At 59.6% G+C, this 60,948-nt stretch overlaps 4 protein-coding genes across 4 annotated transcripts; 2 read left to right on the top strand and 2 right to left on the bottom strand.

The window, feature by feature from the left end:
* Positions 1-555: 555 nt before the first annotated feature.
* Positions 556-2,376, top strand: LOC140895203 (mesoderm posterior protein 1-like). The gene is made up of 2 exons (XM_073304660.1): positions 556-1,383; positions 1,990-2,376. Exons 1-2 carry the CDS (start codon positions 556-558, stop codon positions 2,041-2,043), a joined length of 882 nt encoding a protein of 293 aa, XP_073160761.1. The 3' UTR covers positions 2,044-2,376.
* A 7,941-nt stretch (positions 2,377-10,317) lies between these two features.
* LOC140895202 (gonadotropin-releasing hormone II receptor-like) lies at positions 10,318-13,457 on the top strand. Its single transcript, XM_073304659.1, has 3 exons — positions 10,318-10,851; positions 12,184-12,388; positions 12,994-13,457. Exons 1-3 carry the CDS (start codon positions 10,318-10,320, stop codon positions 13,455-13,457), a joined length of 1,203 nt encoding a protein of 400 aa, XP_073160760.1.
* A 6,870-nt stretch (positions 13,458-20,327) lies between these two features.
* Positions 20,328-26,180, bottom strand: TMED3 (transmembrane p24 trafficking protein 3). The gene is made up of 3 exons (XM_073304569.1): positions 25,987-26,180; positions 23,777-24,025; positions 20,328-22,901 (listed from the first exon to the last, which is right to left on the bottom strand). The coding sequence occupies exons 1-3, from the start codon at positions 26,134-26,136 to the stop codon at positions 22,665-22,667; spliced, it is 636 nt and encodes a 211-aa protein (XP_073160670.1). The 5' UTR covers positions 26,137-26,180; the 3' UTR covers positions 20,328-22,664.
* An 8,275-nt stretch (positions 26,181-34,455) lies between these two features.
* Positions 34,456-36,057, bottom strand: ANKRD34C (ankyrin repeat domain 34C). The gene has a single exon (XM_073361502.1). The coding sequence runs from the start codon at positions 36,055-36,057 to the stop codon at positions 34,456-34,458; it is 1,602 nt and encodes a 533-aa protein (XP_073217603.1).
* Between the last annotated feature and the right edge of the window lie 24,891 nt (positions 36,058-60,948).

The raw sequence follows: 60,948 nt of genomic DNA, 5'->3' as shown, positions 1-60,948 counted from the left end.
ATCACTCAGGGCAGGGCCTGGCCAGGTTTGAGTAGTGTGGGATAATGGTTAGCACCTGGGCGTGCAGCCCGGACTCCTGGGTTCTTATCCTCTCTGTGTGGCTTTGGACCTCTGTCCCCCACCAAGTAACATGGCTGCTGGCACCGCCCCTAGGAACACATGCACACAGCCTCTGGGGCGCCCTCCCACATATGGCTTCATCCTGCCCTTGGCAGTGGGGTGCAAGCTACCCCCTCCGAGCTAGTGGGGGCCCAGCCCAGCCACACAGAGCCGCCCGTGCCCTCGCCAGCTGGGCATGGGGACCTGGGCAGGCTCTGTCGCAGGCCGGCAGCTGGGGCTCCGTGGGGTCCGTGACCTGTCACACAGCTCCACCCCAGCTGGGGTAAAATTCAACACCAGCCTGTTCAAAGGAGCTCTCTCCCCCAGCCCCCCAGCCCCCCAGGGCTTTGATGTGTTGATGGTCCCTGCGAAGGTGCCACTTCACACCTCCGGCCTCAGCATAAAGCCTGGGGCTGCTGCGCTCTCCCCACACGCAGCCTGAGAAGCCCTGACGCCATGGCCAGCAGTCCTGCCCAGCTCCTAGCCCGGGATCTCCAGCTGCTCCCGAGCCAGGCCCTGCTGCAGGAGTGGGGCAGGGTCCAGCCCAACACGGAGGGGTACAGCAGCTGCTCCCCAACGCCCTCCACAGACTCCAGCGGCCTCTCACCCCTCTACCCCCTCTGCCCAGCTCCCCAGGAGCCCCGCAGCAGCTGCCCTGCAGCCCTGAGCCTGGTGCTGACGCCAAGACGCAGGGCTGGCCTGCGCCCAGCCTACGGGAGCAGGAAGGGCAGCCGGGGCAGGGCAGGCGGCGGGCAGAGGCAGAGCGCCAGCGAGCGGGAGAAGCTGCGCATGAGGAACCTGTCCAAGGCTCTCCACACCCTGCGACGCTACCTGCCCCCCTCGGTGGCACCGGCTGGCCAGAGCCTGACCAAGATCGAGACCCTGCGCCTCACCATCCGCTACATCTCCCACCTGTCGGAGCTGCTGGGGCTCAGCGAGGAGACGCTGGCCCAGAGGAGAGAGGGCCCACGCCGGCGCTGCCAGCTGTGCCCCGAGGGGCTGGGTTGCTGCCAGGCCAGGACCCCTGGCCTCCAGGCAGCATCTCCAGCCCCGTGGGAGGGGTTCCCCCCGGCCGCAGCGTCCTGGCTGTCGCCCACCTGCTGCCCTGCCGCGGGGACGCCCGCCGAGCCGCACGGGGCGCTCGGCACAGACACGGCCGCTTGGCTTTCGCTCCCTTACTGCCCTGCCGCGGGGACGCCCGCCGAGCCGCACGGGGCGCGAACCCTGGATGCGGGGCCAATGCTGCTGCCAGCTGAGTTTGCAGGCGCGGGCCTGTCCTCCCAGGTATGTTCACGCTCCGCCCCCTCGTCAGCCTAGGCTGCGTCCTCGGTTTACCTGCCAGAGGACGTGTTCGGTTCCCCAGATCTGGGGAACCCGCCTTCCGCCTGGCCTGGCGCTGTGACTGCTGCAGTTGGCAGGGCTCTGCCTGAGTGGCGTCCTCTGGGAACCAGGCACTCCCCACATTCCCGGCCGCTTGCAGTGGCCCGTGGGCCGGGACTGAGCGGAGGGCAGCATGCCCTGCCCGGGGAAGCGGGGGACAGCGGGGAAGGGTTTTCCAGGGCGGGTGCTGAGGCATGGGGAGCTGGGAGTTACATGCTCAGGGCTGCTCAGCCGATCAGCACAGCAGAGCCTGTGGGGGCTTGACACAGACCACCCCGCTTCCCTGGCCCTTGTGGGAGTCAGCTTCGGCTGACAGGGCAGCGCGAATGGCTCAGTGCCCTCGCTCCAGGGTCTCGCTGGCCCTGCCCTGCTTGCAGCCTGTCTGTGCCCTCCAGGGGCAGTTTGTGGGTCCCGCTCAGAGGGCCCCCCTCTCCGTCCGGATCCCGGAGTCAGCGCCCGGGGGTCTGGCCAGGGCTGTGGCTCCACTGATCCCTGTGCTCCTCTCTGCAGGATCTCTCCAGCGAGCTCCTCTCCCTCCTGGAGGCCCTGCTTCCCCAGGACTGATCTCCACTGCCCGGCCAGGGGTAGAAGCCTGAGAAGCAGCCAGTGGCAGAGCAAGTCCTCATGAGCCCGGCTGTAGAGGGCCACACGCACGGGAGGAATGAGAGGGACGCTGTTGCTGTCGCTGGCTGACGGACTCTGCCCTGGATCGTGTGCCCCCTTCTGAGGACAATGCCGCTGTGCATGGCCGTGCAGGCGTGGGGCACGCTGGGCACATGCAGGTCTGGGGCACGCTGGGGACGTGCAGGTCTGGGGCACGCTGGGGACGTGCAGGCCTGGAGCATGCTGGAGACGTGCAGGCGTGGGGCACGCTGGGGACGTGCAGGCCTGGGGCACGCTGGGGATGTGCAGGCGTGGAGCATGCTGGAGATGTGCAGGCGTGGGGCACATGCAGGGGTGGGAGGGTATTTATTGAGTTATTTCCAGGCCAGGGGACAATAGCTGAAGAGATCTGAAAGCTGATGTGATGCTGTGAATGAATAAACCTGTGTCTGTGACCTCCTGCCTCTTGCTGCCATGGCGTCCGGGGGAGCTGGGGGAGGGAAGGGGGAACCATTATGGATCAACAGGCATCTCTGCTTCGGCCTCCTAGCTAGAACTGGACCTGCTGCTTGGGAGGAGGCTGCCCTGCTGTTAGGGCACTAGTCTGGGAGCCCGGACTCCTGGGTTCTATTCGTGGCTTGGCCACAGAGCTCACGCCCCAGCGGTGGGCTCCATGATAAGCCCGTGGGTGGGTAGACATCGATTTGGTGTGGGGGCTTGTTGGGCAGCTCCCTTTGCCCACCCTCTGGGCCTCTGTTTCCCTCGGTCCCACTTGGGGAGGATGCTACACAAGCCCTTTGCCTGCAGGAGGGATTCTCCTGAGCTGTACGGGGGGAGGACCCAGCGTTTCCTTCCTCCCTCACATCCCTGTGACCCCATGGGACCACCACCATGCTGGGGCACCCCCAGGGCAGGGAAGGAGACTCGAACCAGCCAGTATGTGAGGTCCCTTGCCTGGCGCCCACGAGGAGCCGCTGCCTTAAGGAGCCATGGAGGCCACTGCCCCGGTTGTGGGGGGGGGGGGGGGATGGGGGATGGGCCCCTGCTCTCCTCTGCCCTCTCCTGCATGCACAGGCCTGGGAGAGCGCTGCACAGCCCCCAGAATCCCAGCTCTGCAAGGGGCGTGAGGCACCCCTGTGCGGTGGCTGTCCTGCCTTCCCCAGGGCTGGGTGCAGGCTAGTGCTAAGTGCCCCCAACACATGGCCTGGCTACTGGGGCTCATTAAAGATCACTTGGGGCTTAGCCCTGGGGTGGGTGAGCTCAGCCCGTGTCCTGCCCCTGTTCCTGTGTGGCTCATTTCACTTGGCCTCACTAGAGTCCACTGAATGCAGGATGCTTCTGAGCTTCCTGTTCTAACATGCTGTGTCATTTTGCTGCTGCATCCCACCCCAGAGGTGGCTGCATTTCCACAGGGGGTGAGTGATCCCAGTGTACGGGCTGGCAAGCCCTTTGCAATAGACGGTGCGGTGTTAGTTACACATGGTATCAATGGCGACTCTGTGATTCTGTGCCCAATTATCTCACAGCTCTGTCCCCCTGTAGGAAACTGGGTGTCGCAGGCCCAGCTTGCGGGAGTGGGGGGAACGACACAACAGAGAGGATCAGGATTCAGCCCCGGATAACTAGATGGAGATCCCTGTCACAGAGTCCCCGGGCGATGCTCTGGAACTGCTCCCTACGAAGCCAGGCAGGACTCTGGGGAAGTCTCCTCTCTGGGAGCAGCCTGTCTGCAGGACACACAGCTCACCCGGCTTCCACCTTCCTGGGTCTGACCTCGGAGCATTCAGCCTCCTCTGCACCTCCGTGCGCTTCCCCCAGCGAGTCCGCCCAGGCGGGATCCTGGGGAAGCCAGAGGGTCCTGCCCCCCAACTCCACAGTCAGACGGGACCCTCAGCCAGCCAGTAAAACAGAAGGTTTATTAGACGACAGGAACATGGTCTAACACAGAGCTTGTAGCTGCAGAGAACAGGATCCCCTCAGCCGGGTCCATTTTGGGGGGCAGTGAGCCAGACAACCACGTCTGCCCTTCACTCCATGTCCCAGCCAGCCCCAAACTGAAACTCCCTCCAGTCCCTCCTCCTCTGGGCTTTGTGCCTTTCCCAGGCCAGGAGGTCACCTGATTCCTTTGTTCTCTGACCCTTTAGCTCTCACCTTGCAGGGGGGAAGGGCCCCAGTCATCAGTGGCCAGGAGACAGAGTGTCGCCATTTATGTACCCTGGCCCTTTGCTCTGCAACAGTTACACCCCCTTATCCCACCACCTAGAGACTTAAGAAATGCCTAGGGGAAACTGAGGCACCCCTACAGTATTCAGAGGAAACTAAGAACAGTCCCACTTTGTCACAGTCCCATGACACCTGGACCCTGGGCAGAGCGGGGTCCCAGCTCAGAGCACTCTCCAATGCCCTGGTAAGGAAGGCGGGGCTCTGCCCGGTCGTAGGGAGGCTGGGCTCAGCTGCTGGGGCTTTGGCACATGTGTAAATGCAGCCAGGTGCAGGGTGTGAAACCTCCCAGCCCAGGAGGCAGCAGCCTGTGGGGGCTTGTGGGTGGGAATTGGGGAAAGTGGTCACAGCTGTTCCCTGGGGAGTCCCCGCCCCCGTCAGGCAGTGTGGCAACGGGCCTAAGGGGCTGGGCGGGTCCTAGCCCAGGGCTCTCGGCAGAGCTGTGTGGCCGCATTTCCCACCCCAATGCCCAGGGCCAGGACCTGTTGCTCTCTCCTGAGAGCTGAGACTTTCCCCATGACTCCAGGCATGAGGGGCATTGCGGGAGTGGTGGTGAGCACTGTGCTCAGGAATGGGGCGCTGGGGATGTGGGGCAGAGTGGGGCCTGTGTCCACGGGGGCTGGGATCCCTGCCAGCGCTGGCTCCTGACCCTGGCTCTCAGCATGGGGCCCGCTGTGGGGCGGCTCCGCTCCTGGTGTGTGGGGCCTGTCCTGGGCAGCTGGGAGAGCCCATTACAGGGATGTTGCTAATTGGGATTGACAGGGAGATGCTAATAGACCAGAGGAGGCTCCATCTCCTCCCCCCTCCCCAGGCTCTGGGGCAGGAGCTGGGCAGCTAATGAGCCCCACTTAGTTGTGAACTGACTTGCTAATAACATTAATTCCTTCTGCCAGAGGGACACGGCCTTTGAGATGCAAAACACCCCTGTTGTGCCCAGGCCTATCTCAGCATGGGCCACGCTGCCCCCCCCCCCCAGTCCTGTGCTCCTCTGGGCACCATCGGTTCCCCCTTGGCCCCAGGTTAAATGGCCAGTAGCCCCGGGGTGCCAGCCTGCACCTCTCTCTGTGGCTGCAGTAGCCTGAGTCTTTGGGCACCCTCCATATGGGAACAGCCCTTCGCCACGGGCCGCTGGCCTGGAAGGGGCTGTGCAACGCACAGGGCCGCGGGCCATGGAGGTGGGGGTGGAATCTCACGGCGAGGTGGGGGCTCCAGGGCACTCAGCACCCCCAACAGATGGAGGGGCTGAGCCTCTGAGAGCCCCAGAACTGCACTCTGGAGCCAGCATGACGCTCGGTTTGTCTCAGAGGATCCTGGCTCTGCCCTGCTTGGTTCCCTGCTCTGCCACCTCAGGTCACCTGCGGAGACAAACAGCAGCCCCCTGTCTGGGCCTGTCTGGGCAAATCTCGGGACAGGGGCCACATGCTGCTCCGCTGAATGCGAGCGTGTGCGATCCCTGCACCCTGACGTGTCCAGGCAGTGCCATGATGCACGCGCAGAGCACATCCCCTGCCCGTGTGAGGTGAGCGTGTGACAGCACCATGCTCCCTGTGAGGTCGCACAGTCCATGGGGACTCAGCACCTCACTGTGTCCTGCGGAGACTCCTGCTGGCAGCTGGGCTGGGGGGTCGGGACCCACCGTGGGGTAGCTGGATTGTCCTTCCCCAGGCCTGTCCCGTGGTGCAGCCAGGCCAAGCGCATCAGCCACAGCAGCGGCTCAGACCTGGGTCCTGGTTGATTGAATCCAGTGTGACGAAGTGGAACTGTTCTTAATGTTTCCTCTGAATAGTGTGGGGGTGCCTCAGTTTCCCCTAGGCAGTTCTTAAGTATCTAGGGGGTGGGATAAGGGTGTATGATCATTGCAGAGCACTAGAGGGCAGGTGTGTGCAGGGGTCTGGACACAGAGAATGGCCGACACCCTGTTTCCTGGCCACTAATGGCCTGGGCCCTTCCCCCCTGCAAGGTGAGAGCTAAAGGGTTGGAGAACAAAGGAATCCAGTGGCCTCCTGGCCCGGGACAGGGACAAAGCCCAGAGGAGGAGGGGCTGGAGGGGGTTTTCAGTTTGGGGCTGGCTGGAGACCTGGAGTGAAGGGCAGACGTGGTTGTCTGGCTCACTGCCCCCCAAAATGGACCCAGCTGAGGGGTCCCGTTCTCTGCAGCTACAAGCTCTGTGTTAGACCATGTTCCTGTCGTCTAATAAACCTTCTGTGTTACTGGCTGGCTGAGAGTCCCGTCTGACTGCGGAGTTGCGGGGCAGGACCCTCTGGCTTCCCCAAGACCCCGGCTGGGCGGACTGGCTGTGAGAAGCGCACAGAGGGGCAGAGGATGCTGAATGCTCTGAGATCAGACCCAGGAAGGGGGAAGCTGTGTGAGCTGTGTGTCCTGCAGACAGGCTGCTCCCCGAGAGGAGACTCCCCCAGAGTCCTGCCTGGCTTCGTAGGGAGCAGTTCCAGAGCATCGCCTGGGGACGCCGTGACACCCGGGTCCAGACATCCGGCAGGCTGTCTGTGCTGGTGTCTGCCAGCTTTCCCCGGGGCTGGACATGTGCCCTGGCCGGCCACGGGGTGTCACTGGAGAGCTGTGTCTGAGGAGTGAGGCCCAGAGGCTGCAGGGCAGGTGCTTTGCCCGGGCCAGGCCTGCAGCACGGGGGCAGGCTGCTGCCAAGGGAGCACTGGGTGCAGAGTGGCCCCCTGCCCAGCACCGCTGCCTCCTATCAGGCAGGGACGTCCAGGCTTCCCAGGCTCAGGGGCGCCCCTTGCACCAGAGGGGAGTCGGAGGGCGCCGGTGGGCCCCGAGCCGATCTGTGAGTCTGGCAGCGATGGGGTGGATGTCCAGCCCCCCACCCTGCCAGCCTCTGGATGCCAAAGCATTGCTTTTGTGGGTCTAGCCCTGCACCACAGAGAGCTTAACAGACCAGCAACCACATCGGTTCAGTGGCTCCTGCTGAAAACGGCCAGGATGCGCTGTGGCCGCAGAGGTCATGCCAGGTCGCCAGGAGCTCCTGGGCTGCTCCACCCTAATGCCAGGTTGCACCAGCACCAGAGACAACCCTGGTGCTGCCGGCTGGGGAGACAGCCCAGCCAGAGGGGAATCCTGGGCACAGGGGAGACAGGCCTACAGCTCACCCCACAGCCCTAAGGACCTGGTGCACCCCAGCCAGGGTCCCCGGCTGTCCTGTCCACTTGGTCCCTGTGGGCAGGGTCTGTACCTGGCCCCTGGGCCCAACATCCCCAGACGTGGATCCAGCCCCTCATCTGCCCAGGGCTTTGGATGGAGGAGCTGCAGAGAGAGGCAAGCTGGGGTAGGGCTATTGTGCTTTGTGATGGGGCGCCAGACACCCCTCCACAGCGGAGACAGGCTGCTTGGCAGGGTTGTGTGCCCCATGCCTGCCCCACTGTCCAGCAAGGGAGGCTGTCCGGACAGACCACCGCACTCGCAGCAGCTCTTGGTGGGAGCACGTGTGTGAGAGCGTGGATGTGAGTGTGTGACCGGGCCTGTGATGCCGTGTTAGTGCACGTCTGACTGGGAGTGCGTGTGAATGAGTGTGTGTGTGTGGGTGTGACTGCATGTGACCCAGGGGTAGTGTGTGTGTGAGTGCGTGTGACCGTGTGTGTGGGTGCCACATGGGGGATGGGTGAGCAAAGCCTTTTAAACACAAGTTTATTCCATCAAGAAGCAACCTGAGCCGTCAAGGGCATCTCATCGACCAGCTGCGTCAGCGTCCAGCGAGTCCCGTGACGGGGGCAGGTGGCAGTGACAGCAGCTTCTCCCCCTCCCAGCCCTGGGACTGGTGGGACTGGAGCCCGAGTGGGGGCTGGCTGTCGGGGGGGCCCACCGGCTGGCTCACTGCCGCGGGGATGCAGTGCGACCCTAATGCCGAGGGAGGCTCCGGACACTGAGCAGGAACCAGCAGCACCAGCTCTGACCCACACAGAGCAGTGGGAGTTTGTGGCCGGAGGTGAGGAGGGGGGTGGGTGGCTTGGGGCCCTGCTCCTTGTCCTCTGCTGTCCCAGCTGGGAGGGATGCATGGGGCAGGGGAGGCTGGGCAGGCATCCCCTTGCCCAGGGGCCGGATGCGCCTGGGGGATGCGGATTGGTGCAGGCTGGGTGCGGGGGCTGCCCGGCCCCACAACCGCCTCAGCAGGTGTCTGGGTGGGACCGGCGGAGGGAGCATCTCCCACTGGTAGCGACAGCGTGGATCCTGTCAGGACGTCCACTCCCCGGGCATGATGGAGGGACGTCCCCTCCCTGGGTATTGCTGTGGACACGGCATGCACCTGTGTCCCAGAGAGTGTGGCACATGGCAAGGACGCTGACCTGGCATTAGAAAAGGTTCAGAAAAGGGCAACTAAAATGATTAAGGGTTTGGAACGGGTCCCATATGAGGAGAGATTAAAGAGGCTAGGACTTTTCAGCTTGGAAAAGAGGAGACTAAGAGGGGATGTGATAGAGGTCTATCAAATCATGAGTGGTGTGAAGAAAGTGAATAAGGAAAAGTTATTTACTTGTTCCCATAATATAAGAACTAGGGGCCACCAAATGAAATTAATGGGCAGCAGGCTTAAAACAAACAAAAGGAAGTTCTTCATTCAGCACAGAGTCAACCTGTGGAACTCCTTGCCTGAGGAGGTTGTGAAGGCTAGGACTATAACAGGGTTTAAAAGAGAACTGGATACATCCATGGAGGTTAAGTCCACTAATGGCTATTAGCCAGGATGGGTGAGGAATGGTGTCCCTAGCCTCTGTTTGCCAGAGGGCGGAGATGGATGGCAGGAGAGAGATCACTAGGTCCTTACCTGTTAGGTTCCCTCCCTCTGGGGCCCCTGGCGCTGGCCACTGTCGGCAGACAGGACACTGGGCTGGAGGGACCTTTGGCCGGACCCAGTCTGGCCGTTCTCATGTTCTTATGGCTCACAGACCCCTGGGACCACTCCGTGCCCGTTGCCAGCCTGGGGGTGGGGGAGGACTGGGAGCTCCCTGTGGGGGGAGGGGGCACCTGCCTTGCTCAGCACAGGCTGATTGCTGGTGACTCCACTACCCCCCCGGGCCAGCCTGGGCCCACTACTGAGAGCGGCCCTGGAGCAGAGACCGAATGGGGCGTTCCCTCTTTAAGGGAGCTGCTGGGGCCAGGGATGCTGTGGGAGCAGCTCTCTGGCCAAGGCAGGCCGGGGAGGTGAGGTGGGCTGTGTTCTGGAGGGTGGGACAGCTCCCGGCCCTCCCCTCGCTGGTGCCAGCTCCACCCTCCCCACTCCGATCGTTAGCTGGAGCCCATCACTGCGGCGTCTGGGCCGCACAGAACGGCAGGACCAGGGAAGTCGGTGAGAGTGGGGAGGGAGGAGAAGCTGTTCCTGGCCTTCCTCGGGGCCTGGTGGATCTTCAGGGAGAGCTTGCCTGCCAGCGTGTCCCCCCGGCTGAGCTCCCAGCCCCCTCCAGGTTCCACTCCCCAGCCGGGGCTCTCTGGAGGCTGCCAGGAAGTGCCCCCGGCTGGCGCTGGGTGCCAGCCACTCATAGGTCATTCAGGAGGCTGCTCCGAGAGGAGAAGCAGAGACACAAATAGCTGGCGGGGGCAGCACGGAGCCGGGCCAGGCCCACTGCCAGGCTGGGGCTGTTGGCTCCTGCCCTTGGCTGGGAGGCTGGTGTCCTATGGGGGAGCTGTCCAAGTGAGGGGTGTGGTGGGAGCCCCTGGGCCTGCAGCTCCCCCCATGCGGAGCTCAGCTGCCCCCTGGCCCAGGCCGACTGCACTGGTACGAGCGGGACCCCTTCATCCAGCTGCGCCAGGCTTCCCCGCCCTGCCGTGCCCAGGCCCTGCCAGGCTGTCTTGGCCCGGGGCTCAGCCCCATAAGGAGGTGCCCTGTGCAGTGCCAAGGATGCTGCCTGGAACCTGTGCCCATGGGCTGGGGGCTCTGCGTGGTGGGGAGTTGCCTCGGGGGTCACACTCCCCGGGAGTGGGTGCTGACGCTGTCTGTCTGTCTGTCTGTCCCAGCAGGGGGAAGCAGGCTGTGCCCCCCGTGTCTCTGTGATGAACGCCAGCCAGGGAGTGGGCCTGGGGCCCTCCAGCAGCCCCCCGCCCTCCGAGGGCAGCTGCGAGGGGGGCCCCTGGCCCAACAGGAGCGAGGGGGCTCTGCAGCTGCCCACCTTCTCCCCCGCCGCCAAGGCCCGCGTCATCCTCACCTTCGGGCTCCTCACCCTCTCGGCCGCTGGCAACCTGGCGGTGCTGTGGGCGGGCGCGGGCGGGCGGCGCGGGAAGCTCTCGCACGTCCGCCTGCTCCTGCTGCACCTGGCGGCGGCCGACCTGCTGCTCACCTGCGTGGTGATGCCGCTGGACGCCGTCTGGAACCTCACGGTGCAGTGGCGGGCGGGGGACCTGGCCTGCCGCCTCCTCATGTACCTCAAGCTGCTGGCCATGCACGCCTCGGCCTTCGTCACCGTGGTGATCAGCCTGGACCGCCAGGCCGCCATCCTGCGCCCGCTGGCCGCCGCCCAGGCCCGCAGGAGGAACCGCCGCATGCTGTATGCCGCCTGGCTGCTGAGTGCTGGGCTCTCCGTGCCGCAGGTACCGCCGGGCCTCCCCGCCCGCCGGGCCTCCCCGCCCGCCGGGCGCCCACCGGGCCTCCCACCCCCCGGATACCCGCCGGGCCTCCCACCCCCCGGATACCCGCCGGGCCTCCCACCCCCCGGATACCCGCCGGGCCTCCCCGCCCGCCGGGCCTCCCCGCCCGGCCTCCCCGCCCCCCGGGCCTCCCACGCCCCAGGTACCCGCCAGTCCTCCCACCCTGGGCACCCCCGGGCCCCACCCCCTGGATACCTGCCGGTCCTCCCACCCCACGGTCCTCCTCACCCGCTGGTCCTCACCCTGCGGATACCCCCTGCCCCTTCCCACCCCACAGATACTCGCCGGTCCCCGCCCCAGAGATACCCACTACCCCCTCACACTGTGGGTACACGCTGGTCCCCCACACCCACAGATAGCTGTTGCCCCCTTGCACTCCGGGTACCTGCCCCCTGCCCCTTCCCACCCCATAGATACTCACCAGTCCCTACCCCACTGATACCCACTGCCCCCTCACACCTCAGGTACACACCCCCTGTCCCTTCCTACCTCAAGTACCTGCCGGTCCCCACCCGCACATGCCTGCTGCCCCCTCCCACCCCAGGTACCCCATCCTCTTCTCCCACCGCAGATACCGCCCCGTTCTCCCCTTCCCCAGGTATCCATCCCATAGCCCCTGCTGTCCTAGCCCTGGGCTCCCACCCCAGTTCTGCCGAAGCCCCTCGTTACCCTCCTGCAGTCCCCTGAGCGGAGCAGAGTCTGCTGGGCCAGTTAGCAATGGGTGGGGATCTTGTGCCGTTAGCTGTGCGCAGAACGGGGGCCGCTGAGCTCTCCCAAACTCATCTCACATGGGAGGGCTCCTCGCACTGCACTGCTCCTCTCCCAGCAGGCTGAAAGGGGCCCCCAGGAGCCTGCCAGGGCTGTGAGTCAGGCTGCAGCAGTGTGAGCTGGGGGGTGGAGGGTGTGGGGGGAAGGGGTGGTATGCGGGGAGCTCTCTGGGGGCTCCCTCAAATGGCAAAGCCCAGCTAGTGCGGCACCCCCCTGTGTGGTATTCCCTGCAGTCGTCTCTCCGGAGCTGGGCTCAGATGGGCACGGCGGACGCCCCCATCTCCCTGCGGCTCAGCTCACACCACAGGACATGGGAGTGCTGGAATTGTCCCCTGATGTCCAGGTCCCCAGCAAGCTAGCTTGGCCCACAAACGTCTGTGGTTCCAAGCCCTGGCCCTCACCCGGGTGTTGGAGGGGTTGGGAGGGGCTGGCAAAGCCCTCTCCGTGTCTGGCTCTTGGCCCACGCCAGGGTCGACTCTCCTCTCTTTCGCTCTGTTTTGCTTCCAGCTGTTCCTGTTCCACACAGTCACCATCCGCTCCCCGCAGAACTTCACCCAGTGCACGACACAGGGCAGCTTCCCCCAGCGCTGGCATGAGACGGCCTACAACATGCTGGGCTTTGCCTGCCTCTTCCTCCTGCCGCTGCTCATCATGGTCTGCTGCTACGCCCGCATCCTGCTGGAGATCTCCCGGCGCATGGGCACCAGCCTCTGTGAGTGGGCTGGGGCTGGGAGGTGGGCCTGGGGACGCACGGGGCTGGGGTGGGGCTGTGGGGGCTGGGGAGAACCTGGTGATGGGGTGGGGCCATGAGGGGTCGGTGCATTGCAGGAGAAGACGGACTCCTTGGGCTGATACTCAGAGGGGCAGGGCAAGCCAGGCATCTCCTTCTGCCCTTGGGCTTCCCACGCTCCCAGATACAGATGGGGCTGGGGAGACGCTGGTGGGGCTGGGGTGGGCCTTGAGGCGGCTCTGGCTCATGCTGAGGGTTGGACCGGTCCTGAGTTCCAGAATCAGGCCCAAGGTCCCTGCCCCGAGGCTCGTCCGTGGGGCCAGGTTACCCAGAGAGCTGGCTGCCCCTGTGTGGAGTGCTGCAGCCAGCCTGGCCCTGGGGCTCACATCTGGGCCCTCACCCTTCGGATGGCCGCTCCTCTCCGGAGACGCCACCGACTAGCAGCGAAGCCCATGGACCTGGCACGCTGAGCGGCGTGGGGCCGCGGGAGGCAGCCTGGGCCCTGGGGTGCGCTAGCGCCCCCATGGCTAGCGTGGTGTGGGGGTGGCTGCCCCCTGCCCTGACAGCCCTGTTCCCTGTCGCGCTAGTCTCCTCCAAGGAGGTGCCCCTGCGCCGCTCCACCAACAACATCCCGCGGGCACGGCTGCGCGTGCTGAAACTGAGCGTGGTCATCGTCAGCTCCTTCATCGCCTGCTGGACACCCTACTACCTGCTGGGCCTCTGGCACTGGTTCTGCCCCCGTGCCATGGCGGAGACGGTCTCGCAGTCCCTCACCCACCTCCTCTTCATCTTCGGCCTCCTCAACCCCTGCCTGGACCCCCTCACCTACGGCCTCTTCACCATCCCCTTCCGCAGGGGGCCGGGGCACTGCTGCCGGGGGGGGCACAGAGCAGGGCCTGAGCCCTGTTCCCCGGCAACTGGATCCTCCCGCTGCTCCGCCACCTCCTCGCATGCCAAGCGGGGCGCCATGGCCACCCGGGCACACGAGACGCCCGGGGCCCAGAGCCACCTGGGCAATGGGACCGGCAGCGTCGACAGCAGCTGCCCGTGAGGCCAGGGCCTGGATGGGCCGGGCTAGTGGGCTCTGCCCTTGTGCCCAGCTCAGCCTGGGGCCATGAGGGGTCGGTGCATTGCAGGAGAAAACGGACCCCTTGGGCTGATACTCAGAGGGGAAGGGCAAGCCAGGCATCTCCTTCTGCCCTTGGGCTTCCCACGCTCCCAACACCCCACCGAACATCATGAATGGTGGAGCCCAAATCCACGCGGCTGGGGGAGGAGCATGGGGGGCACTGGGAGGGCAGGGGCAGGCGGTGACAGCAGCCGGGCCCTCTCCAGGGTCTCTCGCTCCCTAGGATGGGGGATAGGGAGCGAGGCTGGACACAATCAGCAGTGTGGGCCAGGAGCCCTGCAGGCTAGGAGGAGGCCATGTGGGAAGTCTCCCTTCTGAGGTTATTTGGGGCTGACGGTGCTGGCTCCGCTGGGCCCCTGGAGTGGGTGGGCTGCCCTGCTCCCTGGCCTGGCTGCGCCCTGGTTCCCGGCTGGGCCGGTCTCTCTGCTCTGGCCCCGGGGGTGCTGGCTGCACACAAGTGGGGCCGTGCAGGGCACCAGGGAGGGTGAATCACGGAGCGCGTGGCAGGAGTGAGGCTCCCACCGGAATTCACCAGCCAACCGGCAGCGTTAGTGTCAGGTGCAGGGTGTGGGGCAGAGAGCCAGCCCCACTCCTGCCAAGCCAGTCTCAGTGTGCAGAGGGGGCAGGACAGGGCGCATGTGGGCATGTGCCCCAGATGGCAGAAGCTTCTGTGGTGGAAAGTCCCATGTTGTCCTCCCAGCTGCCCCCTCCTTTTGTGTCTCTGCTCCAACCCAGGAGCATCAGCTGGCCCCATCCCCACTGCTTTGGTGCAGCATCCCCAGCTTTGCCAACTCCCCTCAATCCTGACCCGCAGCCCCCCACTATCCCAGCCGTGAGCTCCCCTCCACAGCTCTGCGGTGCCCCTCAATCCTGACCCGCAGCCCCTGCTACCCCACCCCTGGGCACCCCCACTCCGCTGTCAGCGCCCCTCAATCCATCCCGCAGCCCCCCGCTACCCCTCCCCTGGGCACCCCCACACCTCTGCCGGCGCCCCTCAATCCATCCCGCAGCCCCCCGCTACCCCACCCCTGGGCACCCCCACACCTCTGCCGGCGCCCCTCAATCCATCCCACAGCTCCCCACTACCCCAACCCTGGGCACCCCCACACCTCTGCCGGCGCCCCTCAATCCATCCTGCAGCCCCCCGCTATCCCAACCCCGGGCTCCCCCACACCTCTGCCGGTGCCCCTCAATCTATCCCGCAGCCCCCCGCTACCCCAACCCTGGGCACCCCCACAGCTCTGCCAGCGCCCCTCAATCAGAGGGGATGCATGGGGGGCATGCAAGGTCATGTGCCCCCCAGATTTGCTGCTTGGCTTGTACTGAGCATGCTCACACAGACTGAGTGGTGGGTTGCCCTCACTCTGCCCCCCCCCCACTACCGGCAGGCATGGGTCGTCTCTGCCAATCCTGACTCACAGCCCCCACTTTATCCCAGACCTGGGCTGCCTCCCACAGCTCTGCGGTGCCCCTCAGTCCTGACCCGCAGCCCTCCTGTAATTCCAGAGCTGGAGAGTTCGATTCCTTCCTCTCCCAAACTTCTTTGAAAGGTGGATTTGGCTCCTCTTATGCCATAAATATTCATAATGGGAGTTTTGACTGACAATTGCCCTGCCTTAAAAGAAAGTGGGGCTTAGGGGCTGGGGTCGTACCTCCCCACTAGGGTTGCCAGGCATCTAGTTTTGTCCAGAATGCTTGGTCAAAAAGGGACCCTGGGTGGAGCTGACCGGGCTGTTAAAAGTCCGGTTGGTGGCACAGCGGGGCTCCTGGAAGCAGTGGTATGTCCCCTCTCCAGCTCTTGCGTATTGGGGCAGCCAGGGGCCTCTGCACACTGTCTCTGCCCCAAGTGCCAACTCTGCAGCTCCCACTGGCCTGGAAGTCCGGCCCATGGGTGTCGTGGCGGCAGCACCTGTGGACTGGCCACGTAGGAGCCGGAGGAGGGACATGCTGCCGCGTCTGGGAGCTGCCTGAGGTAAGCGCTGCCTGGAGCCCCCTCCTGCACCCCAAATCACTTATCCCTGGTCCCACACCAGAGCCCGCTCCCCCCAGCCGCAGCCCCCTCTGCACCTGAACCCAGCATTTCTGGCCCCACGTGGGAACATGCACTCCCAGCCCCTCCCACACCCCAACCCCCCGCCTCAGCCTGGAGCTCCCTCCCATACTCCGAACCTCTCGGCTTCCCCCCCCCCAGCCCGGAGCCCCCTCCTGCATCCCAAACCCCACCCCAGAGCCCACCCCCCCAGCCCCCTGAGCCAGCCCTGTGAAAATGAGCAAGCCAGTGAGAATGGGGAGAGTGAGTGACAGAGGGAGGAGGGGATGGAGTGAGTGGGGGCGGGGCCTCAGAGAAGGGGTGGGGCCTTGGAGAAGGGGCGGGGCAAGGGTGTAGAAAGTGGGCAAACCTGTCCCCGGGCAGGCTCTTTGTGTACGATACCAGGTGTGTCTCGTGGTCCTGGCCTGCGTGCTGTGGTCGCCCCTGGGCCTGCGCCCACGGTGCCTGGGTCTGGCTCAGCTGTGGTTGGGGCAGCCAGGCGTCTCCCGGCCAGGCTGAGCTGCAGCCCACGAGGCTCCTGAGGAGTGAAGGCAGCACATGGTGCGCTGTGCAGTGTTCCCTGGTCCCTGGGTGGAGCAGGGCTGCTGGACTCCTATCACGTGCTGCCCCACTGGTCTGCTCCCTCCCCCTCGCACTCGGCATATGCCCCGGGACCCTGCGCTCTGCAGAGGGGCTATGACCGCTCTGGAAGAGAGGGCAAGGGCCCCTCGCTCCCGTTCCCAATGCAGCCATGTGTGGCACGGCCCTGAGCTCGGCCAGGAGCCTGCGCCTCCCCACGGCTCTGTTGCGGGGCCTAACCCGCCTGTCCCTGGGGGCCCACGGGCTGCATCCCAGAGAGCAGATCAGAGCCGCTCTCCTCCCTAGCGCAGGGGTGGGCCATGGAGATCGCTCAATGACGGGGGGACCCTCTGCTCAGCACCTCGGAGATCAGGCCCACAGAGCTGGGCAGGAAGGGGCAGGCCTGACGCCAACAGAGGCAAAGGAACATGCTGCCCCTGTAGATCCAGATGAACTTGCCTGGAGGGCAGTTGGCCAGGGCTCCTTCCTGCCATCTGCGCTCCCTGCCCCACCAGCGGAGATGCCTTGGCAGCAGCCTCTGGGCATGCAGACTCCAGGCCTGGGAGCTGCTCTGGGACAGGGCAAGCCCCTCCCTCCCTGGCTGGGCTCCCCTCAGGGGATGGGGAGGACTGTGCACCGTACCTGGAGCTTCCTCTGCCGGCCTTGGGAATAATTCATCCTTCCTCTGCGTGGGGTGCTGGCTCTGCCTCCCCATCCCCTGTTCCACCCTCCCCTGTGCCCCGCTGGGCCTGCATGGGCCCTAGCCGAGGGCTGGCCCTGCTGTTGGTGGCAGGTGGGGCCAGATGGACACGGGGGTTGCCAGGACATTTGGCTCCAGCTCGTGGGCTCTGTGCCCACCCCTTAATCCCGGGAGCTCGTTCTCCTGGAAATTGGAGCCTCCCTGCTCTCACTGAAGGTCGCTGCTCTCCAGGCTCCGGAGCTGTGCACAGCGACAGCTCCAGGGTCAGAGCCATCTGCACACGGGGCAGGCCACGAGGCGCCCATCCTGGGGAGGGGAGAGCAGGCTGTCTGGGTTGCTGCCATCTGTAGTGTGGGATTTGGGGCAGTGGAGGACCCACGGGGTGGCCAGGAGTGAGGTCTTTGCTGGGACGGACTGGCCCTGGATCTGGGAGGTTCTGGACCCGGTTCCCTGTCCCCAGCACCCAGCAGGGTCTCACTCTACGCCTGGGATGGACCCCGAAGGGCCTGTCCCCCAGGTGAGGGGCTGGAACATGGCCAGCTGGTGCCAGAGCAGCGTGTGCGTCACCAGCCGGCTTTGCTGCAAAGCCGGCCGGCACAGCCAGTACCCGCTGCTGGAGACCAGCTAATCCCTGGGTCCTTGGGAGACACGCCGGCAGGCAGGACCTTGCTTCTGGATCAGCAGCTTCGCCCGCTCTCTCCCCTTGTCCTTGCACTGCTGCTGGCCTCCTTGCCCCCGCTCCACACAGGATGCAGGGCCAGGCTGGGGGGGGGTAGGGGGAAGAGCCAGTCCCAGGCCATTAGCTCTGCGTAGCCCCCCGGCCAGAATGGAGTGGGGGGAGTACCTTGCTGCAGGGTCTGGGAGGAGAGATGGGGACGGGGCTGGGGCAGGGGAATGGGTCGGCCATGGCTCATGTAGCCTGCTGCTTCCCCAGAAGGGCTGATGGGTGCAAGGAGGTGAGATTAGCAAGTAAACCACCCTCCTTCCTGGTGCCTCTGCCCCATCCCTTGCCCCCCTGAAATCAGTTTCTTAATGTATTCAGCTTAGACTTGCGTGTTTTTGCTTTATTTTTGCTTGGTGACTTACTTTGTTCTGTCTGTTACTACTTGAAACCACTTAAATCCTACTTTTTATGCTTAATAACATCACTTTTGTTTATTAATTAACCCAGAGTAAGTGATTAATACCTGGGGGAGCAAACAGCTGTGCATATCTCTCTATCAGTGTTATAGAGGCCGAACAATTTATGAGTTTACCCTGTAAGCTTTGTACAGGGTAAAACGAATTTATTTGGGGTTTGGACCCCATTGGGAACTGGGTGTCCGGGTGCTGGAGGCAGGAAACCTGCAGAGCTGTTTTCACTTAAAGCCTGCAGCTTTGGGGGTGTGGCCCAGACCCTGGGTCTGTGTTTCTAGCAGGCTGGCATGTCTGGCTCAACAAAGCAGGGCTCTGGAGTCCCAAGCTGGCAGGAAAAATGGGCTCAGAGGTAATCTCAGCACATCAGGTGACAGTCCCAAGGGGGTCTCTGTGACCAAACCCATCACAGGACCTATCCTCCATGAACGTATCTAGTTCTTTTTTGAACCCTGTTATAGTCTTGGCCTTCACAGCATCCTCTGGCAAGGAGTTCCACAGATTGACTGTGCGTTGTGTGAAGAAATACTGCCTGCTGTTTGTTTTAAACCTGCTGCCTGTTAATTTCTTTAATAGGTTGTGTGGGTAGCTGGGCCAGGCTGAACTGCAGCTGCATGTCCTGGCTACTTACAGCTTGTCCCTTGGTGTTGTCACAGATCCACAGGGTTGGTGCTATGCCCCCAGCTTTGGAACAGTCTCTCGGGGGAACCCCTTCGATGGGTCAGACCTCCGAGGGGTCTCACTCTGTTTTCAGGGTCAGCTACATGCGCTCACCACCTCCGGAGACTGAACCTCTGGGGCTCCAGCCCTCTTGCTTCACAGGGTGAGCTCTGCCCAGCGAATCCAACTGCGACAGCCTGGCAGAGACTCACCCACTCTGCAGGGACTAAGCACCTCGCCCAGCGGCTGCAGGGACTGTGAAAACAGTCGGGTTATAGTCACCTGGACACAGCTTAGGGAGGCCTTCGGGCAGCACAGAGAAATGAAGGTCCATGCTGGCCAGCCCACAGCACTTCACCAGCCCCACTGCCGTGAAGCCCAGTTCAGGCTCCGTCTCTCCCTGACTGCCTTCCTTATTCGGTTCCCGGATGAGAGCTCTGGCTCCTTTCAGAAGCCAGTTCCTTATTTCCCCCCTCACACCTCTCAGTCCTTTATTGTGGGTCAGCAGCAGCCAATCCTTTTTAAAGACCCCGTTGGTCAGCTCAGTCAGCTAGGTTACACCCTCTCCCCATATCTCTTAGCCTGCCCAGTGAGCAAACTCAATCCTCCCACAGGTGGGTAGCCATGCAAAGTTTAAGGGAAACTGAGGCACACATAGGACTCATAAAAATATCACAAAAAATTCCAGCTCTGTCACAGCCCAATATGAGCCTCTTCCTCCAAAACTGCACCTGCACCCCTGGGCCTCCTGAAATCAATGGGGCTCCTTTCCAGGAGAAAGGCAGCAAGATGGAGCCCAGAGCGGGGACTTCCCATTCTGCACTCCATGCTGGGATCCTTCCTCCCAGTAGCCTACCATGTTCTGGGCTTCCCTGCTGCCATGGGGCACTGCACCGACGGGAGCGGTTTGCCCCCATCCAGCACATCTCTTCCACAGTCAGGAGGGCTCAGCCCACCTTGGACCACTGGTGACGTCTTAGGACAGGCCATGTAGGTGTCACTCAGCCCTTCCAAGCATTTGACAGAAGCTCGAAGAGACCCTGGCCTCCAATGGCCCCTTTGGGCGAAGGCTGCCATAGGGCAGGAGAGCTGCCTGCACAGGCAGCGTTCAAAGGCAGCTGCCGAAGGCTTTCCCGTGGAGCAGGGTCCGCGCCCAAACCCTTCATGCGGGAACACTGACGAGGCAGGAGGCTTGCTAGTTGCGTTATAAAACTTTCCCGTAGTAGCCAGGGGAGGAGAGTATCAAACCAGGTAGGGCCCTGTTTGGAAAGGCTCCTGCACCTGAGCTCACACAAGGCCGGGGGGTGAGCTGCGGGCCCAGGGCATGCAGAATTGGGCTAGTGACGTGCCCAGCTAGCCATCCCGTGGGTTCCGTCTGCTGCCCAGCCGCAGTCATGCACTGCTCTGCGGCCGTTTACACTGTCACAAACCCCGAGGAGCGCTGCTCAAGCCAGGGGCCAGAGGCCCGCTGGTTCATTCAGCACAGCTTCAGTGGGGTAGTCAAGGGAATTATGCTGATTTAACCCAGCTGTGGATCTGTTGCCTGGAGCCAAGCACGATGGGGCTCGGGCCAGGTGAGGGAAGGGGAGCAGGATGGGGCCTGCAGTTCCCGGAGCAATGTGCTCCAGTGGCCAGCATGGGGGGTGCAGGGTGATGGGGGCCTACAGGAACAGCAGTTGTGCTGCCAAAGGACGATGATGGAATCGGTAGGAAATGCATTTTATTTAAGGCTTCCTAGAACGTGGGTGTTACAAACAGTGAGCAAAGGATGGGCTGACAGGCCAGTAGCTGTGCCCTGAGAGGAGAGGAGGCTCGCTGTTACTGTATTGCCCTGCCCAGTGCCCGGGGGACAGTGTGTCTAATCAGTGGAGCAGGAAAACTGCGGTCTCATGGGTTTATTGAGAAGTGGCAAAGGTTGCATCCAGTGGTGTCAGTCCGGCTGAGCAGGGTCATTGCCATTCTTAATCCCCCCCACCCCGCCCATCTGGGTGGTTTAGTGCAAAGCACTGTCTGACCAATACTAGCATTGCAAAGGGTCTTGCACAACAGCCTGCGGTATCTGTTGCTGGCAACGTGGGGTGTATTCAGTGTAGTGGTTAAGTCAGGGCCCCTCTCCTGGGACAGTGGCAGGCCTGATCCATGGGGCTCCTGCTTTGTGTTCTGAAGAAATACCAGGACTTTAGCCCAGGAGGCTTTGCTGTCTGAGCAGAGTAGGGCATCCCCACGGGCTGTGCTAGGGAAGGGTCCTCTGGACTGTTCCACGAGGGGAGGTTGGGGCTCGGCAGCTCGAGATTCACAGAGCGCAGGGCAGAAGGGACCAGTGTGATCCCGCAGGCTGCCCCGTGTATAGCACAGGCCAGAGACCTGCCTCAGGAGCAGACCTTGGAGCAAAACCTCCCATCTTGATTTAAAAATGGCCTGTGATGGAGCCTGCACCACACTCCTTGGGAAACCGTTCCAAGGCTAACTCCCTCAATGCCTGATTTGCCCTTCTGGTTTCCGTCATGTTCCCAAAGGTCCCACGTCAGGGCTTCCGCCAATCCCTGCAGCAGCCAGGGCGGGACTCTCCTGTGCACTCCAACACACAATACTGGGTGTGTGTTTGGTTTCTAACTTGCCTTTCTCTGAATGGGGCCTGATCTATCGACTGCATGGAGCATCAGAGACAGCCGTGCTAGGAGATGGGTGATGGGAGAGGAAGGTCCACAGCTCTGGGGTGGCCGCGAGCGCTCCTTCCCCCAGGTGCTGGGCTGGCTGGTTCGTGGTCAGCTGCTCAGGATGTAACTGATCACCATGTGTGGGGTCAGGAAGGGATTTTCCCAGGGTCAGATTGGCAGTGACCCTGGGGGGTTTTCACCTCCCTCTGCTGCGTGTGGGTGGGGGTCACTTGCCAGGATTATCTGGGCATATTCATTTGTTTCCCACCCACTGCAGGTGCCTTGGGCATTGGTGCACCGCAGTCCTGCCTGTTCTCTGCCGTGGCACGTAACAGCCCAGTCTCCCGTGGGCTGTAACACGTTGGTCTCATTTCGGGTGTGGGGCTAGCATGCGGTGCTGGTGGCAAGTGCTATACAGGAGGTCAGGCTAGGTGATCGAATGGCCTCTTCTGGCCTTAACCTCTCTGACTCTCTGGGACCACATGATCCCTTTTAGCACAAACAAACCTGGAGGGAGCCAAGAGTTACCAATTTCTGCCACTTTTATTGAGCTGAATTTGGTGCTTCTCTGTAAAGTCCAGCTCCTGGAGTCCGGTGATTATGGGAGAATTTCAGGTTCCATTAAAAAAATGAGTAAGGTTTATAGCCTCTCTGGTTGGCAGCAGGAGCCACAGCTCACGTAGTGTGCTATGGGCAAGTTCCTGGCACTCTGGCGACCCTGGGCTGAGGGGGCTTCCTGACAATAAGCAGATGTTTGGGCACACCATAGGGGTGAGTGGGGTTGCTCTGACTCTTACCTCGGTCGTGGCCCCGGTTTGCAGCTCAGTGAACTACTGCAGTTCAGGCTGTCTGTACACCAGGGCACGTCTGGTGCCCCTTTGTGACACACTCCCCCACGCTGGCCTGGGACTCTGCTCTGTGCTGGGAGCAGGTGGCCCTAAGTGGCTCGGGGGTAGATATTCCGGCTGCATGTTGTGGTTACACCTCGCAGTGAAGATGCAACAGGGTTACAAATGAGAGTCAAACCAATGCAACGAATTACAGTGACACCGGTGCTAATGCTCCCTGTCCTAAGTCACAGCTCAGCTGCACAGAGAGCCCCAACCCCTGCACACCCATTGCTTCCCGGGGCCCCTCTGAGGCAGCCAGAGAGAGGGTGTTGGCTATTAACAGCTTTCACTCCATTAGAACCGCTGCTTAGGTGACTGTCCCGTGAATTCCTGTCTACTCCCTGTCCAGGTGAGCCGGGCCGGCCCCACTCACAGTCCCTCGGCAGCACTCCACTGTGTGACCCATGAGCTCCCCCAATACCGCCTCGCCACCCCACCCCACCCCACCCCACCCTCTGGCACAGGACCGACTCTGGCTTCCTAGGTGCTGACCGCCCCAGGGGTGGCTCTTGTCTCCGTAAAGAAGCTCTTGAGCAGCATCACTTGGCTGACGCTGACCACGAGGAGGAGGATGGTCTCTCCCACAGACCAGTAGGAGACGTGGTTGTTCAGCTCTTCAGCCCGGATCCGGTCCTGAGCCTCCCGCAGCCGGTAATGAGTCTGGGAGTCGATCACCGTATTTAAAGCTTCGTGAATGGTGACACAAGCAGATTCCATCTGGGGAAACAAACACACCCCCCTTTGTACCTGCATCACTACACGCAGCTGGGCCCAGCTGGGACAATCCACACATCTGCGGCTAGTGGCTGTATTCTGATGAGGGAGTAAAATGCCATCCTCCCACGTCAGAGGGAGGCAGAGGCTTCACGGGCCAGCACCATGCCATGCAAGACTCAACAGGACTGCACAGGAGGGGCAGAGGAGCGAGTCTTTGGCTAAAGACCGTCCTACTTCTACATGCAGGCCCAAGTTTTCAAAAGTGGTCTCTGATTTTGGGTGCCCAACCTGGGGCCTGGGTTTGGAGGTGCTTCGCACCCAGAGCTCTCCAGCTGGAGTCAGTGGGAGCTGCGGGTGCTGATCAGGCCCAGCTGTGTGGGGCTGAGAAATGGAGGTAGCCCAAAGCCAAAGCCACTCTTGACAGTATAGGCGAGTGTGTACATGGCTCACAATGCCTCTCTCTCTCCTTGGCGATAAGCCCAAGCCAACACGTGGACCCAAAGACCTCTGGCCCGGCCCCCAGCTCAGGAAAAATTCTGATCTGGATCTGAATTGTGTGGACTGGGCCTGTCCTTTACCTGAGACTCTGGTACATTTCCTTTTTCTAAGCCAGCTGCATTCTTCCCGTCTGCTGGAACAGGCATTGCATTGCCCTGCACACAGTACCGTTACCCTATGGCTGGAAGTTCTGCTTTTAGCTGAGTGCTAACCTGTGCACATGACCAGGACACCCCCGGGCCTGACAGTTTCTTTCTCAACCCCGGCCATGCTTTACCGGCATCTAACCTCAGAAGGCCTGCACTGTTCTACCACACGAGAGAGTGACGCAATTGCCCCACTCCTACGCAACGGACACGAGCAGGAACCCGACAGACCTGTGTCAAGGCTGTGACCCTGTGGCTCATGTCTGGGAGAATCGGGGGCTCGTCTCCAACTTGAAAGTCAAAGTAGACGGTTTTGTGTGAAAAAGTGGAGAACTCGTTGCTGAAGCAAAACGTGTAGATGCCTGCGGCTTCGGCTCGATGGGAAAAGCTGTCGTACTGCTTCTTCGCTTCTTTGTAAAGGGTCTTGCCATTGGGATCTTCCACGTAGCAGTCCACATCGTAATGCCCCCCTGAAATCACCTATTGAAACAAAGCATGTCTGCCATGGAGGGGGAATTCCCCTCCTGTTCACCCCTGGCTGGGCCTGTCTCCAGAGATCTCCAGGCAGAGCATGGCACTCCCTGTATCTCACTCAGGCCCCGGGGCCTCTGGCTCCAGCCCCCGGTTTTGTGTCATGCAAATACCCTCTGTATTTGCAAAGCTGTCCCTGGAGCCGGCCCTGGAGCCGGACTGGAAGGACCACCCTGAATCCCTGGAGCTGGGGGAGATTTTGTAGCTTTTAGAAATATTCCAGTAGCCCTTGTCTGGCTTGGCAGCTCTGAGCTGAGAAGTGTGTTCTTCAAAGGGATCCCGATTCTTTACACAGAGCTCTGCGGCTGGTGTTGAAATAAAGGCTGGGATGCTCATTATTTAAAGCATGGCCCGGCCCAGGGACCTTTTCTTTATCAGGCATTTCAGCGACCCGGGAATGCTCTCAACGCAGCCTTAAATCCCCGCGTTTTGAGGCAGGGTGGCCAGTGGGTTGCGTGGGAGGGAAGCTCGGCTCTAGTCCGGACCTGGCTGCCTGGCGAGTGCCCCGATCTCTGGCACCGGGCCGCTCCCCTCCCCTGCGGGCCAGGGCCGGGCCGTGTGCGGCGCACACCCGCTGCCGGGCCGCGTGAAAGGCCCGAGGAGTTTAACGGGGGCTCTCGGGATTTGTTCCCTTCCCGGTCACCAGCCGGAGCTGGCCGCCGGCAGGAGCCCCGGACCGGCAGGGAGGACACGAGGCTGCCCCAGACCGGGCAGGGACACCCGGCGCGGGCCGACCCGGGGCCGCCCCAGCCCGGTGCCGGCGGGAGGAGCCAGGCAGCGGGTCCCCGCGGCCGGGCCGGGCCGGGGCTGAGCCGCTCTCCCTGGTGCTGCAGGCTCCGGCCCCGGCCCCTGGCGCTGGGCCCCGGGAGGGAGGCGCCAGCCGGGGGCTCTGGGCGCAGCCGGGCCGGCGGTACCTGGCCCGGGGAGAGCCCGGCCGTGCCTGGGGCTTCTCCGCCCCGGAGCCCGGTCCCTCTGCGGGGACCCCGAGCCGCCCCGCCCCTGGCTCCGACCGCGGCTCCCCCAGCTAGGGCCAGCCGGAGCGCGGTGTTCGGGTTCGGTGCCTCGTGCGGGCTGGCGGGGCCCCCCGGCACCCCCCGCCCCCTCCCCAGCCGGGCCGATCGGGGCCCCCCGACACTCCCCGCCCCCCCCAGCCGGGCCGAGCGGGGCCCCCCGACACTCCCCGCCCCCCAGAGCCGGGCCGAGCGGGGCCCCCCGACACTCCCCGCCCCCCCCAGCCGGGCCGAGCGGGGCCCCCCGGCACCCCCCGCCCCCTCCCCAGCCGGGCCGATCGGGGCCCCCCGGCACCCCCCGCCCCCCAGAGCCGGGCCGAGCGGGGCCCCCCGGCACCCCCCGACACCCCCCCCAGCCGGGCCGAGCGGGGCCCCCCGACACTCCCCGCCCCCTCCCCAGCCGGGCCGAGCGGGGCCCCCCGGCACCCCCCGCCCCCCAGAGCCGGGCCGAGCGGGGCCCCCCGACACTCCCCGCCCCCCAGAGCCGGGCCGAGCGGGGCCCCCCGACACTCCCCGCCCCCCCCAGCCGGGCCGAGCGGGGCCCCCCGGCACCCCCCGCCCCCCAGAGCCGGGCCGAGCGGGGCCCCCCGGCACCCCCCGCCCCCCAGAGCCGGGCCGAGCGGGGCCCCCCGGCACCCTCCGACACCCCCCCCAGCCGGGCCGAGCGGGGCCCCCCGACACTCCCCGCCCCCCAGAGCCGGGCCGAGCGGGGCCCCCCGACACCCCCCGCCCCCCAGAGCCGGGCCGATCGGGGCCCCCCGCCCCCCCCCCCCCAGAGCCGGGCCGAGCGGGGCCCCCGACACCCCCCGCCCCCCAGAGCCGGGCCCATCGGGGCCCCCCCCCAGAGCCGGGCCGATCGGGGCCCCCCCCCAGAGCCGGGCCGAGCGGGGCCCCCGGTACCTGGAAGTCCAGCGTGAACTTGAGGCCGCGCTGCAGCCGCTGGTGGAAGCACTGCCGGGCGCTGTCGGGCAGCTCGAAGGTGAGCTCGGCGCCCCCGGCCCGGCCCGCCTGCAGCAGCCACAGCAGCCAGCACAGCGCCCGCCCGCCCATCGCCGCCGCCGGCCGAGACGTGGCAGCCGAGCCGGGCGGAGAGCGCCGCTTCCGGGCCGCCCAGCGCGCAGCCGTGCGCCCTGGGGCCGGGGCTGGGGGGGCTCAGCGGCCGCCGAGGGGGCCCCGGGCGGGGCGGGGGCAGGAGCTGGGGTCCCGGCTGGGGCAGGGGCTGCGCAGGGTGTGCCCGGAGTGAGGGTGTCCCGGAGGCCCCGGGCGATGCTCTGGAACTGCTCCCCGCGAAGCCAGGCAGGACTCTGGGGGAGTCTCCTCTGGGGGAGCAGCCTGTCTGCAGGACCCACAGCTCCCCCGGCTCCACCTTCCTGGGTCTGACCTCGGAGCCTTCAGCCTCCTCTGCCCCTCCCTGCACTTCCCACAGCGAGTCCGCTCAGGCAGGGTCCTGGGGAAGCCAGAGGGTCCTGCCCCCCAACTCCGCAGTCAGACGTGACTCTCAGCCAGCCAGTAAAACAGAAGGTTTATTAGACGACAGGAACATGGTCTAACACAGAGCTTGCAGGTGCAGAGAACAGGACCCCTCAGCCGGGTCCATTTTGGGGGGCAGTGAGCCAGACAACCCCGTCTGCACTTCACTCCTCGTCCCCAGCCAGCCCCAACTGAAACTCCCTCCAGCCCCTCCTCCTCTGGGCTTTGTCCCTTTCCCGGGCCAGGAGGTCACCTGATTCCTTTGTTCTCCAACCCTTCAGCTCTCACCTTGCAGGGGGGGAAGGGCCCAGGCCATCAGTTGCCAGGAAACAGGGTGTCGGCCATTCTCTGTGTCCAGACCCCTGCACACACCTGCCCTCTAGGGCTCTGCAATGATCATACACCCTTACCCCACCCCCTAGATACTTAAGAACTGCCTAGGGGAAACTGAGGCACCCCCACACTATTCAGAGGAAACATTGAGAACAGTCCCACTTCGTCACAGAGGGACTGTGGGAGCCTGAGTCCCAGGGAATCCATCAGAACCATGTTACCCCAACCTGCCCAGCCCCCCCCCCCATGCACCCTCTAAGAGGCAGTGGGGTCGGATCACTCCCCGGTGGAAAATCCAGTGGGAATTCCCCTGGTAGCCTTTCTGAGGAAGCCTCCACTTCCCAGCAGGTCCGGATCCCTGCCTAGCACCGCTCTCCAGCCCCAAGGGGCCCAACCGGACATGGGGCATGCGGGCGCTTCTCTGGAAACTGTCCACCTCTGACTGGAATAGCTCATGCCCCAGTGGGGCAAAGGCCAGGCACCAGTGAGTAGCCAGAACCGAAAGGGAGCCCCACAAGTTTCATTCTCCCAGAGGCTGGGCTGCAACATGGCAGCTCCCGCTTGGCCGGCCCCAGGGGATGCTGGCACACCTTGCTGTTTGTCCTGGGGGCCTGCTGCCCTTTGCAGCCCGGCGATGGCAGGACACTGGAGCAAATATGATCTGCCAGAGGAGTGAATGGGCCTCTGGATGACTCCCCCTGCATGGAAATGTTGCCCTCCTTCACTGCGAGGGGGGGGTGAGTTGGGCTGCTGGGAATTCCTGAGCAGCCAAAGGGGAGACCCCAGTGGAGGGTCTCTGCCCTGGAATGGGAACGGGGTTAGAATCTGTAACTGGACCCAGGTAGTCCATGGCTGCCTTTGGGCTAAAGGAAACCATCTGCTCAGTTTGAACCCTAGTAGAGGGGCAAGGAACCAAACCGATGAGACAAGCCACAGCCCTCACCCGGCGCCATGGACCCGCCCGTTTTAGGAAGGGGATGTCTCCACTCCCTTCCCTTAGGGCTGCAGGCCTGAGCCAAGCCCCCGGGAAGTCAGAGGAAGACTCCCATCGACTTGGCTTGACTTTGGATCGGGCCTTCAGGCTGGTGGGCCTGGCCCAGCAGCAACCCAGTGGGTATTGCAACAGCAGAGCTATTCACCTGCTTGCCCTTTGCTCACTCGCCCCAGTGCTGTGGGAAAAGCTGGGGCTTCACAGTCTCAGGGGCGTTTGCTGATCCTGTGCGGCTCGGTCAGCTGGGTGCCAGGGGGATGGGGCGCGTGGGGAGGGAAGAGCCCCCGGTTGGGCGGGAAGGGGCCTTGGGGACTGGGCAGGTGGTGCTTGGCCTTGGGCGTGAGCACTGAGCCAACCTGCCAGCGCGGTGCTAGGGGAGCGGGGCCTGTCGCAGCTCCAGTGTCAGAAAGAGGAGCGCAAAACTTGATGCCAATTTTGCAGCCAACTCTAGATGGAAGCACCAGGGTGTAAAACCAGGGATCTGGCTGCCTGTGGTCAGAAGTGGTCCCCTGCTACCTTCACAGGAGAGGAAGCATTAGGAGTGTTAGTTACAAATTACAGTGTGGCTAATATACTCTGAAAACAGAATTTGCCCTGGGTTACTCTAAAGCCCACCTAATGTTTCAGTTCGGTACAAAATTCTCCTTTGCAGGCTTGGGACCTTAACTTCCCAGCTGTCCTGCAGGATGAGTTCCACTGAATAACGCTGGGCTGATTTCCTGTGGCTGGGTGGGAAGGTGCCCGCTGCCCACCAGTGGCTAACTGGCCCTACAGGCTTGTCACGTTATTGACTTGAACTGGGACTGTATAGAACATGGTTGCAACCAAGGTCCTGTAGTGGCACCAAATCTTGTATAAAGGGGGTCAAATAAGGTATCTAAGACAAGGTGTCTAAGGATGGCTGGTTAGGATTATGCTATCTCTATGCACGTATCATTTTGGTATTTAAAGTTATAAGTATTGTCTCTGTAGCTCAAACTTGTGCTGTGCTTCTGGGTGACACCCCAGACAAGCTGGTGTCAGCTCTGCCTAGCCTGCTGAATGGCTCATTAAGGACCATCAGCTACACAAATGACCCACTGAGAGAAGGCAGACATGCCTGGGGACTCAGCCAAGCATGCAGGGACCTGCCTATGGACAGAACTCTGAGGTTTTTCCAGGCCATGGGATGGGCAGCTTGTCTTTGGGACAAAGAAAGCAGAGACCACATGGCAAGAGACTACACGAAGCTGCTGCAGCTCCTCCATCTGGTCTTCAATCCTGCTTCCTACCTCTGGAGGGACTTTGCTACAATTGGAAGCTCTACTCAAAGGACTGAAGGACCCACCCCAGCTGGGCATGTTCTCCAGAGACTTGATTTGAACCTGCAGCTTATTCCATCACTGCTACAAGCCTGAACCAAGAACTTTGCCATTACTGTTTGTCATTGATTCCGTTTAACCAATCCTAGCTCTCATCGCTATCTGTTTCCTTTTATGAATAAACCTTTAGATTTTAGATTCTAAACGATTGGCAGCAGCGTGATTTGTGGGTAAGATCTGATTTGTATATTGACCTGGGTTTGGGGCTTGGTCCTTTGGGATTGAGAGAACCTCTTTTCTTTCTTTATATTTGTCATAAATATAAAGGGAAGTGTAAACACCTTTAAAATCCCTCCTGGCCAGAGGAAAAACCCTTTCACCTGTAAAGGGTTAAGAAGCTTGGATAACCTCGCTGGCACCTGACCACAATGACCAATGAGGAGACAAGATACTTTCAAAAGCTGGAAGGGGGAGAAACAAAAGCTCTCTCTGTCTGTGTGATGCTTTTGCCGGGGACAGAACAGGAATGGAGTCTTAGAACTTAGTAAGTAATCTAGCTAGATATGCGTTAGATTCTGATTTCTTTAAATGGCTTGTTAGGATATAGATATTCAGGCCTGTCTGCAAAGGCCTGTACTTTAAGACTTCAGGTATATTCTTATCACTTGGCTAGTCCTAGAGGTATAAAAGAGAGAATCAAAATCACTGTCTGCCGGTGTAAGAGACTTCTCTCACTGTGACAGTCTGAGGCCCTGTTCTTAGGCTAAGGCCTCTGGCTAAGCAGCAGAGGCAGCCATAAGCTGGGAAGTGACCGGTCACCTCCTCACATCCCGAACTAGTCACATTGAAATAAGGTGCTATTGGGCTGTTAGGAATACAATCCTGTCCTGATAATGCCTGTCACCTCCAGAGAAAGGGAAGTGCCTAGAAGATGTAAAAGGAAACTTAGTTTGCTAGCATCCTGCCTGGCAAGAACTCGCTTATCAATAGCTGGGATGTGAAATCCTCACTTCTGTATTGTTTTGTCATTATAGTTCCCACTTTGCTATTGTTTATTTGCATGGTCTCTATCTGGTTCTGTGATTGTTTCTGTCTGCTGTATAATTAATTTTGCTGGGTGTAAACTAATTAAGGTGGTGGAATATAATTGGTTAATAATCATATTACAATATGTTAGGATTGGTTAGTTAAATTTCAGGAAAATGTCTGCAGTCAATCAGGAAGTGAGTGGGTGGGTGTGGGGAGGTCAGAAATGGGAATGGGGGTGGGGAAAATGGAATCATGTTTTGCTAAGGGGGGTGGAATGGGAACTGGGACACAGGTGTAAGGCTCTCTGGTGTCAGAGCTGGAAAGGGGGACACTAAGGAAGGAAACTGGAATCATGCTTGCTGGAAGTTCACCCCAATAAACATCAAATTGTTTGCACCTTTGGACTTTGGGTATTGTTGCTCTCTGTTCATGCGAGAAGGACCAGGGAAGGAAGTGGGTGAAGGAATAAGCCCTCTAACATGGCTGATAAAATAAGCTGTGCTGAATGGAATGGATATTCCTGTTTTTGTGTCTTTTTGTAACTTAAGGTTTTGCCTAGAGGGATTCTCTATGTTTTGAATCTGATTATCCTGTAAGGTACTTACCATCCTGATTTTTACAGAGGTGATTCTGTTACTTCAATTAAAATTCTTCTTTTAAGAACCTGATTGCTACTTCTTTGTTCTTAAGATCCAAGGGTTTGGGTCTGTGTTCACCTATGCAAATTGGTGAGGATTTTTATCAAGCCTTCCCCAGGAAAGGGGTGTAGGGTTTGGGGAGGATTTTTGGGGGAAAGACGTTTCCAAGCGGGCTCTTTCCTGGTTATATATCTGTTAGATGCTTGGTGGTGGCAGCAATCAAGTCCAAGGGCAAAAGGTAAAATAGTTTGCACCTTGGGGAAGTTTTAACCTAAGCTGGTAAAAATAAGCTTAGGGGGTTTTCATGCAGGTCCCCACCTCTGTACCCTAGAGTTCAGAGTGGGGAAGGAACCTTGACAGGGGTATTGGTTTTCATCACCATTTGTCCCCATAACGAGCGGCACTGGTGGGGATACTGGGAAACTGGAGTGTCTAAGGGAATTGCTTGTGCGACTTGTGGTTAGCCAGTGGGGTGAGACCAAAGTCCTCTCTGTCTGTCTGTCTGGTTTGCCTTGGTGTGCACAGAAACCCCAGCCTTGGGCTGTCACTGCCCGGCTTGAAGCAATTTGTCCTGAATTGGCCCTCTCCGTTGGGTCCCGCCAGGACCAGTGTCATTACACAGGCACGTTTCATTGATAACCTTGGGGGAGGAGTGGTGCAGTTCAGAGGAATGTTACCCTGTTTATTAATAGGACAGGTAATAAAGTCTAAACTATCCCACAGTATCTTCAAACATCTTTGTCTGCACAGGCACGCTTTAAAATGTAACAAACAATATCACAGTATGTTACGCTAAAGGAGAATGTGGCATATTTCCAATCCAATGTACATTGCGCAGGAAGCTCAAAACATACCACCTGCGTTCTGCAGGGCACCATTGTCCTAAATCAGTTGCGAAGGACGTTCACCGTCAGAAAAAAAAAAAGATTGTAATATCTAGGAATGACCAGAAGTGGCGAACTGTAGGCTTGAAATCCTCAATCTAAAATATATTTCAACAGACACTTCATTACAACAGGGAGAATATGCCTCAAGTTCCATAGAGAAGACACTTGACTTACAGTAAGTATAGACCTTAAGGCTCTAAAAATGTAAGCTCACCTTCGATCTAAAGAGGGTATTGAAATCTGAAATGCACGTTGAAAGAATGTTCTTGTGCAGTTTAAAGCACAGCTCAAGGCTGCTTTGGGCAGGAACCTTGGAAGGTTTTGCAACAGCCTAGAGAACAGCTAGTGCACTGGGGAAGGTACGAGCATCCTCAGGAGAGCTGCAAGAGGGGACTAAATGAAGCGCGTAATTTGGCTGGCCGGGGCAATGACACAAGGACGCAGCGCCCAAGGTCACAGTGAGGTACGTGCCAGGTACGGCTGGGCTGGGCTGGCAGCGGGAGTCAGGATATTGAGGCATTCATGAGCTAAGCCTGTGGCCATTCTCCTCGGTTGGGGTAAACTCGTGACACGTGTTTAAGGGAGATGAACAATCCAAACCGTGGGCGCCAGGGTTAGAAGGAGATTTCCCCTCCAGCAGAGGTTCTGGCTGAGTGGGGTTTAGCTGAGCACCTACATGCCAAACCAGTCCACTCGCCTACCCATATCCACCCCCGTACCAGATGGGGAGAAACACTTCTGGGAGTGGGGGAGTGCAGAGCGCTGAGATGGGGTTAGCTGCCCCAGGCCTTGCTGTCCTGACAAAGCAGCTGCAGCCGGTCTCTATTTAGGCCCCATTCCTGTAATGGGATGCCCGTGCAGAGCCGGCAGCTGAATGGGGGCCCAGGGTCCTCTGACACCCTGCAGGCTGCACGGACCCTACCGCATACAGCTATGTACCCACGTTCGCTCACTCCAGACGAAGGCTAGGCATAGGCCGTGTGGACAGCTCGCTGGGAAACTCATTTTGTAGGGCTGTCCCTGGCTGCCCCTCCCCCCGCATCACTACAGCTCCAGCCCCAATCTGCACTAGCTCAGGTCTGTCCCTGCCACCCTCCCAGCTCAGCTTTTGGGCTGGGGGCAAGGGCTTCCCCTATGAAGAGCCCAGCCTTGGCTTCTGGTGCAGGGAAGGTAACTGCCAAAGCAATGTGACGCCAATCCCAGCCCCCACTCTGGAAGTGGATGGATGGGGGGGGGGGGGAGAGGGCTAGATCAGTAAAACGCCCCGATCCTTGGCTGCAGGTGTAGAATGCACAGTGCAGCTCAGAGGGGTGTTGGCTCAAGGCATCTTTACCCTCCCCCAGGCCTGGACTGGCCTTAAACAGGCTGGTCCCACATCATGAGTTAGAGCAGCCTGAAGGCTGCGCCAATTTGTGCTGCTGCCAGTGGCCCCAAGGGCCTGTTGTGGCAGCTGTGCTCAGCAGGGAGAGATCAGGAGCTGCTGTGCTGTCACCAGAGGGTCCCCCTATGCTGGGCTGAATGGGCTTGGGGCCCCTTTGTGCCCCAGGTGCAGCCGCAGTGAAGCCAAGGGTGAGGGCCTTGCCCATGTCACCATGGATGCAGCGGGTGGGGGCTGACCCTGCAGCCCCTCACTCACCACCTGCAGCTGGCCGGGAACCCAGCGAGGGGCTCCCCCACAGCCTCTCGGGGGGGGCTATGTGCTGTTGGGGGGGCCCTTTGGGGGCTGGGGTCAGATGGCCATGGGGTAGAAATCCTCTGAGCCTCCCTGATTGGAACAGAGCCAGTAGCAGCATGTGACTTAAATGGCCAAGCACCTCCCAGGAGCAGAGCACAGGGCTGAATTCCCCACGAGCCCTTGGCCCGAGACATGGGCCCTGCTCTGCTCCACACTCCGGGTCCCCTCCCCCGAGAAAAGACCTGGCCGAGTCCCCGCCCTTCCCACGGGCTAGAGATGGGGAATGCTGCCCGCCTTCCCTGCCAGGCAGCGCAGTGCCCACAGCAGAGCATCTCGCCAAGCAATGGGGGGCCTGGCAGCCTCAGTGGCTGATTTCCCCCCTGGTGCAGTCCTGTTGCTTGCACTGGAGTGTCACCAGGAGCGGATCTGCTCCATTCTCCGGCCTGTTAAAGTGCTAAGATTTCTTGGAAGTCCTGTCCCTTCTCCGGCTCAGGGCAGGTGTCAATCCCTTCAGCGGGTCAGGGGTGCTGGGCTCTTCCTCCCCCTGGCAGCAGGAAGCCCTGCTCTGTTTCTGGTAGGCACTTGAGAAGTACACCAGCCCCACGGGCACTGGCAATCCCAGGACTGTTTCCATGGGGGTAGGAAAGACTAGAGATCAAGGACAGAGAATTGGAGAACGAAGGAATGGGGATCATGCTCTTTTGTGTGTCTCACACTCTAGGTTCCTCTAGGATCAACTCTTCGCCAGATCCATCCTGCGGAACAAGCCCAGACCTGGGGCACTAGTGGAGAAGCATTTTTAGTACTTGGTGCTGATTCCCCCCGTTTGTACCCGGTGGTGTCCCCGCAGCTGGGCAACGAGATTGTAAAATGCTCCTGGCTTGGCCCCGGTGCCCAGACCTCTGCAAGGTGCAAGGCTGTGGGGATCTGCCCCCTGCCCTGCCCCTCCTGGAGTGGGGGGTGTCAACCGCAGGGACGCCCCTGTGTGGAGCACAGGAGAGCAGGGACCTTGTGCGTGTTTATGGAAAATCCATTGAAATACAAACTACTGGGCCACTATCTCCTCAAAATGGGGGAGTTGTTTCATTTGCTCAGCCTGCATCGAGTGTCTTCGAAGCAGCTTTGCGGTTCGCAAGCCACCCGTTCTCGGTGAGCTCGGAGCAGCGGGCACTATGGGTTTGAAGCCCCCAGCGAGCGGGGAAGACGGTTTGCTGGAAGAGCCAATGTTGGGAATTGGCGGGTTGGGGTTTACATTCAAAGGAGGCAAATACCCTGGCCGGGTATGAGAAATGTGATCGAGCAGGAGTGTCCCAGAGCCACGTCTTTCCAGCAAATTGGGCGGCCTGCGGCGACTGGTGCCGGGAGACGTGCTGGACATGCTGTCCAGGGATTCCCAGGAGCTGTTGGACTTAGCCAAATGGGAACTAGTGAGCTGTTTTCTCTCCAAAGGCACCTTCCCCGCATCGGCCAGAATGGAGCTGGAGTCACAGTAGAGCTGTGAATCCGAATCGTAATGCGCAGTGCCCAGCCTTCTCCGAGGCAGGGTGTCTTTGCAGGCTGCGGAGCCCGAGCCGGTGGAGCTGGGGTTCTCTGGCTCAGCAGGGACAGCGCCCCTCCTGGCTACGCGCTGAGGAAGGGCCTGAGTTTTGTCATAGGATGGTTTCCTTGATCCCGGCACAGAAGTTGCTGGGATCTTCAGAGCCTGGTCATCCCCCAAAGGGAAGAGGGACAAGTCGCTACCCTTCCTGCTGCCGTTCCTGGGTAAGGAACCCTTTCTGCGGAGCGACAAGTCATTGATGCCCAGGATGATTTCCTCATCTGCACGCACCGTCTTGGCCTCGTCCAGATGGGCAGAGGAGGCGAGAACAGAAGGTGCAACCAAGCCCCAGGGTTCCGATTGCAGCCTCTTCAGCTGCGGCAGACGGGCTCTTCTGGGGTTGCAGAATTTCCTGGTCGGAGAGCAGGGCTCGTGAAGGGCCTGGGCCAGCTGGCACCCGCTGGCATGTGCGGGGTGGAAGCGGAAGAAGGGCTCTTCCTTCGCAGCGGCTGAGGCCCCTGAAGTGGGCGCTTTCAATTCGGTCTCCGAAGGCGTCATGCACACGCCTGGGCGCCGCCTCTCCCCTGGCTCTGGCGATGGCGGGACGTTAAGGTATTGTTGGGTGGCTGTGGTACCTGAAGAGGACTTGTCCGTAGTTATAATGATCACCTCCTTCCCCTTAGCTCTGCAGGCTCTCAGGAGATGTTTCAGCACGTCCTGGTCATGTGCATTGACCGCATAAACCAGAGCAGAGGCTCCAGAATGATCTTCTAGGCTCGGGTCTGCTCCGTTCTCCAGCAGCAGAGAAATGACCTCTTTCCCAGCTCCTCTGAGGCACGCATGCATCAGGGCTGTTCTGCCGGCTTTGTCCTGGATGTTGGGGTCAGCCCCATAATCCAGCAGATACTTCACCATCCGGGCTTTGTCTGTACTCTGCTGATCCACGTGTTTAGTGAGGCAGGCCACCATGAGAGCGGTCTCTCCCTTCTCGTTGCTTTCACTAATGTAGGCCCCACCTTCTAGCAAGAGCCTGGCCAGCCGGAGTCTGCCTAGCCACACTGCCTTGAGCAGGGAATTCCCATCCATCCGCAGCTCCATCATTTCATCCATCGCACCAGCGAGTGTCTATTGGCCGGGAAAGGCAAAGGCAACCGGCACCTGTTAAAGCAACAGAGAAACCAGCCTCAGCACCGGTTCTCAAAGGCCTGGCTCTGTGATCTGGGCTCTTCCCCGGTTCCCCAGGGCATGTCACACTGGCTTCGGGCATCTCCTTTCTAAGGCAGGCAATAAAACCAGCAATGAACTCTCCACAGGGCAGGGGCTGATCTGTGCAGCACCCGCATGGTGCAGGCCCCTGGCCAATAATAGCTGAACTGAGATGGAGAAACGGGTATTTATGCTCTCATTTAGTCTCCATGGAAAACCACCGCTGTTAAAAGTTTCACAAAAAGAAAAGGAGTACTTGTGGCACCTTAGAGACTAACCAATTTATTTGAGCATGAGCTTTCGTGAGCTACAGCTCACTTCATCGGATGCATGCCGTGGAAACTGCAGCAGACTTTATTTATACACAGAGAATATGAAAAAATACCTCCTCCCACCCCACTGTCCTGCTGGTAATAGCTTATCTAAACTGATCATCAAGTTGGGCCACACACACACACACAAACTCACTCTCCTGCTGGTAATAGCTCATCCAAAGTGACCACTCTCCCTACAATGTGCATGATAACCAAGGTGGGCCATTTCCAGCATAAATCCAAGTTTAACCAGAATGTTGGGGGGGGGTGGTAGAAAAAAACAAGGGGAAATAGGCTACCTTGCATAATGACTTAGCCACTCCCAGTCTCTATTTAAGCCTAAATTAATAGTATCCAATTTGCAAATTGATATATATATCCAATGTGATATATGCCATCATGTGCCAGCAATGCCCCTCTGCCATTTACATTGGTCACACTGGACAGTCTCTACGTAAAAGAATAAATGGACACAAATCAGATGTCAAGAATTATAACATTCATAAACCAGTCGGAGAACACTTCAATCTCTCTGGTCACGCAATCACAGACATGAAGGTCGCTATCTTACAACAAAAAAAACTTCAAATCCAGACTCCAGCGAGAAACTACTGAATTGGAATTCATTTGCAAATTGGATACTATTAATTTAGGCTTAAATAGAGACTGGGAGTGGCTAAGTCATTATGCAAGGTAGCCTATTTCCCCTTGTTTTTTTCTACCACCTCCCCCCTTCCCCCCGACGTTCTGGTTAAACTTGGATTTATGCTGGAAATGGCCCACCTTGATTATCATGCACATTGTAGGGAGAGTGGTCACTTTGGATGAGCTATTACCAGCAGGAGAGTGGGGTGGGAGGAGGTATTGTTTCATGGTCTCTGTGTATATAATGTCTTCTGCAGTTTCCACAGTATGCATCCGATGAAGTGAGCTGTAGCTCACGAAAGCTCATGCTCAAATAAATTGGTTAGTCTCTAAGGTGCCACAAGTCCTCCTTTTCTTTTTGCGAATACAGACTAACACGGCTGCTACTCTGAAACCTGTTAAAAGTTTGGAACTTTCTGCTGATTTGAAGTGAGCTTTATTCACACACCGTGAGATTTTTACAAGTGACTTTCAATGGGACCATGCTCTTCAATACCCAGATGAAGCCCAGTGAGAGTCTATGAGATTTGTGCTCCTAAACCCTTTAGGTGCTTGTGAAAATCTCTCCCGTCACTCATACTCTCAGCAATTGGACTCACTTTGATTGCCTTCCATTGCTTTGTGTCAGTCCCAGAAATGCCTTTCTTGTACTAGCCCCTTGATACCATGGGGACGGGCACTGGAGAAGAACTTGAGCCAGCTGCGCAAACTTGTGTGGTTCTCTGCAGTATGGCCTCCTCCCTGCCGGCAGAGATCTGCTTGATTGGCCTGGCCTTGGCCTCCTTTCTCACTGTGCTACTCGTACTCCGGCCCTGGGCTCATGCTGGCCTGCTGGGCTTCGTGCTTCCTCTCCTGTGCGCTTAGCCCATGTGGAGAGTCTCAAGGCCTTGGCTCATTATTACCCATCAGCCACTTAGCTGCCCCCAGCCCACTGTACAGGCATCACCTCCGAGGTGTTTGCTCTCTCTCTTTATCCTGGCTGCCTCTCACCCAGTTTCGCTTCCTTCGTAAATGTGCTAACAGCTGGAGGCTGCCCGGGAATGTAGATTACCTTCCGGAAGGGCCCTGCTATGCCAGGAGTCCCAATGCTGACCCCTCTCTCCACGCTCCTACCCCCATCACATGAGGCCTGATCTGAACCCTGCTGAAATTAGCCCCTTGGACTAGTGTCGTATCGCTAGGGCAGAGTGTGTCCCATCCATACACGATGTTTGAATCCATTCCAGCAGCTCCTCCCGTAAATCTACACTGGCCCCATGCAGTAAATCCGTCCCTTACGTGAGTGGGCAGCACATGCCCGCCTGAAATACCGAGAGGAGTTTGGTTGTTTCACCATGGCCTACGGGGCCTGGTCCGAAATCATGCCATGCCCAAACGTCCTCTTACGATGACCTTGTATTAATGCTCAGGTGCGCCCTGCCCTGCGTGGTGGGCACCAAACTCATGGGATGGGATCCGGGGGGTGGCGGGGTGTGGACGGAAAAGGTGGATACATTGGGACATCCCCTCAGCATGACTCACTGGCCACAAGGAATGAGCTGAGCTCTGTGTGACCAGTCATGATCCTGAATTGCTGCTACCCTGAGGAACCCCAACTGTCCCTCCACAGCTTGGAGGCCTCCTGGAAGGCTACCTGTGCACGGCCCGTGGAGCCTCACAGGAATGCTGCCCGCTGTGGTGATGAGATGGGAAAGGGCCTAGGAAGGCAGGGCCTGAGGGTGGTGACCCCAAATCCATAGAAATGGTCTGTCTCCTGGATCTTCATCCACTGGATGGTCAGCGGGCCTTGCAGTCTGTTTGCTTCACACCTGCACTTACTCTTCCTATGAGAGGTATCCCTAGCCACCCAGGTGTGGTCACGCCTCCCCTTCCATACCTTGAGCTGTGAAGAGAAGCATCTGGACCTGACGTATGTTTCTAACTCTTCTGCCACCAGTTCCCCTGTTAATGTTTATGAAATCCTGCCCACGGCTGAACTCGGGTCTGTATGTCTGCGTCCCCATCACCACAGTACCTTAGGCCCCAGCTGTGTATAGTGCAAGGGTGCCGTTTCCTGGGTTCTCCCTTTCCTACACGTAAGGCCTGCCTTCTCTGCTGCAGGGCAAGTCCCGTCATATAAAAGCTCGCCCGCACTCCCCGGGTCATCGCAACACCTTGTCGCCCTCCGCTCTCCAGGGGAGACTGGGGCAAACTCTGTAGGGACAGTGCATCCCCCTCATTTTCCTGGGTGGGCCTCTGGGCCCTGACTGTATTTTTAAGGTGCGTGTATCCTTGGCCCTTTTCATTTCCTGCTTGTGCTCCACTGGGTCCTGTACCTGCAAGTAGTTATGTCTGGAGACACATGGAGCTACTGCCATGTTTGGTGTTTCCTTGTCTCTTCCTCTGGCCTGAGATCCAAGGAGAACTCAGACCTGCCCGTTTGCCCAGGAGGGATGATGGTGCCTGGGAACAGAAATGCTCTACAGCTACCTAATGTGGACAGCTCACAAGCTTCCTGGTGGGGCTTTGATCTCACCAGCTCGCTCAGAACAGCTGCTGCCATGTGCTGAGTGTGCGGGTTCTAGCGTGGGCCTTGGCTGCAGTGGTGTCTAAATTCCCCCTACATTTGGCCTGCTTTTCAGTGGGGCCTCCTGCCCGAGCACTGTACCAGGGTGGCCTGACCCATGCAGGAGTGTAGGGATGAGGGGTCAGCCAGCCCCTACTGCGTGGCCGGCCCTGTATGCTTTGGGGAGTTGTGAGGTACACAAGGGCCCAGGTTATGTCAGAAGCAGGGTCCTTGGAGAGAGGAGGCAAACTCCAGTGTTTGGGGAAAACCCCAGGCTCTTGTTCCGTGCACAGCCCAGGACCAGGAGCCTTGTGCTGCAGGGCGGGGAACGGTGCCCCTCTCCCAGCCAACCAGGAGGGCCGGAGTCCTGCCTAGGACAGCCTGGAGTGGGGGACAGCTGAAGGAGGAGCTGGCTGACAGCCACAGCTGCCCTCCATAGTAACCTGGCTCCAGAAGGAGGGCGGAAGGACTCCTGAATGTAGGAGAGGCCTGTCAGAATTAGCACCCCAGGAGAAGGGTTGGGTTGGCGGGGCTAAAGCGTTTTTTATCCAAAGGGGGATGCTTGTTCTCAGAACCAAGCGGTGGCCAGAGCAGTGTCCCGAAGGGCCACAAGGGGGGGCGCTTGGACAGCACACTGTTCCTAGCACACACCTGCGCCCTGGCAATCTGGAAAGCTGGGTACAAGCAAACAATCCGTGTGTTATTCCAGCAACAGGTAAAGACACACAGCGAGGGCCAAGGAACGCCGGCCACGCTTACAGCCTGGGGGCCTCTCTCCTGGGAAGCAGGGGCTGAAAAAGGGGCAGGGGTCAATCCGCTGAACATGGGCTCCCCGGGAGTTGCCACATGCGATGCATGAGCAAGGGACTCTCGCGTGGGAGCCGGGAGGTTATTTTCCCTCTGCGTGGATGCAAGCGCTGCTGCAATCCCCTGTCCAGTTCTGGTGCCCACAACTCGAGTTCAGTGATAAATGGAAGGGGTCAGGGATGATCTACAAGAATGGTTAAAGGATTAGAAAACCTGCCCCATGGTGATAGACTCCAGGAGCTCAATTTATTTAAGAACATAAAACGGCCCTCCTGGGTCCGGCCAAAGGTCCCTCCAGCCCAGTATCTTGTCTGCCGACAGTGGCCAGTGCCAGGTGCCCCAGAGGGAGTGAACCTAACAGGTAAGGACCTAGTGATCTCTCTCCTGCCATCCATCTCCACCCTCTGACAGACAGAGGCTAGGGACACCATTCCTTACCCATCCTGGCTAATAGCCATTAGTGGACTTAATCTCCATGAATTTATCCAGTTCTCTTTTAAACCCTGTTATAGTCCTAGCCTTCACAACCTCCTCAGGCAAGGAGTTCCACAGGTTGACTGTGCGCTGTGTGAAGAACTTCCTTGTATTTGTTTTAAACCTGCTGCCCATGAATTTCAGTTGGTGGCCCCTAGTTCTTATCTTATGGGAACAAGTAAATAACCTTTTAGCTTCACAAAGAGGAGGATAAGGGGTGACTTGACGACCAACATGGGGAACAACTATTTGATAACGGGCTCTTCAGTCCCTACAACGTGACCCAGTGGCTGGAAGATGAAGCTAGACAAATTCAGTCTGGAAATAAGATGCCGGTTGTTACTGGTGAGAGTAATTAGCCATTGGACCATTTCCCCCGGGGGCTGGTGGATCCTCCATCACTGGTCATTTTAAAGTCAGGACGGGATGTTTTGCTACAGGCCCAGCTCTCGGAGGTATGTGGGGCAGGTCTCAGGCCTACTAAGCAGGAGGCCAGGCTAACTGATCACAGCGATCCCTGCGGGCCCTGGCGTGTGCCCCCTTCCACCACTGGCCAGTGTGTGCAGCAGGCCCAGCGCACCCAGGCAGGGAGGGAACCCGCACAGCGGAAGCCCAAGGCAGCTGGGCACTTGCCTCCCTCAGGCCCCAGGGAGAATCCCAGGCTGAATGCAGGGCCAGGCTGACACCCCCGCTCAAGGCCGCTGCCGGCTGCAGAGGTCTGTGCGCAGTGTGCAAGCCGGGGAGGGACCCTGGGCACCCCTGGGAGGCCGGGGATGGGGGAACTCCCCCCTCCCAGCTCAGGGCTGCAGCTCAGTGGCACCTGCAGCCTGCTCTGTCCTAGACCCAGAGAGTAGTGGGAATATGACTGTACCGTTGTGGGGGCAGGTCCCACAGCTGTGACCCGGGGGCTCTGGAAGGGCCTCCAGGGTAAGCGCCCAGAGGTGAGACCTGCCCCGCAGGGAAGCGGCCGCTGACACCAGCTTAGCCCCCTGGCTCCTTCCTGTCTAAGCTGCGCTCTTTGGGCCAGTGCCCCCGAGCCAGGCGCCAGCCAGGGGACACTGCCCCCCACCCCCATGAGCATGGCCTGTCCCCCCGGCCCGGCAGGGACAGCTCGCCTCGGCCCCCGCGGGCCGCTCCCCAGCTACCCGGCTCGGCACAGCCCCTGCCTGCCACCCGCCAGGAGCCCCGCGGACCTTGGGAGCGACACGGGCGGACGGAGGGCCCCGGAGGCGCCGGGCCGGAGCCCCCAGGCGCGGGGGAAACCCGGAAACTTCGAGCCCCTGGCGCGGCAAGCGGGGCTGAGCACAAGCCGCCGGCGAGCGGCCGGAGCCGGGGGAGGACGGGGCGCAGCCCCGCGGGACTGCCCGTAGCGCCCGGGGCGTTAGGGGCTGTGGGGCGAGGGGGGCCCGTCCCCCGCCTTTTCCCAGCTCTCTCCGCTCCCTCCCCGGGTTAGCTGCTGACCCGGCTCGGCCCCTCCGCACCCAGCGGGTCGGGCTGGAGCTGTCCAGCGGCCGGGAGCCCGGGAGCGGGCGCGGCGCCTCTCTCCATGGTGCTGAGCAGCCGCCCGCGCCGCGCCCTGCCCCGCTCCCCGCCGCCCAGCCCCGGCCCCGGCCCCGGCCAGCGGCCCGGCCCCGGTTACCTGCTCCCGGCGGGGCGCATCCCGCCCGCTGGCTCCTGCCAGTTCAGGGGCCGCCGCCAGCGCGGGTCCCCAGGCGGCCCCTGCCGCGCTCCGGGGCGCCTCCGGCTTGGCCCCGGGCTGCGCCCTGCTGGCGACGCCCCGCGGCATGGCTGGCTCGGGCTCCCCGGAGCCGCTGCCCGGCAGCTTGGTCCCGTCCTCTGGGAGCCGAGCGCCTGCGTGACGGGAGCGGGTCTGAGCTCGGTGCCCGGCCCCGACCTGCCCCTGCGCGGCCCCGACCTGCCCCAGCCCGGCCCCGACCTGCCCCTGCGCGGCCCGACCTGCCCCTGCCCGGCCCCGACCTGCCCCTGCGCGGCCCCGACCTGCCCCTGCGCGGCCCCCAGCTGGCCCGGCGGCCCCCGGGCTCCTGGCCCTGCCCCGTGCGCCCCGCGGCGCCGCTGCCTCCCCGAGCCTCAAGCCCGGAGCTCCCGGTGCCCGTGAGAGCTGGCTGGGCAGCTGCAGCCCCGCCGCGTGGAGTCACGGGGGTGGGTGTGTCGGGGCGTGTGTGCAAAGGGGCCTGGAAGTGTGAGTCTGGGCGCGGCGGGGTGCGGTGAGCGTGTCGGTGTCACACCGTGTGTGGCTGCCCATATGAGTTTGGAGACGCAACATCCTCCGCTTTCCCTGGACATTCCCGGCTCCCTTCCCAGCTGCCCGCGCACCCACGGCCCTCAGCCCCTCAGCCCCCCAGCCCCGCCGTCACCCGCGCACCCACGGCCCTCAGCCCCTCAGCCCCGCCGTCACCCTCAGCCCCGCCATCACCCACGGCCCTCAGCCCCTCAGCCCCACAGCCCCGCCGTCACCCACGGCCCTCAGCCCCTCAGCCCCGCCGTCACCCACGGCCCTCAGCCCCTCAGCCCCTCAGCCCCGCCGTCACCCTCAGCCCCGCCATCACCCACGGCCCTCAGCCCCTCAGCCCCGCCATCACCCACGGCCCTCAGCCCCTCAGCCCCTCAGCCCCGCCGTCACCCTCAGCCCCGCCATCACCCACGGCCCTCAGCCCCTCAGCCCCACAGCCCCGCCGTCACGCACAGCCCCTCAGCCCCTCAGCCCCGCCATCACCCACGGCCCTCAGCCCCTCAGCCCCGCCGTCACCCACGGCCCTCAGCCCTGCTGTCACCCTCAGCCCCGCCGTCACCCACGGCCCCTCAGCCCCCCAGCCCCGCTGTCACCCGTGCACCCACGGCCCCCCAGCCCCGCCGTCACCTGCGCACCCACGGCCCCTCAGCCCCGCTGTCACGCACAGCCCCTCAGCCCCTCAGCCCCGCCATCACCCACGGCCCCTCAGCCCCTCAGCCCCCCAGCCCCGCCTTCACCCGCACACCCACGGCCCCTCAGCCCTGCCGTCACCCACGGCCCCTCAGCCCCGCCGTCACCCACGCACCCACGGCCCTCAGCCCCCTCAGCCCCGCCGTCACCCACGGCCCCTCAGCCCCCCAGCCCCGCCGTCACCCACAGCCCCTCAGCCCCCCAGCCCCGCCGTCACCCGCGCACCCACGGCCCTCAGCCCCTCAGCCCCACCGTCACCCACGGCCCTCAGCCCCGCCGTCACCCGCACACCCACGGCCCTCAGCCCTGCCGTCACCCACGGCCCCTCAGCCCCGCCGTCACCCACGGCCCCTCAGCCCCCCAGCCCCGCCGTCACCACGCACACCCACACCCTCCCATGGCCCAGAGCTGCCCTGTTTGAACAAAGACAATTACACGCTTTCCCACTGGCACTGACCCGGTTCCACGGCCCAGCGTGCTGCGGGAGCCCAAGCCCCAGAGAGGCCCCAAGGGGAAGCAAGGCCATCAGAGGGGCGAGGCTCTGGAACAGCCTCCCAACAGGAGCTGCCGGGACAAACAACTTCAGCAGTTTTAGGAGAGAGCTGGATACATTTCTGAGTGGGTGTGACGAAGTGGGCCTGTTCTTAATGTTTCCTCCGAATATTGTGGGGGTGCCTCAGTTTCCCCTAGGCAGTTCTTAAGTATCTAGGTGGTGGGGTAAGGGTGTATGATCATTGCAGAGCCCTAGAGGGCAGGTGTGTGCAGGGGTCTGGACACAGAGAATGGCCGACACCCTGTTTCCTGGCCACTGATGGCCTGGGCCCTTCCCCCCTGCAAGGTGAGAGCTAAAGGGTTGGAGAACAAAGGAACCAGGTGACCTCCTGGCCCGGGAAAGGAACAAAGCCCAGAGGAGGAGGAACTGGAGGGAGTTTCAGTTTGGGGCTGGCTGGAGACATGGAGTGAAGTGCAGATGGGGTTGTCTGGCTCACTGCCCCCCAAAATGGACCCAGCTGAGGGGTCCGGTTCTCTGCACCTGCAAGCTCTGTGTTAGACCATGTTCCTGTCGTCTAATAAACCTTCTGTTTTACTGGCTGGCTGAGAGTCACGTCTGACTGCGGAGTTGGGGTGCAGGACCCTCTGGCTTCCCCAGGACCCCGCCTGAGCGGACTCGCTGTGGGAAGCGCATGGAGGGGCAGAGGATGCTGAATGCTCCGAGGTCAGACCCAGGAAGGGGGAAGCTGGGTGAGCTGTGTCTCCTGCAGACAGGCTGCTCACAGAAAGGAAACTTCCCCAGAGTCCTGACTGGCTTAGTGGGGAGCAGTTCCAGAGCATCGCCCGGGGACTCCGTGACAGGGGGTGGATTTCTTGTCTAAGGGATTCAGGCCGCATCCTCTCTTTGGAGCTGCTGAGGAGTTTGGAAGGTTCGGGACAGTCCCTGGGGGAATGGCTAAGTGGGCACAAAGAAAAGGAGTACTTGTGGCACCTTAGAGACTAACAGTACAGGAGTGGTGGTCAAAGATGCACGACAAATCCAGTTTAACACAGGACCCTGCAATTTAACATGTGGCTATTGCCTCCCTAGAGTGGTATTTACTGTAGCTGTCTGGATCCAATCAGATTAACATCAGAGGAATGTGGCCCACAGTTACCAGGGCACTAGCTCAGATCTCAACCTTCATTCAACAGGAAGAAGAGCTGGGGAACAAAGAACAGGGATGGGGGGGTTTTATTTTCAACAATTTGTGTGAAAAAAGTTCCAGTTTCTTGGTTGACCAAATGTTTTGATGGAAATTTCCTGATCATCTCAAATAATACAAGGATGTGCTGGTAACATGCTAAATTACCAACATCGTGTGTGTGTGTGTGTGAGAGAGAGAGAGAGGTGGATTAAATTATATAGTAGAAACCTTTTACAAACAGAACAAATTTAAAAACACAAACTCTCTCCAGTAGGAACTGACCAGCCATTCTGAAATGCTCCCATTCTCCTCTGTTGAGAACATCGTGATCAAAGAAGGCTTTTGCAGCAACCCCTCTGAAGCAGGTGCAGCCAGACTGGCTCAAGAGAAGAAATCTGGACTATTTCACACACCTCTCAAGGCAATTTGGAGACTAAAGGAAGATGATGGCATAATTGCATGAGACAGGCAAGCAGCAGGGAAAGGAATAAAACGGTGCTTGGCTAACATCAAAGGACAGGTGTGTGAGATACCGGCCCGGGTGACAGGATGGGCAAACCAGCACAAGCACTGATTAACCATGGCAGACAGGGCTACCTGCTCCTATCAGAATTACTGCCAATGAAGAGAGAGCGCCCCTGAGTTTCACAAGTCCCAGCTCAGATTTTGACGGGAAAGACTTTCTAAACATGCTTCTGCAATACACTTTGCGGCACGTGGGATACACGAACATCTCTCCACTGATTGGTTGCACTGTTGGTTTCCTTCCTTTGCATTGACCTGCTCTGAGCAGTGTCTCTTCTGTAGTTCGCTTGTCTCAGTGGCCCCAGGGCAAATCCATTCAGTTCACAGTGTTCTAGGTGTGAATGCAGTGTGGGATCTGAAAGTCAAGCTGGGCTCTTTCCTTCTCATGCGTCAGCACAGCCAGGGGCGGCTGGAGAAGCTTGCTGGTGTACCCCCTGGCCTGGAGCAAGAGCTTTGCCTGAGTCAGGGCCAGGGATACTTAATCGAGCAGCAAAAGGGGCTAACGAGAAGGGGCTGCTGATGGTGAGTGACAAACCATCGAAAACAGCACTGTTGGTACCAATTAGTCATCCTTGAAGGTTTTTAAGGCCCGGGTTGACAAAGCCCTGGCTGGGATGATTTAGCTGGGCTTGGTCCTGCTTTGAGCAGGGGGTTGGACTAGATACCTCCTGAGGTCCCTTCCAACCCTGATATTTGATGATTCTATTCGATGATTCTGTGATCCACTCTGGGGTGCTGAGCACCCGGTTCCTGGGCTGCTCAAACAGGCAAATGAAATGGGAGAAAACAGCGCTAATAACATCTCCCTACTGATCCCACAAACCCTCCCCACTGCCCCTCCCTCTCTTGCTACTCTCCGCGAGATCTGATCATTTCGAAAGGGGCTGTCACTTCCCACCATGTGCCACACTCTACCTTTTAGAGCCGACACGGAGCCAGATCCTGCTCTCAGCGGCCCCAGCATACCTCTGGAGATGCACTGTTGAAGCCAATGATGCGATTCCTGAATTACACTGGTGGGACCAAGACCAGACTCTGGCCTGTTATTGACACTCTTGAAAGGGCTGGTGCTCGTTGTCTCCTCGTCCGTTCCTACCCAAAGGAATTCTGCCTTCTCCTCCCGCCCCGGTCTCTTGGCGTGGTCTCTGGAGGGGCCCAGCTTCTCCTGGCTGACCCTCCTAAGCTGTCTTCAGCCAGGTCAGGTTCGGGACCTTCCCCTCTCATTATGGCTAGCCATGCTTCCAGCTCAGGGCTTGCCCTCTGCCACAGTCTCTCCATGGCTTTCTTGGAGGCAGGCTGGTGCAGTGTGGCCTCCCCTTAGTTACCCCAGGCCTTTCTGCCTGCTCTCCCCTCTCGGTGTTCTCCCCTTCATAGCAGGCCTTGCGTCCTCTCTCGGCTGTGGCTGCGGGGGCCTGTCTGCAGGACTGGCAGCTCAGGCTGCAGTGTGGGGGTGGAATCAAGCTACTTGCTTGTAAACAGGAGAGGGTCTCCTCCCCCTCTGTCTCTGCTCAGCGTGGGGTTTGCACACCCCGTCTGAACAAAGGGTGGCTGAAGAATCCCTCAGGAGCAGTGTGCTGGCAACGCTCCTTTTCTGTTCACAGATTGGCTAGTAACAGGTTGCAATTTTCTCACATTTGTTCATTATTCAAAATTGTTTCCTGGATCATCTCTGGCAATAATGCTTGGCCTGTCGTGTGCCTATGAGCAGTTAATTGTGGGGCGCAGAGACAGAAGCGTGTGCTGTTCTGATTGCAGCCAAAGATCATGTGTGCTGGTTCTGGCCCCTGGCATCATGTTTCTAGGGTGAATTCTCAAGACACTGAGTTTGAAATTTACATCCCATGACTATTTTGTGACATTTGCCAGGAACCAGCTGCTTGGGCCACCACCCCACCAGTGGGCTCGTTTCCCTGGAGGAGTTGGGGAAAGGAATGCACAAGGGGTGCAGACAGAGCTGGAAGAACAATTTGCACTGATTCCAAGAGTCCCCGAAAGTGTTTTTCAGCATTCATCAGGCTCCAGTGTGAACCTTGTCTGTCTTTCTATCTTAGGCATTTCTAAACCAGGCATCACCGTGGGCTTGACACCCAGGTATCCAGCTCTCCCGGCCTCACCGGCTAAGATGCAAAGAATCTGGTCAGCTCCCATTTAAACTAGACACGCTTTGAATGCAGACAAGCAGCGGGGCAGGTGGAGAGCCAGGGAGACAGAGCGGAAATGGTGAGTAGCCTGCAGAGTTGCAGCCTTTAATTGTCTCTGTTTGCTGCCTTTAGAATCCAGCCCACCTGACGAAGGGTTCTGAGCTTCCTACAGTGGTTCCATAAGTGACAGCTGCAGACACAGAATAAGTCCGTGCGCCCCACTCCTGACAGAAGCCAATGCGGGATGGGCTGGGGGGTTCCGGCTCATGCGAGAGTCCCCGAGACTCAGGGGAGCCTTGACAAGCACGTAGCTGGGCTCAGCTGGCTCAGCTGTGGGTTCATGGTGTTAAAGCAGGTGCTAGACTGGTCAGAATGTGTTTAGTGTTCGGCCTTTATTGAAAGCAGGCAAGTTGCTCATAATAGCTGGATCCCATGTCGTAAGGGAATATCTGAGCGGGTGTATTGTAAACTCCCGTGCCTGTGTAAGGCCCCAGACAGAAGAGATGTTGTTGCAGAGACAAGGTGGGTGAGGTAGTATCTTAAGAACATGAGAACGGCCAGACTGGGTCAGACCAAGGGTCCATCTAGCCCAGTGTCCTGTCTCTGGCAGTTGCTGTTGCCAGATGCTTCACGCAGAATGATCAGAACAGGGCCATTTATTAAGTGATCCATCCCCTGCTGACCAGTCCCAGCTTCTGGCAGTCAGAGGCTTAGGGACACCCAGAGCACAGGGTTGTGTCCCTGACCATCCTGGCTAATAGCCATGGGTGGACCTGCCCTCCAGGAACTTCTCTTATTCTTTTTTGAACCCTCTTATAGTCTTGGCCTTCACAACGTCCCCTGGCAAGGAGCTCCACAGGTTGACTGTGCATTGTGTGAAGAAATACTTCCTTGTGTTTGTTTTAAACCTGCTGCCTGTTAATTTCATTCAACTCCACTATCCCCCAAAACAAAAATGCCCCTTAACATGCTGCCCTTGACCCTAGCAGAATTAGCCACCACCAAAAAGCAAAAAAAAACAAACTCACCGTTCTAAAACAAAACCTCTTTACAGCAAGCCACCTATCAGAACCAAAAGTATTCAGTTGCAGTACTCACTAAAAAAATGTTATGTTTTACCCGAAACCAATCTAATCCCTATAGGCATCCTATAAAAAAAAGCTCCTATGTTATTACACAGTGGGCTAATAAATATTAAATAAAAACCAACAAAAAAGGCCAACAGTGTAGGTGTAATAGTTCCTCCCCTTTTAAAAAAACACTTACAAATAATCTTACCACAAAAAAAAAATTTAAAAATATAACTTGCCGTCCAGTTAATATCTCCAATGTAGCAAGCCCAAGTAAAAAAACTCAAAGCCAAGGCTGTTGAGTGTTCTCAAAGGGGGGAGTTGTTGGGAACACTGGGGCATGGCCACTAGGTAACTCGAGGGGATGGAAGACCACGAGTGTTGATGAAGCCCCCTCGCACTAGGCCCCTGTGTCCTTGGCCCCCCACCCCCCGCCTGGAGGCACTCACAGCAGCTCTGCGTGCTAGGCCCCAGTGTCCTTGGCCCCCCCCGCCTGGAGGCACACACAGCAGTTATGCTGAGAATCTGCAACAGTATGTTGCAGAGTCAGACTGCCTGAAACTAAGCAAGGCCAAACAGGGAAAATATGAAAGAACAATGCTGAATAAAGCAGCTTTATGTATAATTTAACAAATAATACAAAGAATCAGGGAACTAGCTGGGAACTGGATTGGCTGGCTATATGAATACTTGGAGCAGCTTGCTATTAAATAAGTATGCTAAAAAAAAAAATGTATAAAAGCCTGTGTAACTTCCTGCTCTGTTGTGCAGGATTTGAAATTTTATTCTCCCTGTACCTTTTTGCAGCTGCAAATAAACTTTTCTGCGTCTCCACCCCGTTGTAATTATTAAGTGTAGCACACCAAGTAACAAACCACTCAAGCTGTTGTTCAGCCTCTCGGCACTGGATGCCGGCAACAGGGTGACCCCTGGTTCTTGTGTTATGTGAAGCCCACAGTTCAGGCCCTGAGCTCGGCGCTGCCTGGGCCTGGCTTTCGGAGCCAGACGGAGACACCTAGCTTTAAAAATCTTGCCTTGTGGTGCATGCAAGTTGCCCCAAGCTCCAGCACACGGGCCGAGGGGCCCCGGCTCTGGCGGCTCTCAGTAGGAAGAGTATCTAGCCAGGGCAGCTGAGGATGCCTGTGACAGAGGGACTCCTGGGCTAGTCTGGGGCTGAGTAGCCACCCTCTCCCCCTGCTCTGCAGAGGGGAGAGCCAAGGCGGGGGGTGGGGGGGGAAGGAGAGCGCAGGGTGCTCTGGCTGAGCCTCATTGGGCACCTCCCTGAATTCTGCCAGGGCTATTTTGGCCCCTGCCACTGCTGCCAGTCCAGGATTGGAGGGGCGGAAAGGAGCTCGGAACCACACTGGCCTCCTGCTCTCCTTAGCGGTATGAGGTGTGAACGTCCTGGATTCTGCTACGTGTCACGCACATTTAGAAACCCAGTTTCCCAGCCCCAAAGATGGGCAGAAATGTTACTGCAAGGAAGCCTGCTACCTGCTGCATCCTACTCTGCTGGAATGTCTAGTAGCTTCCTGTCACAACAACAGGGTCAGTGCAGCGGGGGTTTTGGCTGGTGCTCTGACTTGCTCTGAAAGCCCCCGGCTGAGTGACAGGCACGGGTCTGTCACAGCCCTGGCACAGGACCGGTCACGAGGGTCTGGTTTTGTCCCAGGTTTATATAAACCCCGTTGCTGTGTGGAGACACATCAGGCTGCGATGTGGCACGGTGGTTCTGCCTCCATGCCCAGCAGCAGGGGCCGTCAGCGGTAACTGGAGGGTGGCTTTTGAGGCCTCCACAAGGCCCTGGGCTTGGCAGGGAGCTCCGCTCACAACAGCCATTACGGGGCTTTTGCTCCTGCCTGCCCCACACACGCTGCAGTTGTTGGCATCACACAGCAATAGGGGCAAAGGCAAAAGACGAACCTGTCGTTTGCAAACTGACCCGCCCCCAGTGACCCTGGACCGGGTTCTGTCCGGCGCAGTGCGCTGAGGTCTTCACCGGCCAACCCAGCTCATCAGGCCATGGGGGAGAGGGCGGCTAGCGGGGCCCAACGGGGAGCCCATTGACACTGGCCTGCCGCTATTCCCACTGGCCCCAGGCCTGCTTGGAGGCCTTGTGCTGGAGGAGAGTTGGAGGTGGGGATTATGCATGTGGCTGAACTGTCCCTGGCAAAGTCTGATCTGCCCTGGAGAGAGAGTTTATGGCCTTCTGCAGCAGTGCACGATATCGGGCGCATCTCCCCCCGATGGCCTTATAGGGCTGACCTGGGGCCGCAGCCCTCTGGGCTGAAGAGGGGCAGAAGTGGATCCTAGGCCTTACGCCTCGAGGGGTGACACACAGGAGCAGAGTTCTTTCCCTGAGCCGCCAGTGACCGAGTGTCACTGGGCTGCGAACAGGCCAGCTGGGAGGGAACAGCCAAAAAGCAGGCGGAGCTGCAGGGGTCCGGAGAGCTAATAAAAGAGCAGAAAGGTCAGGCCAGTCCTGCCCCAACCATCCGTGGGACTCTAGCTGCACTGGCTGGATGCCGGTTGCTAAGACACACAGTAGTGAAACCACTATTTACAGCGGGAGCTTTCCAAACACTGAGCTTAGAAAAGTCAAACGGCCACAGCTTTTCCTTCCAGGCACCAGATGAGTGGCCCCACGCTTGCATTCGGTGCACGGACCCCAGTGTGCTGGGCGGGTCTGTATACGTACCTGGCGAGAACAGGGCTAACAACTCCCGGTTGCCTCCACACACCGATAACAACCCTGGACCAGAGATACGGGGTATTGGGAACCCTCCCTTCTCGTGTGTTCATGGAGGTGTGGCTGACACCCTGGGGTGACAGAGCTGGGGCGGGCCGGAGGGGGGCACTCGGCTACCTTTGCTCCCCACTCGCCCCTCCATGCCCCGGGGGGGGTCAGTCAGCAGTGCTCTTGGGAGAGTGGCTGATTTCTGCTAGTTCCATGCCTTTGCTTTCATCTCGGCCACAGAATCGCTCAGGCCTTGGGACTCAGGACTGGAGACTGCTGAACGGTTCTAGTCCAGCACCCCCTGCTCTGGGCCTAACCCCCCCGCTGCGAGGGGTGGGAGAGGGTCGGGGGGTGACGGCTTAGAGTGGGGGAATCTGTGTGCCAGACATGGCACTGTGTTGTGTGGGGAAGACTCAGGCTGGAGGGTCCGAGTGCTGGTCGGGCTGTGTGGGGGCTCAGGCCAGAGGGGTCCACGTGCCGGTCGGGCTGTGTGCGGATGGCTCCGGTCGGGGGAGTCTGAGTGCCGGTCATGCTGTGTGGGGACGGATGAGGAGTATTTCATTAGCCGATAAAAACACCTCTTCAGGAGGTCAAGGCATTGAGCTAGAAACCCTGAGCGCCGTGTTTGTGATCGCTCGTCATTTGAATACATCCAGACAGATCCACTGGAAGCACAGAACGGAGAGCTGCAGGGTCGTGTTTTGGTATGAAAGAATATTTAGGAGCATCCTGACCCAGCAAGTGCATATTAACTTCTGCTCTGAAGTAAATGAAGACTAGGAGAGTTTGGGGTTGTGACGAAGCGGGACTGTTCTTAATGTTTCCTCTGAATAGTGTGGGGGTGCCTCAGTTTCCCCTAGGCAGTACTTAAGTATCTAGGGGGTGGGGTAAGGGTGTATGATTGTCACAGAGCCCTAGAGGGCAGGTGTGTGCAGGGGTCTGGACACAGAGAATGGCCGACACCCTGTTTCCTGGCAACTGATGGTCTGGCCCTTACCCCCTGCAAGGTGAGAGCTAAAGGGTTAGAGAACAAAGGAATCAGGTGCCCTCCTGGCCCGGGAAAGGGACAGAGCCCAGAGGAGGAGGGGCTGGAGAGAGTTTCAGTTTGGGGCTGGCTGGGGACATGGAGTGAAGGGCAGATGGGGTTGTCTGGCTCACTGCCCCGCAAAATGGACCCGGCCATGGGTCCTGTTCTCTTCACCTACAAACTCTGTGTTAGACCATGTTCCTGTCGTCTAATCAACCTTCTGTTTTACTGGTTGGTTGAGAGTCACGTCTGACTGCAGAGTTGGGGGGCAGGACCCTCTGGCTTCCCCAGGATCCCTGCCTGAGTGGACTCGCTGAGGGAAGCGCACGGAGGGGCAGAGGAGGCTGAATGCTCCGAGGTCAAACCCAGGAAGGTGGAAGCCAGGTGAGCTGTGTGTCCTGCAGACAGGCTGCTCACAGAAAGGAGACTTCCCCAGAGTCCTGACTGGCTTCGTAGGGAGCAGTTCCAGAGCATCGTCCAGGGACTCCGTGACAGGGGTTTGCTCTGCCTTTCCCCAAGTGCTTTCTGCTCACACAAGCCCCACGTTTTTGTGCCCTCTGTTCCCATTGAGAGTGTCAGGAAGATCTAACTATTCCAGGCTCCCCGGCGGGTATATTCCGGCCCGGGCTGTAATGTGTGCTGGGCTTCGGGATCCCTGAGCGGACGGTGTAATGGAAATGTCAGTTGTTTATTAGAAGAGGAAATTTTTGATTTAATTGGAGCAAAAGGTCATTGTGAGCCAGTTCGGCTGATTTAATGAGAAGTCACCGAACCTGCATGAGACATTCAGGAAAACAAAGTAGCTCCCCTGAGTGTGACTCCAGAGGCTGCCCGGCCTGGTCAGGTGGCCAGGAGCCCACTGCCCCGACCTGCACTGTGACCTGGGGCTTGCCCTCCGTCTCTCGTCTCCTGAGGGCCAGACTGGGCGAGGCCAGCGGGACTCTGGTCTCTGCTGGGGCTAGTGCTGTACAGTGACAAGGAGGCTGCAGTGCCAGGCTGCACCCAGGGCACTGTCAGCAGCTGGACCGTCTATACCAGGAGCTCTTCAGGTCTGTCTACACTGCAGTGAGGCCCCCGCGGCTGGCCTGGACCAGCTGACTCCGGCTAAGGGGCTGTGCAATTGCCATGTAGACCTTCAGCCCCGGCTACAGTCCGAGCTCTGGGACCCTCCACCTAGCAGGGTCCTAGAGTCCTGGCTCTATCCCGAGCCGGACTGTCTACACCACAATTAAACAGCTCCTTAGCCTGAGGCAGCTGGCCCGGGCCAGACGCGGGGGTCCAACTGCAGAGTAGCCAGACCCTTAGAGCACATGGAGATTTTCAGCCTCTCTTGGGGGCCGTGAGACCTGTGCAGTTCAATTGACTCTTGTCTGTAAAACTTTTTGAGCTGACTTCCCTGAGTGGAGAAAATGCTGGTCCTGGTACCGTGCTGGGGATTGGGAGGAATGGGGTCAGTCACCAGGGGGTATCTTGCGGCCTGGCAAGCTACAGCTCTTTAGTAGCGTGTAGAAAACCCTGACTGCGCTCAGCAGCCAACACCCAGCTACCGACGGTGCTCACGTCTGTACAAACCTTCCCGGGACCCAGCGGTCCAGCCACGCGCCAGGGCTCCTGCACTTACTCAGACGGCAGCTCTTGGAGCTCGATTAGGTTGGTGGCATCTAAGCAGACAGATCTTAGCACTGGACGCAGGCCTCTCGAGGCAGCGGCTCCTGCCTGGTGCCAGGTTCAGTCACCCTCATTGCCAGGAGGCAGGTCAGGCTGTCAGCGATAGTTACTGCCTCCTTCCCTGAAGGCAATGCTGAGCTGCTGCAGGTTTTGTGCAGCTGGGAGGGGACCTGTCTTCTGGGCCTGGAGACACCCAGAACGTGTCCTTGTCCCATCATGCAGGACACCGCCCTGGGATATGGACATGGGGTTAAAAGGCGGGATAAGAACACCCAGTGTAATGGCCCTTGGGCATCAGCATGACCAGGCAGTGCCCCTCCCTGCTGAGGGTCAGAGGTCGGTCCCCTCTTTCCTTGTGCTCCCTCGTCAGCTGTGGAGATATTCTCCCCGGCTAGAGCGCCCCAGCCCTTCTGCCCCCGCGTCCACCAGCTGTCGTGCTCCAGGGCAGCGCAGGGCAAGATTTAGCCCTTACTTCTGAACGTTGGAGCTACTCCGGGAGCTGCTGCATCGGAGCGGCAAGACACCTGCACAGCTTGTAACCGGGTGAGCTAACCAGGCCCATCTCCCAGGGAGCCCGTGCTGCCGGTCAGAGTCTATTTTCGGTGGTTTTTGCAGATCAACTGGTGATCGTTGTTACACTGACTAGAAATAGCTCCCTTTGGAAACCTATTTCTGCTGGCTTGACTGTGCACAGCAGCATCTTTTAGACACACATTTCTCCCCAAGAAGGAAACACCGGAGCGCTCAGGGCTGTCAGCGAGAAGAAGGACAAACAGACAGCGAGTTGCTGGCACAGGGTTATTCAGGTCACACGTCTGAATATTACCCTGCTCTGAGCGCGTCCAAGGGTGGCCACGGCCGAGCCCAGGCCCGCATGGATTGGGCTGCAGCCTGTGACGTGGCTCATGGCTGAGGTCACAAAACAGCCCAAGTGTGTGGAGCTCCGGTGCATGCTGCAGGACACACCTATTTCCATGGCTGCTGCGTGTGTGTGGGGGGGCTTTGGGGCCAATCCGACCGGGGGAGGGGATCTGTTGCTCTGCCGGGGAGCTGACAGAGGCTCTATCACTTGGGACAGCCCCCTGAATGATTTTATAAATCAAACCACTGACAACAACAGTGTCTGGTGCAATCGGACAGTGGGTCTTGGCCCTGCCTTCGGGGGGTGGGGGGTGCTTACGTTAGTGCTGTGCCCAGGCAGAGGTGCTGGTACTGGGGATGTAGGGAGGGCTCCCGCACCCCCGGCTTGAAGCGGTTTACATCAGATCCAGGCTTTGCAGCAGTCTGGTTCAATGGCTCTCAGCACCGCTCCTGTTCCAGCCCCCGTAACCGTGCTCAAGAAACTGCCTCTGGCCCTTGCCCTGTCTCTGAGCCACCCTTTCTCGGGGAGGTCGCTGCGGAGAGTGGGAGAAGGCAGCAGTGACACGGTCTGGGGCTCTGGGACCCACTTCGGTGTGGTTTGCCGTGGCTCCACCTGTAACAGGCAGATTGCCCCTTAAGGGCCGAGGGGCCTGGGGCCGACCAGCCACCCTGATTATTAGAGGCACTAGGCTCACCTGGGCTGGATCAGGTACTAGAGGGCCCAGGTGGCTGCAATGCAGGGAGAAGTTCAGGAAACTGCAGGATGGAAGAAAGGCTTCTGCAGGGAGCCCCCTAAGACAGGCTCTTCTGCAGCCAGAAACCCGAGGCTCCAGCCAGGTAGGACCTAGGAGTGGTGGTAGCAGAAAAGAGCCCAGGCAGGGGGACTTGGGGGCTGCGGGCAGTGAGGGGTCTCCATCAGAAGGGCTGGGGTGCGGGGCATTGCTCTTGCGACCCCAGGTGGGACCAGCCCTAGGAGTGGGCTGGCGAGGGGAGAATGGAGGGGCTGTGATTTGGGACTTTATGAGTTTTATTCTGAAGCTTTATTTAGGTAAATAAATGTGTGCCCTGCCTCTCCCCACCGAGGGGTGGTGAACAGATGAGAGGCACCTGGATGAAGCTGGTTGAGAAGCTCTTTGAAGAAGAAATTGTTAGCAGGGCACCACAGAAGCCCCCCTGCCCAGGGGGTGTCTGGTCCTAGAACACGGCATGTGGAGGGCACCCCATGGGGCCAGGATCCCAGGGGAGACTAAGCAGCTGGAGACAGGGGGAGGTAGGCTGTGGATGGGGCCAAGTGGCAGACGTGTTGTCCAGTGTCGTTGTCTGTAGAATCATCTTCTTCCGAAACATTCTTTTCCTGGCCCTTAACTTGTATCTTGTACTTTTGCCTGGTAGCCATGGAAACAGAGAAGTGTCACTTCTCTCCAGTATCTGAACTTAAACTGAATGATGGCAGTAAACCACCCCTTGTGGCAATCAGAATTAAGGGGCGAGAGAACACCTGGTTTGTTCGGGAGCACAGGGCTCTCAGAGCAGTGTCCAAATCAGGTGGATGTCAGTGATCCTGCCATGAAATACAGAGTGCGCGTGCTTTTGAGATGTCTCTCCTCCAGACAGGATTCGGTGTGTGCGTGTGCACAAACCCTGTGTGTGTAACTGGGGAGAAGCAAGGCCAGGAAGGAGGTGTGCCGGAAGCCAGGCTCTCCTGGGGCCCAGCCTGTGCCCCACATACCAGGAGATCTGGGCTCCGTTCCCAGCTCTACGCCAGCTCCAGGTGTGACTGGGCACATGGCCCTGGTCCTGATCCTGCCAGTGCTCAGCGCTTAGCCTGCGAGCAGAGGTTACAGCGAAGAGCCTAGGGAGCTCTTGGCAGGAGCCGAGCCTGAATGTCTCTGCACCTCCGGCTGCCATCTCTGGAATAAGGATGATGAAGCCTTTAGGCAGGGAATGTCTCGCACTGTGTAAAACACACTTGTTTCACTGTCCCCGGGGCCTGCCAGTCTGTTTCCCCATCTGGTGGGGCTTGTCATAAACCACGGCTGTGAATGGTCTGGGGCAAACATGCTCCTGATTCCTTCTTGGTGCAGCACAGTGGGGCCTAATCCCAGCTGGGGCTTCTAGCAGTTACTGGATATAAACAACAGTGCCCAAAACCCCTTCCCATGGCCAGGTGAGGTCAAATACTTTGTTTAGGCCACCCCTCAACAGAACTGTGGGGCTCTTTAAGAATGTGGGGTTTGCATTGGGTAGCACCTAGAAGCCAGACCCCTTTGTGCCGGGCATCGTGCGCACGGAATAAAGTGCCTGTCGCTAAGAGCTGGGATATTTGTGTTTGCATCAGAAATAAGGCAGGCCCTGGAGAAGGGTCACCAGGGTTCACAATCAGGCACTTTGAACACTGGCTGCAGGGAGCCAATGCACCGCTCTGTGATAATTGTGCTTGGTGTTCCCCTTCTCGCTCTGGCAGGAAAGCCAGGCTGCCCCGGCTGCTGAGCGTCCCTGGCCCCTGCATGGGTCACGTGGCTGTTCAGGGCGCCCCAGGAGCCTGCCTGTCGGGGTCGGCCTAGCAGGGAGAGCTGGGGTCTGCGGGGTAACTCAGCATCCAGCCCAGGCAGGCTCTCCTGGCGCGCAGTCTCAGGGCCCAGTGAGGAATCCCACTGCCCAGTGTCCCAGCATGCCACCACCAGTTCCAGGTACGTCACACCCGAGCAGCAGCTCCCTGGATCCCCTTTCCTGGCTTGGCCTCTTATCCCCAGAGCTGTTACCCCGTGAGCTCAGCAGGCTCTCTGCAGGTGGGACGATCCCTTCTCCCCTCCCAAACGGCCTGCCTTCCTCCTGCACTGAGCTCCTAGGTGACCAGGCTGCTAGCTTCCAAAGGGCTCACACCCACTTGTGCAGGTGTTTGCAGGTTGGTGGCCTCTCTCTCTGACGCAGGATTACAAATGGCACCAGCTCAGGAGAAGTGCCTGTGGCTGTCCTTTCACAGTGGATGCCTGGAGCAATGACCCCATGTCCATCAGGCTTCATCAGTGAGGCAGATGCTTCTTATTCCGCCTCTAGGACGGGGCTTGGGGCTCTGCTTCAGGCCACTTCCCTTGACTGGAGCCCACCATGGCTATGACCAGAGCGGGAGTGGAGAGCAGGCCGCCATGGGGCGCTGCAGCGTGTGGAAGATGGGGCTACGTAGTTCTGACCTGACGCAGCCAGCCCAAGGGCTCCAGCGGATGGCGGGAGTCAGAGGACGGTGAGGTGGCCTGGCTGCTAGACCTGCTGTATTCCGGGCAGGTGCAGGGCCGCGGTGTGCCTCGGGCAGGCTGGAGGAGGAAGGTGAAGGAATACAGACTGGAGATGGGTGGGGTTGACAGAACAGAAGGGACACTTTAGTCGGGGTTAGTAACGCTGTGAGGAAGCAGAGGCTGGCACTGTGTGGGGGAAGAGGGAGCAGGTAATGCCCTCCCTCAGGTGGCAGGCTAGTGGGGAAGGCCTGGAAAGCAAAATCCGAGGAACAGCTGTTTACTTTCAGCAGGGGAGGGGAAGGCAGATCTGTCCCCGAGCTAATTCACGGATGGAGGAGCTTGTGTCAGGGTGGGGAAGGCTACAACAAAGAGTTGGTGGAAAAGCAAATTCCCTGGCTCTCAGCCAGCGTAAAGGACCATGTAGACATCATGCAGGAACTGTTCCTCATGGCCTTGGGTTGAGGGAGGAAGCCCTCCTAAATGCTCAAATAATCACCTGTTTGCATCACTTCTGATTCTCTACTTCCCTGCATTGTAGCAGCTGCTGTTCCCAAATCACCTGTTACTTCTGGGCTCTGCTCTGTTCAGGTTCTTATCTCCTTCCTCAGGGTTGCACCTGAGCATTTCTCCCCTGTTTGGAAAGACGTCGCCCTGTCATTCCCAGTTCAGCATGGCCCTCGCATTGCAGCAACTAGGGCCCAGCAGAAACAGTGTGTTCCAAATGTGCCCGGCTCTGTGTCTGCGTCCCAGCCCATGGCGCTGAGCTCCTGAGACCATCTCAAGAGGGATCAAGAAAGGAAATTGGGCTCCTTCCATAACTGACACCTTTGCAGCATCTTCAGGGTGGGCTAACGGCTGCTAAAGGACCCTGTCTGTGTGGCCCTGGCCAGAGCTAGATAGTAGACCCGCTTTCTGCACCCCTGGGGCAGGCCGAAGCCCAGGGAAGGAGGCTAGCATGGAGGCCGTCAGTGGCCCTGGACAGCTGCATCAGTTGCCCTGGACAGCTCTCTTCAGGGAGTTGAATCCCACTGCCCCGGGGAAGGGAGCGGGTCCCACCATAGACGACACAATCTGGGATCCTGACAGGTTAATTCCTTTTTGCGATTGGCTGAAAACAAGGAGGCACATCTGCGTAAAAGAGGCAATCCTCCTGCGAAACACGGCTCCTCTCTGGGAAGAGTTGGGGTTGGTCTCGGCATCCAGCGGATGACCCGGGTTACTGGCCTGCTCTGGCAGAGTTCGCTGACTCTTGGGACGCTTGGCTCCCCGCTAGGCTTGCACCTGAAAGGGTTCTGAGCACCAAGACTAAGCAAAGCCCAGAATGGGGCTGTAAGATGGAGGCCGAGCTGGGGCAGTGGGTGGTGGTTAAATGGGGATAACCCACCCTTTGTCTGTCTTGTCTAGTGAGATGGTAAGCGCTGTGCGGCAGAGCTGTCTCTCCTGCCCTGTGTCCAGCACGCAGCAAAACCGAGGTCTTGATCCCCTCTGGGGCCTGTTACAGGTGGGATGGCCCTAGAAAGAGACTGGCCATAGCTCCACCTGTGGCTAGTCCTACGTCCTCTCCTCGGAGGGCAGCGGTGGGGCCAGGTGGCGGGACATGGTTACCAGTCTGGCTTGATGCTGAGCTATGTTTGAACAGTAAGAGTGTCCCTTGGGAAAGAGAACGAGGCAATGACACTGGTGGGAACCCTGCTGATGTGCTGGTGGGTGAGTGGGCTGGGGGAGCAGGGAAACTGAGGCAGAGCCAGGATCACATGCTGGGTTTGAGGAGACCCTGTTTCGGAGCCTAATTACCATTGTGATAAACCAATGGGAAATCCACTCCTAGCAATGCAGGGCTGGAAGGGAGCTCCGAGGTCACCTAGTCCAGCCCCTTGCGCCGAGGCAGGATTAATCGCTGGCAGAGCCAGACCCTGTGTGCTTGCATTGCTCAGCCGCATGTCTCCCTGAGCCGTGCCGCGTGCTGTAGCGTTGGTGTGAAATGGTGCGGCTAGTGAATCTGAACACGGGGCGTCTCTGGGCCAGCTCTCGGGAAGGCATTGTGGCTGTCTGGGTTTTGCTAACACAGAGCAACTCTCAAAGGTCTGGGGCCTCCTATGCGGTGACTTAATGAAGCCAGGAGGCAGCC

The sequence above is a fragment of the Lepidochelys kempii genome, chromosome 10 (assembly GCF_965140265.1).
Source record: "Lepidochelys kempii isolate rLepKem1 chromosome 10, rLepKem1.hap2, whole genome shotgun sequence".
In the NCBI taxonomy this organism is placed as follows: domain Eukaryota; kingdom Metazoa; phylum Chordata; order Testudines; family Cheloniidae; genus Lepidochelys; species Lepidochelys kempii.
This window is presented reverse-complemented; position numbering and strand designations above follow the sequence as displayed.

Bases quoted from the DNA above. Each gene is read 5' to 3' on its own strand.
- LOC140895203 (XM_073304660.1), top strand. From the start codon at position 556: ATGGCCAGCAGTCCTGCCCAGCTCCTAGCCCGGGATCTCCAGCTGCTC. The intron at 1,384-1,989 runs GTATGTTCACGC...TCCTCTCTGCAG, and splicing joins GCGCGGGCCTGTCCTCCCAG to GATCTCTCCAGCGAGCTCCT.
- ANKRD34C (XM_073361502.1), bottom strand. From the start codon at position 36,057: ATGGATGAAATGATGGAGCTGCGGATGGATGGGAATTCCCTGCTCAAG.
- LOC140895202 (XM_073304659.1), top strand. From the start codon at position 10,318: ATGAACGCCAGCCAGGGAGTGGGCCTGGGGCCCTCCAGCAGCCCCCCG. The intron at 10,852-12,183 runs GTACCGCCGGGC...TTTTGCTTCCAG, and splicing joins CTGGGCTCTCCGTGCCGCAG to CTGTTCCTGTTCCACACAGT. The intron at 12,389-12,993 runs GTGAGTGGGCTG...CTGTCGCGCTAG, and splicing joins GCGCATGGGCACCAGCCTCT to TCTCCTCCAAGGAGGTGCCC.
- TMED3 (XM_073304569.1), bottom strand. From the start codon at position 26,136: ATGGGCGGGCGGGCGCTGTGCTGGCTGCTGTGGCTGCTGCAGGCGGGC. The intron at 24,026-25,986 runs GTACCGGGGGCC...TTGTTTCAATAG, and splicing joins AGTTCACGCTGGACTTCCAG to GTGATTTCAGGGGGGCATTA. The intron at 22,902-23,776 runs GTCTGTCGGGTT...TTGTTTCCCCAG, and splicing joins GGGTCACAGCCTTGACACAG to ATGGAATCTGCTTGTGTCAC.